The sequence below is a fragment of the Monodelphis domestica genome, chromosome 8 (assembly GCF_027887165.1).
Source record: "Monodelphis domestica isolate mMonDom1 chromosome 8, mMonDom1.pri, whole genome shotgun sequence".
Lineage (NCBI taxonomy): Eukaryota > Metazoa > Chordata > Mammalia > Didelphimorphia > Didelphidae > Monodelphis > Monodelphis domestica.
In genome coordinates, this window is record NC_077234.1 from 64,547,030 (window position 1) to 64,619,118 (window position 72,089).

Genomic DNA, 72,089 nt, shown 5'->3' on the forward strand with positions numbered 1-72,089 from the left:
ATAGAAACACTTAATAATGCAATTATTATGGCATTAGATAGGGTGCTAGGCTGAAGTCAAAGTGACTTATCTTCCTGAGTTCAAATCTGACCTCAGACACTTAGTAGCTGTGGGTCTCTGGGTAAGTCACTAAATGCTTTTTGCCTCAGTTAATTTATCTGTCAAAATGAGCAATGGCAAACTACTCCCATATATTGGCCAAGAAAATCCCAAATGGGGTCACCAAGAGTCAGACACGATTGAATAATGCCAACAACAATAATGCAAAATCTATGTCAAAGAAGTAAGGGCAGAAATAGGAAGGGAGAAATGGACTATATAGAGTATTGATCATCATTAACTCGGTGGACCATTTGATCATTCTGTGCTATATATCCTGCCCTTACTTCTCTGCTCCCTTCCAATCTCACATTTCCAAATGCCTTTCAATCATCTCAAAATGGATGTTCAATAGACATCTTAATTGCAACCTGTCCAAAACGCAATATGTTATTTTCCCCCTTCTCCTATCACAAGAGAAGGCAACAGCATCATCACAGTCCTTCAGGCTTAAAACCTAGGTGTTGTATTTGACTTCTCACTATCTCTTGCACCCAGAGTCATGTAGCTGGTGAGTGTCTAGATTTGAACTTGGGACTTCCTTCTCTATATCTGTATATTTTAAGATAATTATTTGTAAAAATTAAGAAAATGATAGAGAAATAGCTGTTGTTCAGCGAGTAGACTAGTTTTGGAATCATAGGATTATAGAATTAGAGCCAAAAGGAGACCTCAGTGATCATCTAATCAAACTCCCTCATTTCGAAGAATGAAGAAACAGATCTAGAAAGGTTGGTGGACTTGCCCAAGGTCACAGCAGTAATAAATATCAAGACCAGGAGTCAAGTACTAGAGAAAATGGAGTCCCAAAAGGGTTAGAACTTTGCCCAAAAAGGAGCCAGCCAATCACAGGTGAAGTGGCAATAGACTGTGGAAGAATCTACATACTACCCTTTAGTTTTTACTTTCTTTGATTTCCTTACTTATTTAGATAAACTATATCTACAACATTCCTGTTCTACTAATTTGTCAGAAAAGAAAAGGAATTTAGCCTGGTACAATTTTGTCTTTATGGAGCCATGCTGGTTCTTCTTTGTGATCATCTTCTTAATAGTGCTTTCTTTTGTTGTTGTTGCCAAGAATGAAAATCAAACTCATGAAAACTATATTTTGAAAATTGTTCTTTTTAAAAAATTGATCCTGTGTCATCACCCATCACTCCAGATCTCTATGATCTTTCCGAGATCTCTTCTCTTTTCCCTTTATAAGGTCACTCAGTGATCTGATCAGCTCCCACAGCTACCATCTATGCCTCTGCTCAAATCTACCTGCCATGCCTTTACTTCTCTGCTCCCTTCCAATCTCACATTTCCAAATGCCTTTCAGTTGTCTCAGAATGGATGTTCAATAGACATCTTAATCTCAACATGTCCAAGATGGAATTCATTATCTCTCTATTTCCCATCATGATAGAAAGAAATCAGTCTTTCAGGCTTAAAACCTAAATGTCATCTTTGACTTCTCACTATCTCTTGTCCCTCCACCCAGAGTTTTGCAGCTAGTAAGTGTCTAGATTTGTACTCAAACCTTCCTGCCTCCAAGCCCAGTGCTCTCTCCACTATGCCATCTAGCTGCCAAAGGCAACTCCAGGATATCTTCCAAAGTTCTCCTTAGGGGGCTCAGAGGGAGAGGGGAAATGACCATGGATGAGAAGATGCAGCAGGTAGAGTTCCAACCTGGTCTACAGATACCTTGGAGAATCCAAAGAGTCAGAAATCCTGACTATTTTTTCAGGGTGGAACTAGGTCAATGTTCATTCAATTGGCTCATTTACACAGAAAATTCTCCAGCCATGCTGAAGAAAATGTGTATAATAAAACATCATCATCACTATTAAGATGACTACGACTCCAGTTCTTAAGTATTGACTTTGGCAAAATTCCCAGCTAATTGGAATTTCAAAATCCAGCAGGAGATGTTATCCACTAGCTCCACCTTGTGCCCAACATGGTAACACTTTTCTTTTGCCAAAATCTGTTTTCTGTCTGTTTCACCACCCTTAGCACCATACCTGTACATAGCAGATGCTTAAGAAGTGTTTATTGATCTTGGAGATAACAGGGAGCCACTTTCATTTGTTGAGTGGGGGAGTGACACAGCCAGCCCCTATGCTTTAGGAATATCACTTTGGCAATTCTGTAAAGGGTAGATTGGGGATGGGAGAGATTTGAGACAGGGAAAGCAATGAAAAAGTCATTGTAATTGTCCAGGAACGCAGAAGTGAGAGCCTGAACTAGGATGGAAGTTGGGCAACAGGAAAGAGGAAGGTATTTAATAATTTATGTGTATTATGACAAATAATTAATATATGTTATGTTAATGATATCCAATAAGGTCATAATTAATAAATCCTTATTGGATTGGATTAAATCAGATTATCTCCCTTGGTAGCAGTAGTTTCACAGAGGCTCATTTGGAAACTCCTGTAAGAAACTGAATATTGAAAAATCAATGTCAACTTGCAACTTTTAGAAGCATTGTATAATTTGCCTCTTATGAAGTCACTAGGATAGTGAGTCTGAACTGAATTCAAATCCAGCTTTGCATACTTACTAGCTTTTGCCTCAGTTTCCTCAACTATAAGATGGGGATAAGAATAATATTTACCTCTGCAAGGTTGTTGTGAGGATCAAGTGAAATAAAGGGCTTAGGACAGTGGTTGGCATGTATCAGACAGTTAATAAATGTTCATTCCATTCATCTGTTCTCATTCTACATTGTCATAGTCAGAAGAAGGAAATGAGTTAAGAAATATCTCAAGGGAGTTTCAGATCCTGGTTATACAAATATGCAAGTCATTTAATAGCATTCCATTGCTCTGTTCTCTTCCCAGCCCCAAGCCCAACCACCAAATGTACAAAACCTCAAAGAAAGGTCTCACTCCATTGGATGGATCTTCTGTGGAAGATCTATGGAAGGGGCAGCTGGATTGCTCAATGGTTAGAGAACCAGGCACCCATAAGGACAAAAGCCTATTTGGGGGCCAGGCTTCATAGATCACAAGGAGCCTATCACTCTACTCTGCCCTGATAAAGTCACTTAATATATGCTTGTAGTTGACTTGCAAAGACAACTCAGCTGTGAGATCATTTGTTCAATATAGTCAAACCATGGGACCAGAAAAAAGAAATATCACTATCTTTGAGAGACATAAATCATGGGATTGTGAGCTGGAGCAGATCTGTAGAAATCATCTAATTTCCTCCACACACTCCACAGTCTCTCCTTGTTTGCATGCTTGCTGCTGGGCCCTTTATCACCCATCTTTGTTCCTTTGCACCATTAGCTATCTCCTTTGCTTGGAATGTTCTCCTACTCTAACCCATGCCTCTGGAATCCCTGGCTTCCTTTGAGATTCAGGTGACATTCTGGAGGATGCCTTTGCTGGTGCCACCAGCAACTAGTGTCTTTTTCTCTAAGGCTATCTTGCTTCTATACTGCAACAATCTAGTTATTAGAATATAACTTCTTTGAGGAAAGGGACAGTGTTTACCTTTTTTTTCTTTTCTTTCTTTTTTTTGTATCTCTGTATCAATTAGGTAAGTGCCTAATCAATGCTTGCTGATTTATTGTTTATACCCAGAGCTTCCACACAGTGGGGTCTCTCAAAGCCAATCACTTTACTTTTTTATTTAAATGTTATTTAAACATTTTTTCCCGTGGTTCTATGATTTTTGTTGTCTCCCTCCCTTCTTCCTTCCCCTTTCCAGGAGCTGACAAGCAATTCCACTGGGCTATACATACCACTTTACTTTCTAGATTACTCTCAATTTCTTTTTTTTTAAACCCTTAGCTTCCATTTTGGAATCAATAATGTGCATTGGTTCCAAGGCAGAAGAGCAGTAAGGGCTAAGCAATGCAGATTAAGTGATTTGCCCAGGGTCCTACAACTAGAAAGTATCTGAGGACAGATTGAATCCTAGAACTTCCATCTCCAGGTCTGGTCCTCTACTCACTAAGCCACCCAGCTGCCCCTGCCTTTCTGTCTTAAAGTTGTTACTAGGACAGAAAGTAAGAATTAAAAATAACAATCATAAATTAATTCAATATGTACATAGTCAGAGCCTTCTATAGTATGTGCCATGTTGGATGCTATGGGATGGAGATTTCTTTTAAATCTTTAATTTCTTAGGCATAAGAACTTTCAGTGAGGAAACTCCCAGGTTTGCCACTGATCTCTAACTTACGGTTTTAGAGAGATCATCTAAGGACCTTCAAAAATCATAAACTTTGGAGATAAATTAGAAGCCTTCCCAGTAAGATCAGGAGTGAAACAAGGATGCCCATTATCACCTCTATTATTTACATTGTACTCGAAACACTAGCAGTAACAATTAGAGAAGAAAAAGAAATTGAAGGCATCAAAATAGGCAAGGAGGAGTCCAAGCTATCACTCTTTGCGGATGATATGATGGTCTACTTAAAGAGTCCTAGAGAATCAACCAAAAAGTTAGTGGAAATCAACAACTTTAGCAAAGTTACAGGATACAAAATAAACCCACAGAAGTCATCAGCATCTCCAACTCATCTCAGCAGCAAGAATTAGAAAGAGAAATTCCATTTAAAATCACCAAAGACAATATAAAACAATTAGGAATCTATCTGCCGAGACAAACACAGGAACTATATGAACACAACTATAAAACACTTTCCACACAATTAAAACCAGATCTAAATAATTGGAAAAAAACATTGATTACTCATGGGTAGGATGAACTAACATAATAAAAATGACAATCCTACCCAAACTTATTTACTTATTTAGTGCCATACCCATTGAACTACCAATAAACTTTTTTACTGAATTAGAAAAAAAACCATAAGAAAGTTCATTTGGAAGAACAAAAGATCAAGGATATCTAGGGAAATAATGAAAAAAAATGTGAAGGAAGGTGGCCTTGCAGTCCCAGATCTCAAACTATACTATAAAGCAGTGGTCATCAAAACAATATGGTACTGGCTAAGAGACAGAAAGGAGGATCAGTGGAATAGACTTGGGATAAATTACCTCAGCAAGACAGTCTCTGACAAATCCAAAGATCCCAGCTTTTAGGACAAAAATCCATTCTTTGACAAAAACTTCTGGGAAAATTGGAAAACAGTATGGGAGAGATTAGGTTTGGATCAACACCCTACACCAAGCTCAAATCAGAATGGGTGAATGACTTGAATATAAATAAGGAAACTATAAGTAAATTAGGTGAACACAGAATAGTATACTTTTCAGATCTTGGGGAAAGGAAAGATTTTAAGACCAAGCAAGAGTTAGAAAAAATTACAAAATGCAAAATAAATAATTTTGATTACATTAAATTAAAAAGGTTTTGTACAAACAAAACCAATGTAACCAAAATTAGAAGGGAAGCAACAAATTGAGGAAAATCTTTATAACAAAAACCTCTGACAAAGGTCTAATTACTTAAATTTATAAGGAATTAAATCAATTGTACAAAAACCTAAGTCATTCCCCAATTGATAAATGGGCAAGGAACCTGAATAGGAAATTTTCAGATAAAGAAATCAAAACTATCAATACGCCTATGAAAAAGTGTTCTAAATCGCTTATAATTAGAAAAATGCAAATCAAAACAACTCTAAGGTACCACCTCACACCTAGCAGATTATCTAACATGATAGCAAAGGAAAGTAATAAATGTTGGAAGGGATATGGTAAAACTGGGACACTAATACACTGCTGGTGAAGTTGTGAATTGATCCAACCATTCTGGATGGCAATTTGGAACTATACCCAAAGAGCGTTTAAAGCCTTTTGATCCAGCCATACCACTGCTAGGTTTATAACCCAAAGAGATCATAAGGAAATAGACTTGTACAGAAATATTTATAGCCACGCTCTTTGCAGTGGCAAAAAATTGGAAAATGGTGGGGGTGTCCCTCAATTGGGGAATGGCTGAACAGATTGTGGTATCTGATAGGGATAGAATATTATTGTGCTAAAAGGAATAATGAACTGGAGGAATTCCATGTGAACTGGAACAACCTCTAGTAATTGATGCAGAGTGAAAGGAGCAGAACCAGGAGAACATTATACACAGAGACTGATACACTGTGGTACAATCGAATGTAATGGACTTCTCTACTAGCAGCAATGCAATGATCCAGGACAATTCTGAGGGTCTTATGAGAAAGAACACTATCTACATACAAAGGAAGAACTGTGGGAAAAGAAACACAGAAGAAAAACAACTGCTTGATCACATGGGTTGATGGGGATATGGCTGAGGATGTAGACCCTAAATGATCACCCTAGTGCAAACATCAATAATATGGAAATAGGTCTTGATCAATGACACATGTAAAACCCAATGGAATTGAGCAAAGAACATGAATATTGTTACCATGGAAAAATATTATAAATTAATTAATTAAATGAAATTTTCCAAATTTAAAAAATAAAATAAAATCATGGACTTTTTTGGTGTTATGACCCTCTTGGCTGTCTGGTGAAACCTATATAGCCCTTTGAAAAATGGTGTATTTAAATGCAGAAAACCAAATATATAGGTTTACAAGGAAAAATAAATTCTAAAGAAAAGTTCACAGATTCCAGGTGATTTTAGTCCAACCCTTTCATTTTAGAGATTAGATAACTGAGCCCCAGAAAAGAGAAATAATTTAAAATCACCAAGATCTAGATCTAGAAGACCACCCCCCTCCCCATTTTATAATGGATAAGTGGGTGGGTTAAGTAATTTGCCCAAGGTAATAAAGGGAATATTTTAGAATTTGAACTGATGGTTCTTGCCTCCCTGGGTATATCCAACTTTCTTTCTGGCTCTCTTCTAAGGTGAAATAGTTGGCAAGCTGAGAATGAGACCTCCAAGGCAGGATTCACCTTTTACCTCTCTAGGGCTGACCATTGGTAATTAAGAGTTGAAGCTATGAAGGTAACTTGGCAGGTGGCAAGAAGCAAGTCTCCAGGCATGGGGAAAATAACCTATAATTATGGTTTCTTTATCTATGGCATTCTAAGGTTTGCAGAGTGTTTTAGGCTCCTGATTTCATTTGAAATTCACATAAACCTGTGAGATAGGAGCTTCAATTATTTCCCCTCAGCCTTAAGTCTCTCCCTACTCCAGTCTATCTGCCATTGTGATACTTAAATACATGTCTGACCATCACCATTTACTCGGCAATTCAATAATCTCCAGTGTCTCCCTATCACTGTCAGGACTAAATAGAAAGTTTTCTGGCTTTTAAAGCCCTTCAATACCTGACCCCTTTCTACCTTTCCTTCTGTGTTAGTAGCAACTCTAAGTCAGAAGGGTAAGGGCTAGAAAAACAGAATTAGATGACTTTCCCAGGGTCACACAGCTAGGAAGTGTCTAAGGTCGAATTTGAACCCAGGACCTCCTAACTCCAGGTCTGATGCTCTATCCACTGAGCCATCTCTCCTTTCCAGGCTTATTATCCCTTTCTGTCTTTCACTCATTCAATGATTCAATGGCTATGTCCTCCTTATTGTTCCACGAACAAGATGCTCCATCTCCTAACTCCAAGCATGTTCACTGTTTGAACCAATGCCAGAAAATTTTGTCCCTCCTCATCTCCACTTATTGACTTCCCTGGCCTCCTTCAAGTTGAAGCTAAAATCCTATCTTCTGCTTGGTCAACCATAAGGCTAGTGCCTTCCCTCTTCTTATTACCTTCAGCTTAGCATATATACATATACTATATATATAAAACTAATATAGTAGTTACATAATAAATAAAGCATCTAGCTATTTACCACTATTATATGTGTATATATAAATAACACATTTATCTCTCATGTTGGTAACTAATTGTTTGCATGTTGTCTCTTCCATTAGACTACAAGTTTCTTGAAAGGAAGGGCTATTTTTTCATTTTTCTGTGCCCCCAGGGCTTAGTTTGTTATTTTCTTGATTGACTAGTCTTATTTTAGTAATGGATATGAACTTAGTAGAAGAAAAAAGAAAATAATTATTTATTAAAAACCCACTATGTGCCAGGAACTTGCCTAAATCATTTACAAAGATTATTATTTTTTTTCTTTACCACAACATTATCACTAACTTCTATAACTGAGGAAGATGAGGTCAAGTGACTTGCCCAGGATCATATAACGAGGGCTTATCTGAGGCTAGATTTGAACTCAGGTATTCCTGACACCAGGCTTAGCTCTCTATTCTCTGTTCCACCCACTTGGCTATAAGATTCATCCTTCCTACCCTCACATGATATCTCTTTAAATTCCTTTAACACTCAATTCAAGCTCTATCTTCTGTCTTCTGAAGCATTTCCTGGTATTTTTTTTTCTATTCTCCCTCCCAAAACTACCTCTCAATGTAGACTGTATTTCTATATACACATAAGTCTTGATAGAATGTAAACCCCGTGAGGGCAAGCAATGCTTTACTTTTGTCACTGTATTCCAAGCAGCTAGCCCAGTGTCTGGAACCCAGAAGATGCTTAATGAGATTGCTTCCTGGATAGCACGCGACTTAGGTCTTCTCTAGACTAAAGGCTCATAGTTCCTTTAACCAGTCCCAGGTTAGCAATGGTCTCCAATCTTCTCCCTCTCCCAGTGATTCTTCTGGACTGCCCCAGCTTGTCTGTCTGGAAGCTGAACAGAGCAGGATAGAGGGAATCTGATGAAGGCAGCAGAGGACAGCAGACCGAGCCCTTGTTCTACATCCGGATCCTCTACAAATCCAGCATGATGGCACATTGGTTTTCTTGACCGACTTTTGGTTTGCAATCCAGGGAAACTCACAGATAGCAGTAACTGAAGTTTCCTCCTGTTGTGAGAAGCCCCTCAAGACATTACTCCTACTCTCCACTCCATGGGAGTAAACTGATATCCTTTTCCTTTTACTGTGGTCAACTTCCTAGCACGAAAGCATTCTTGGAAAGCAGCAATGATAATACTCAAGGTCTTGGGACTGGACTGGGAGGTGTGGGATCCTTCAGAAAGAAAAAAAAAATTCTGTTCCTGGAAAAAGATCTCAGGGCATCACTTTCACATTCATTTTCATTCCAAAGATCAAAGGATTGTAGATTTAGGGTTGGAAGAAAGCTTAGAGGTCATCTAACCACCTCAATGAGTTTTTTTAAGCCCTTCCCTTCCATCTTAAAATCAATACTATGTGTTAGTTCCAAGATAGAACAGCAGTAAGGGCTAGGAAATGGGGGTAAATGACTTGCCCAGGGTCACACAGCTAGGAAGTATTTGAGGACAGATCTGAACCCAGGCCTGACTCTCAATTCACTGAGCCATCTAGCTGCTCCCTACCTCATTGATTTTTACAGATCCTGAGAACCCAGAGGTCCAGTGATTATGTTATCATCTCCAATAACCCACTTACATAGTTTGTATCTCATTAAATTTTGAACTCCTTGTGGGCAGGGACTGTTTTTTCCTTTCTTTCAGTGACTAGCATAGTCCCTGGTTTAGAGTAGGTGCTTAATAAATTCTGGGTAACTTCTCAGGACTAGTTCTATCACAAAAGCTTCTATGTATTAGACAATAAATGTTCATTGAATGAATTTTGAGGCTAGTAGGTGGCGTAGTGACTAGAGTCAACTTTGTAGTCTAGGTTGAAAGACTGAAAAATCCTACCTCAGATATTTTTATTAGTTGTGTATGACCCTGGGCAAGTCTGTTAACTTTCTCAGACTCAGTTGCCTTTTTCACTTCTTCCCAAGGTTATTGTGAGAATTTAATGAGATAACATATGTAAAGTCCTTTGCAAGTGTAAAAACACCGCATAGATGCTAGCTATTAAATGAAATTCCTTTCTGTCTATATAGATGCAGTGCTTTAGATTTAGCTATGCTAGCCTAGTTATTCCAGGGAGGCAAGACAATTGACAGCACAGTTTTTAGCATGTGCTTAGTTTAGCACGGTTTAGTGGAAAGGACCCTGGGATGGGTTCTTCCATTGTTGGAGACCTTTCTCTACTATTCCTAATACTTCAAGTAAGAACATGCCTCTGAGCCTCAGTTTCTTCATCTGTCAGTACTTTTATGGATCTGCATGCTTTATTTTGGCACAACATTTTTATGGCATGCTTTCCACAGACACAAATAGCAATATATACCTGTGGCTTTTCCTTTATAATTTCTATCACTCTCATAGAAAATCTACCTATCTAATATGCTAGAGGCTACAGGGAGATAATAACACCCTCTTTGGGGAGTTTTTAAACTTTAAAGTGCCATACAAATGTGGTTTTATCATAACTCATAGTTATAAGACTGAGTTATAGCACCATCATCCTTAAATGATTTTGTTGCTGTTGTATGAATCGGTGCTAGAAAATCTGTTAACCAAATAAAATGCTGCAATTGTCTGATTAAATGTAGCCCCAGCCATTTTCCATTGGCATATCAAGAGCCCTGAACTTGATGTATTCCTAGCAAGAATCTGAAGCACTCATAACTGGTCTCCTTGTTGTTCTCTGAAGTTGGCATTCTATCTCCTGTTTCTCTCTTGCTCTTTTAGAGGCTGTCTTCTAGCCTAAAAGGCATTCCCTCTTCACTTCCACTTAGAATCTATAATTTCTGTCAGGGTTTAATTTCTGGAACATCACCTGCTGTAGCCTTTCATGATCTCTTCTCAAATTATTTTGGATTTACTCATCTATTTCCATATATCCCAGGCTAAGATAAAGAACTGTTCATCTCTGAAGACAGGCACTTAATAAATACGTATTAAATTGAAGAGAAAATGAGAGTTTCAAACTTGTGAATAATGTCTACAGTATAAATTTCTTTTAAAATTTGATTTCATTTTGTTATCTTTTTTTCTAATCATACTCAGTAAGAATTTGGAAGTCATACCAACTTTATATATAAGAGGACATCTCTGGTTGGGAAATGTTGTCCAACTAACATCCTTAACTATTTTTTTAACCCTTACCTTCTGTCTTAGAGTCAATACTGTGTATTGGCTCCAAGGCAGAAAAGTGGTAAGGACTAGGCAATGGGGGTCAAGTGACTTGCCCAGGGTCACCGTAGAATCAATACTGTGTATTGGTTCCAAGGCAGAAGAGTGGTAAGGGCTAGACAATGGGGTTTAAATGCCCAGGGTCACACAACTGGGAAGTGTCTGAGGCCAGATTTGAACCTAGAACCTCCCGTCTCTAGGTCTGGTTCTCAATCCACTGAACCACCCGGCTGCCCCAACCTTAACTCTTAGGTACAGTTATTTGGAATTTACAATTCACATTGCCATAGATTCAGGTGTATTTCAGAACCCTTCATCCTGATCTGAAAGTCTACAGAAGCATACAAAAGAATCTTTCAACTTGATTGAATAATAATCATCTTAAATTCACTTTCTCTCCACAGAGGTTTTTTATTTCAGACAGATTCTATAAATGGGGTGGTCCAGTTTTCTTAGTTCTTGGAGGAGAATCTTCTGCTACTTATTCATGGATGACTAAATTTTCCTGGATGACATTTGCTAGAAGAATGGGAGCCTTATGTGTTTTGTTGGAACATAGGTATTATGGGAAAAGTCTACCAACACAGTAAGTTGACATTATTATTGCTATCATTGCTTCTCTGCCTTCCTAGCCTCAACTTTTTTCTTCCTTTTGATCCTACATAATTATGACAACCAAACATATACTTAAATTTAAGCTACTTTGATATTTGACAATTTAAATTCATAAAAAGAAGAATGAAGAAGGAATTACTAAGTATCCACTGTGTGCCAGACACTGTGCTGAGTGCTGGGAAGAGAGTAAGAAAAAAGCCAGTCCCTTTCTGCAAAGGGTTTACAGTCTCATGGGGAAAGAAAATTCACAAAAAGGAGGCTAAGAAGGATGGAATACCAGAGGGTACCCATTATGGGGGTTGGATGAGCATAATAACGATAAAGTCAAAACCAAGCAGATGAGCTGATGGGAAATGAAGAGAGTTTGTATGAATTCTGAGCATACCTTGAAGGAAAACTTCGGAGATTTTTGCTCTGTTCTCCTGTCCTCCAACCACAGGGGCAGGAACAACTGAAGATGCTAATGAGGTACCTTTTAGTAATTTTCAATTATTCTATCCCCCCCCATAAATATTTTGGATTGTATTTGATCCCCAAAATATGGTGCTCTGTACATAATTTCAAGATTATTCCTCTACTTGAGGAATTGAGGTAGTTTTTAAAACCATCACTACCACCACCACAACTATAGCTAACATTTATATGGAACCTTAAGATCAGTAATATGTTAACTCATGTGATTTTCCCAACAGCATCTGGGCAAGAAAGTGCTGCCAGCACTTGTTACAAATTTCTTCCTGTTTCACTCACTGCAGTTCATTCCAGTTGACCTGTCTTCCATTCCTCAAACATGACACTCACTTTCTGTCCCCGTCCTACCTGTCTGTATCCACTGTCTTTGCAGCGCCATGCCCTAGATGTAGCCCCTTCCCACCACTACCTCCCAGAATCCCTACCTTCCTCCAAAGAGACTCCAGACCTTTTCTGATCCTTGATTCTGAGAGTGGGAGAATCCACTCATCATCCCATCACCACCACCACCACCACCAAAATTATCTATTTTGAATTTGATCATGTATGCTACATGTAATGGCACATAGAACTTCCCTCCCACTCTCTACCTACATAGAATGTCAGCTCTTTGAGATCCAGGATGTTTTGGGGTTTGTCCACTTACCTGGTACCTGGCACATAGTAAGAACTTAATAGGTGCTTGTGGATTGATACTGAAAGATTGATGTAATTGTTGTCTTCTCAGATTCATCTTTATTTTCCTTTTAAATAATTTCTTCTGTTCTCTAAGTAATACTTCATTCTCCAAAAAGACAATTGCTGAAATAAGATACTCCCTGCTGCTTCTGTCTTGTGTTTATCCATCACTTCTCGTCAGAATATTTCTCTGCAATTTCTCATGGTCATGTCAAGGTTTGACAGGAATGACACAATTTAAAATAAAAAATGTCCTCCAATTGATCTGATATCAAGTATCTTTCTAGTTTACTTTAATTGTTATCACAATATTTCTTGCTTATGCTTTAATTTTCAGTGATCTGTCTACTGATAACCTTTGCTTCCTCAGTGGCTGGCAAGCCTTGCGAGATGTTATCTATTTCCGGAAATACCTTTGATGCAAATTAAAATTATTTAGATGGTCTCAGCCACTTCCCAGCTGTGTGACCCTGGGCAAGTCACTTGACCCCCATTGCCTAGCCCTTACCACTCTTCTGCCTTGGAGCCAATACACAATATTGACTCCAAGACAGAAGGTAAGGGTTTAAAAAAAAATTATTTAGAAACAAGTGGGTCGTTTTTGGTGGTTCCTATGCAGGAAACCTTGCTGCTTGGTTGAGGAAGAAATTTCCTAAGTTGATTCATTCAGCAGTAGCCTACAGTGCACCCGTCTATTTAAAGGCTAATTTTCCTGGTGAGTTCATAGTTAATAAATTTGGAACCACTAGTAGAAGGTAGAGTCCCATAAAAGAGCCAAAATTGTTTGTGAGGTTCCTCTGGGAGCTAAGACCAAGATAGATACTCCTCTTATAGTGGGTTAAAGAGAGTAGTAAAACCTATGTTGCTAGTTTTTAACTGAAAATAAAAAGAATGATAATTCAAAATAAGAAATTCTCCCTAAGAATTTTGTTTCTGATAGGCATTTTTTTATTTCAGTGACACCTTACAATTATCCTTCCCATAATCACTACTGTATTGTTTTTGAAACAAGCTATTCATCATGAGCATGTTATAGAACCCAATGCTCTCAAAATAGTCATATTTTCTCAAGTTCTCTAAAGTTCCCCAAATCAAGATTTAAGTTTGCTTTTCCACTAACTTCCTGATGGTTCTTTTTGGGGGTTGGTTTTCAATTCTTTCATTTTTCTATGTTAAAAAAGAGGCACAAAAAACGATAATGTTCATTGTGTGGATTCATGCAATTCATTAACTTTTTCCATATCCTACAATACCTGGAAGTCGTCAATGAGGCCTTACTTAGTTATGGTGGTTCTGAGTGTGTGGACGCTATGCGAAACACTTCAACCGCCTTGATGGAAATGCTTAATGAGGAAACATACCACTCCAACATCACAGAAGATTTTCAGTAAGTGACTTGATTTTTTTGTGCAATGACTGAGAGATCAAGAAAATGACTTATAGCCTGGAAAACTACTAATTTGGCTGTTAGATTGCTCATTTTAAGGAATGTTGCAGTCAAGGCCATCTATGTATACACAATAAGTAATAGAAGAAGATTCTTTGGTAAGTCTTATCCACTCAAAATGATCTCCCTCACTGGCCTGTGCTTACCCCTCACATTCTGATCTTTTGAGTCTCTCCTTTAGATTCAAATCACTATTTGCAGAAGTTTATTTATTAATACCCTTGCAAGGAAAGGCATCATAGGAGAGCCCTTTGAGCTGGATTAACTTATTGGATATTTACATTTCTAAAATATTTATTAATGTCATTTTTTTATGCCATCTTGATTTTATCCTATGTGATTGGCTCTATCCTTTGGTTAGGAATTCTTCCCTAAGCCATAGCTGTGAAAGGCATCTGATTTGGGGTCTTTTCTAATTTTTTTAATGATGAGATCTTTAATCACATATTCAGATCATAGACTAGAGTGTATGAGAAAGAACACAGAACCTCTAGGACTTCTCAATTCCTTTGCCTGGGGCCAGAGAAGAGAGGCAGAAAAGATAGGCTTAGTTATAGCCCATGTTAGGTGGGGAGGGATGCAACATAAATGAGGTTCTAAGAAGAGTAATAAGTATGTGACCTTTGAAAGAAAACAGCAAATTCTGGCACAGATCTCATTACCTTTCCCTGACATAACAGTGGATTTTAAGACAGCAAACAAAGCAATTACATAATGATTGGATCATCTTCCTGAGTTCAAATCTAGACTTAGATACTTTCGATGTATGACCCTGGGCAAGTCAACTTAACTCTATGGCTCTTAGTTCCTCATCTGTCAAATGGGCTGGAGAAGGAATGGCAAAGCACTCGAGCATCTATGCCAAGAAAACCTCAAGTGAGGTCACTCAAGAGTCAGGTATGACTGAAAAACAACAAAAGAAGACAATGAGTTTTCAAAAACCAAGACTGTTGAGTTTTACTTGAGATCAGAAGACTAATCTGGAAAGAAGAATACTGATGGGGAAATAGTAGAAGGATTGATAGGGAAAGATGAGGAGGCAGGAAAAAAATTGAACTTGGAGTCAGAAGACCAGAATTTGAGGTTCTCTTTGGACATATACTAGTTGAGTGGCCCAGAGCAAATCACTAGACTTCTTAATGACTTCGTTTCCTTAATGATGAAAGAGGGTTAAGAGCAGCACCTACTTCATGGGGTAATTATGTGGGAGCAACTGGGTAGCATAGTGGAGAAAAAAACCAAGCCTGGAGATGAGAAGTCCTGGGTTCCTAACTATGTGACCCTGGGCAGGTCACTTAATCCCCACTGCCAAGCCCATACCTCTCTTCTGCCTTGGAACTGGTAAATAGTACTGATTCTAAGACAAGAGGCAAAGTTTTAAAAAAAGACTAGATAACATATGTAAATTGTTCTGCAAAATCTTAACCATCAGTGTGAGCATTGATGTACAAAGAGCCTGGGCCAAGTGCACTGAGCTTTTTTCTTCTGTTATGGGTTTTGTGCATTTTTGTTATAATAACACAAGCGAGAAAGAGCCTTTGTGAAACTCATTCGGTCAACTGCCCACAAGTTGTAGGGACTTTGGATCTGAGGGGGAAAGATTAAAAAAAAAAATACATTTCACAGTAGGTGAGATTTTGTGGGAAAGAGTTCTTCCAAAACCTTGTCTGGGTATTCAGAATAGCTTTCCTTTGAGCTAAACTGACCTCCTTATTCTTCCCCCAAAGCAGTATTCTGTTCCTGTCTATTTGAACCCTTTGTACTGGCTACTATTCATTCCAGAATTATATTCAAAGCATCATAGATTTTGAAATAGAAGAGACCTCAGAGGATATCAGGTTCAACCTCTTAATTTTATAGATAAGGAAACTGAGGTCCAGAGAAGCTAAATTACTTTCTCATATAGTATGAGAGGTGGATTTTGAATCCATGTCCTCTGACCCTGGAATCAGTGATTTTACCACTACATTGTGTTTCCCAAACCATGCCCTTTTCTCCCCTCATTCTCTGAGGCTCAATCACACACAGCTAGAAAAAAATAGAGTTAGATTCAGATCTAGGTCATCGGACTCCAAATCCATTGTTCTCTCTCTTCCCTGTGACACTAACATCTCACCTGTCTACGTCTTGGAATTCCTGACATCCTCTTCATATGCTGTCTCCTATAGGAAGCCTTTCTTAATTCCCTTAGATGTAACTGTTATCTCTCTTTAAAAAAATAATTATATTTTCACCCAATTACATGTAAAACAATTTTTAACATTCTTTTTTTTAAATGTTGTCTTCCAAATTATCTCCCTCCTTCCCACCCTTTCTCCTTCTTCTTCCTTGAGATACTAAGCAATCTGATTTAGATTTTACATGCGCAATCATGTAAAACATCTTTCTATATTAGTCATTTTGTGGAATAGATCTCAACTGAGGAGGAGGAAGAGAAGTAGAAGTAGAAGGACAAGCAGAAGGAAGAGGAGGAGGGAAAAGGGGAGGAGAAGGAAAAGGAAAAAGAGAAGAAGGAGGAAAAAAAGGAGGAGGAGGGGAAAGAGGAGGAAGAGGAAAAGGAAGAAAAAGAAGAAGAGGAAGATGAAGAAGGAGAAGGAGGAGAAGGGGAAGGAGGAAGAGGAGGAGAAATAGGAGGAAGAGGAGAAAAGAAGGAGAAGGGGAAAGAGGAGAAGGAGGGGAAGGAGGAGGAAGAGGAAGAAAAAGAAGAGGAAGAGGAAGAAAGGGAAGAAGGAGGAGGAGGAGAAGGAGAAATAGGAGGAAGAGGAGAAGGGGAAAGAGGAGGAAGAGGGAAAAGAGGAAGAGGGGGAAAGAGGAGGAAGAGGAAGAAAAAGAAGAAGAAGAGGAAGAAGGGGAAGGAGGAGGAAGAGAAGAAGAAGGAGGAGGAGGAAGAGAAGGAGAAATAGGAAGAGGAGTAGGAGGAGGGGAAGAAGGAGGAGGAGAACAAGAAACAGTATGTTTTGGTCTGTATTCATATTCTTGTCCATTCTTTCTCTGGAAGTGGATGGCATTTTTTACCTCAAGTTTCTAGAAATGGGCAATCTCTCTTTGCATGCTCTGTCCTCTTAAGAAAATAGAAGGTCCCTGAGGCACGGAGCTTTTCCATCTTTGTCTTTCTAGCACTCGCCTAGCACAGTGCTTTGTATGTAATTGGTATGTGGCTTGGTTTCAGTTGCTGGAAGAGGAAGCCTCTTGTAGCTCAGTTATAGATGCAGAAAATCTTCATTTCTGAGAATGTTAGTAAGTTGACCAGCAGGGGGTGCCATCCCCTCGTTTTCAAATCCTAGGTGACTGCAGGATTCACCCAGTTAACAATTCTGAAGGAAGCTTTGGAACTCCTTAGTCCTCTGAGAATGCCACTGGCTCTACGGAGATCAAGCGATGACTGAGTCAGAGAATGGCCGTCAGATCCCTGGGTCAGCATCTCCCTATTCTACAGATTCGCTTGGGCTTCTCCTAATACTATAGTTTCTAGTAAGGGAAAGGATTGGTTGGGAGTCAGAGCATCCTGCCTGTGGCACTCTGCATACTTCTAAAGGCTCAGCCAAGGCACTTAACTTCTGGATCTCAGTTGGGTTGTTTTTCTCTTATCTGTAAGATAAGAAGGTTCGACTGGTGACTGCCAACTTTAAACCTACGAGCCTGTGGAATAGTCCTCTTCCATTACAAGCAGGAAAAAGTGAGGGAAACAGGATTGAATCAGGTATTAGTTTTCCAGTGCTGAAAAAGCAGCTCAAAATGAATGGTTTGTTTGGGGGGGGGTGGAATTCCCAGCAAAAGCACATGATTCCTAGGAATGGAAGCTACATTAATAATGCATAAACCATTAGGTTTATAGAAGCCATTTTACATATGAAGAAACTGAGGTCTTGAAATGCTAGTGTCTTTCCTAAGATCATACAAGTTAGCGGTAGTAGAGTCAAAATTCAAACCCAAGTCCTCTCTGCCTTTTCCTTATAGTTCACACTGCCTCTTGTTTTTGCTATTTAGTGCCCTAAAGTTTTTATACCTCACAGAGTTATAGCTTTTAAAATAAGCATCGGGGACAGATAGGTAGCTCAGAGAATTGAGAATGGGAAGGACTTGGGTTCAAATGCTACTTCCTAGCTTTGTGACCCTGGGCAAGTCACTTAACCCCCATTGCCTAGCCCTTACTGTTCTTCTGCCTTGGAAAAAATACACAGTTGATTCTAAGGTGGAAGGTAAAAAAGAACAAGCTTAGATAAAAGCAACAGCTAATATTTATAGAGTGCTTTAAGATTTACAAACATTTTACATCTCTAACTCAGTTCATCTTCACAGCAATCCTGGACAGTAGGTGTGATTATTATCCCCATTTTGCAGACAAAGGAAAAGAGGCTGAGGACTTGCCCGGTCACATTGTTAATAAGTCTCTGAAGGAAGGATTTGAACATAGGTCTTCTAGAAGCCTAGTCCAACTGCAGTTAGTAGATGAGAAAAATAAGTCCTGAAAGTTACACGGTTTGAGCCAAAGTTTCCTGAATCCTAGATTATAGGATTTCTAGATCTTGCCTACCATGTGCAATGTTGAAAAGATGCTTTTGACTTGTTATTCCCTAAGTGGAGGTGAGACACCCATATTCTTTCTCTTAATTCTCCGTATGACCAGTGTCAAATAAAAGTCATAATTTAAGAACTTCAAAGGCTCATAGATCATTCAGTCTAATTCCCTTATTTTATAACATGTAGAATCTAAGATTGAAACTAGCAAGGTCCTCGATTGAGTTAAACTCTTGTCCCTTCCCAACTTTTGCAGTTGAGGGAATGGAGACCCAGGGAGTTTGCCATGACCCCACAGCTTACCAATATAAGAATCAGGATGTGAAGCCAGTTCTTCCCAGTTCCAAGTTCCTCTATACCATGCTATCTCTAAACCTACCTATCGTCCAATGCCCACCAATCTTTGAAAGAGTCTTTTCCAAAAGGGAATACGGGCATGGTGCTGAGCTCTGAGCTTGAAAGCAATTCAGGAACAGGAACATTGCTGCAAATGTGCATTATTAAAGCAGTCTCTACTTGAGCTTCAAGAATTCATGATTTTTATAACCTGTTATGATGATAAGAGCAGTGAATAGAATTTCACATGAGAATTCAAAGGAAAACCTTAATTAAAGCATCACTCTGACCCTATAACTAAAATATTTTAGAAACAGTAATCCATTTGTAGGCTTGCGATGAAAATTATTTGATGAAAAATAATTTTATGATATAAGGAAACCTGTATCAGAGATGGGACATATTTACAACCAGGTTTACTTTAGAAGCCACTGGCTTTTGCCATTTATTTTTTTAAGACTCATTTCTGGAGAAGCTGATTTGTTCTTTTCATGGCTATGCTCAGAACTGCTAAATCATTTTCCCATAGTTCCTCACAATTCACTAAAACTAAGGCTTGTTTTGGAAGTTCTAAGATTACTGCCTTAATGGAGCCAATCAGGTTTGGTACATTATGTCCTCAGATTGTAGATTGTAAAGAGACATACAGAAATTGTCCTCATCTTAAGCAACAAGCTTTTTTTTTGGTAAAAAAAACTTAGTTGAGTGGCCCTCTCTTCCTGTCTTCAAAACATCAGTATCAAGTCATTGAAGCTCTCCTAGTTGATATTGGTTACCTAGTTACAGAATTCCACATTTCCAGAGAGCTTTGACTCAATGACATTGTCTTTGGTCTTGCAGGTGTACCTGCTTCTCCCAACAGGACTTTTGACCTTCCCTTGGTCAATTTACATCAACTAAGGCATTAGAAAAATACCTTTTTTTCTCCATACTGTTAATTGGGACAAAGGGGCTGGTTAACATTTTCTTCTTAGTCTGTATTCATTTATCCTCAGGCTAAACATGATAGCACCATTATTTTTTGCTTAAATATCTAAAAATGTAAAATTCTTAGATGTAGATGGAAAAATTGGGTTGGGGTCAATTCTCAACTCTATTTCACCTCATATAAAACAGTCAGTCCTCGGATTCTACGTATTCCCTCCTCTAATCTTTTTTTTTTTTTTTAACTATTTGATCTCTGTTAAGCCAGTAAGTTCTTAAGCTAGTTATAGAAGTGAAGAATCTAAAGACTTCTACTACCTTTATACTGAGTATTGAATTATTCCAGGGCATATTTTCCAGTTTAAAAAAAAAGCTAATATTCAATGAAGTTTCTAAAAAATAATGCATTTTTATTTTGATATTCAATTAAAGCCTTGTGTTTTGATATTTGGTATTTTAATGTGCCATTTTATTTTAGGAATTCTTCTAGGGTTGAATGATTTGGGTCCAAATAAGTCAAGTCAATACAGTAGCCTGCATAGGAGTTCTTAATTTCCCTTGAGTTTTCCCTCATTTCTGAGAGCTTTACCTTGTTTCCATTCACTTCGCTACATCTTGACTACTGCAGTGATATATAGGAAATCCTTGACGTCAGAGGGATTGAGAAGTTTGGACTTCCATTACACAATGAGGAATTATTAAAAATTATCGAACAAAAAATAACCTAATGATAGCTATACATTAGGAAGATTAATAGAATGAAGTGGGAGAGAGACAGGAAATGAAATGGGTAATCATTGCAAGTAGTACTTGTGAGTGTTAATACGTTCTGGACCCAAGTGCTTGTCAAGAGGAATGGAAAAAGGGGGATCAGATTCGAAAGATATTGTACAGGTAGAATGAAGACCTTGCAATGATTGAATATGGAAGAGGACAGCATCAGAGATTCTAAATTGTGGGTGACCAGAACAATGGCAAAACCATTGAAAGCAAAAGGAATGTAGCAAGGAAGCAAAGGTTGTATGGAAATAGAGGAAGAAAGAGACAGAAATATGGAGAGATGGAGAAAGAAAGACAGAAAGAGACAGACAGAGAAACAGAGAGAGAGAGAAGAGTTTTGACATTTTTAATTTGAGCTACGGACAAGCTGTCTAGGTAGAGAATGCTAGTGTCCTACTATAAATCTATAAATATGTAGATTTGTGGAGGTTTTGTGGTCAAAAGAAAGGTCAGGACTGGAGATTTTTCAAAGCGGGTGAGAATTTCACCCATGGTGTTTGAAGGAGTTTGGATTTGTAGTGTAAGTACTTTCTGAGTTTTCAAGTGCAGTGTGGACTACTCTTAATCATAGTAGCACTTAATGAATCAAATTGCTTTTCTTTCTGTCTAATTTCTATTCAGTCCAGGATTCCTTTGTGACAATATGAATTCTTGCTTGAATTTCACTGAAGTCCCAGATTTTGAATCTGCCTTTTGAAGAGTGAAGCTCACCAGGGCTATAAGTTTGGCCTCTGGGACTTACCCTCCTTTGCAAACATTTGTTTTTGTTCTAGTTGAATTAATTTCTTTTGTAGAAGGAATAGATTTCAGCCTCATGACTTTGCAACCAGATAAATAGTCTAAAGTCTCAGTAAATCTAAGATGTCACAGGATGCTGCTGTATTTTTTTAAACAATTAGTTGCAATTTCATTGAAATGTCTAGATGGAGAGTGAAAGGCTAATCTTTACCCCATCCTGAGCTTCTGATATAACTTACTATTTGAGTATGAGAAAAAGGGAATGGCCAAGAGCAAGGGAAACCTGAAATTTGAAGAAGATGCTTCTGGAGGGGCAAATGGACCATTCAGAGGACCTGCAGGGGATGGAAGAGTTCCAAGTTCAAGCAGTTGGAGCCAAAGAGAGAAATTTCTGGTCTTCTTATCTAGGACTCTGAGAGAGCTGGATAGGAGAACTACTCTTCTCAAACCTTTTTGCCTGAACTGAACTGAATGAAGTTTCTTGCCCAATTGAAGACAACCCTTGAAATAGAGACTATATTTTCCCTCAGGGGAACTCAAAGCCATATTCCTTGAAGAGATTTTCCTTGGCCAACCCTTGAAGAGTTGTAGTTAGGAAGGAAATGGAAGGGACCTTCCTCCTTCCCTCTGCCCTTCCCTTCCTTTCAAAATAAATTAGATACTTTGAATATAACAGAATTGATTCAGAGTCTATGTAATAGGAGGGGGAAGTTTCAATTCATCAAAAGAAGAAAACTGTGGGGAGTAGGTTTATCCTCTGGTCTGAACTGTTTGACTCCATTGAAACAGTTTAACTCAGGAAGAAAGAGGAAGTGCTACACAGAATTCAGTCCCCAAACAGCTGCTCTCTGGTTCCTTCACCTTTTTACTTCCCCTCACTATTACAAGTATAATGGATTATATAGCATAAAGAAGTATCTATGTAATACACACACACACACACACACACACACACACACACACACACAGTTCTCTCCCAAGAAGTTAATACATTTATTTTAATTAATTACATTAATTAATTACATTTCAAATTTAATTAATTAATGCATGGTTATACATTTTGCGTGACCTCATTTTACATGAACTCAACACACCGAAATTTAGGTATAGGTGATTGGTAATCAAAAAATAAAGTTAGAAAAATATGTAAAATAAAAATGTTTAATTGCATTCTAAGTCCACACCATTTTCCTAAGTGGCATAAAGTCTCACAGCAGTTTGCCCAATAGTGCTCATTTTCACTCTGAGAATTACTAGTTTGAGTCATTACATTATTTTGCGCCAAACATTAGCATCCGTTTAAGTTTTGGTTGGGAATTTTTACTTGTAAAAAATCATGTCCACATCAGAGCAGTGCTTCTTTTTGTTTCATTAACAGTATTCAGTTATTAATAATAGCCCCAAAGAATGAGTATAAGAATAGTGATGCTGGTACTTCTGATAAGCCTAAGAAAGTGCTTAGGTATACTTAGTCAGTAAAATATATGTTTATTATGTATTCATTTATTTTTATGTATGTATTTATCAAATAGCCATTTATTTATATGTATTTATTATATATTTTACTCTTTTAATGTTATTTATGTAATGCTGTTCTGTGTGATTTTCAATTTCAGCAAATGGTCTTGGAATGTCTTGGTTGCATAAAGCATGGTTTTACTTTATATAATATTGTATCCCTATCCCCATATATAGATACCACTGAAGAGAATCATAATATTTTAGAGCAGAAAAGAATCTAAGAGATCATCCAAGTGTGTGTGTACACCCAAAAGAGACAGCCTTGGATGCATACTAGCTGGATAGTCATGGGGAAGTCATCCTGTGCCTCTCTCTGTGCCTTCATTCTCTCATCTGTAAAATACCTGGATTGCCTAACTCACACAAAGAATTGACTATGAGATTCCAATGGAAAATGTCATCAGGATCTTTGCAAACCTTAAAATGATATAGGGTTCCATGATTATCCAGGAATAACTGATAGCATTTATGTAGTACTTTAAGGTATAGAGAAGGTATCTACCAGAGAACAGGGTGACTAAGTCCTGAGAATGATTGGTATGGTTCCTAAAAAGAAGGTTCTGGGAGGGACTCACCAATGGGAGAAGGAGCCCACAAGACTAGGGGGTGGGGCAGCTGTGAGGCAGTTATCAGCATGATAGCTAGCTTCAAGTACTTTAGAGGCTCTCACATAGAAACAGAATTCAACTTGGTCTATTTGACCCCAGAAGGCAGAAGAAAAAGCAGTTTTGGATGTGGCAACAAGGCCAAGGTAGGCTCAAAGTCAGGAAAATCTCCCTAACAATTAGAGATAACTCAAAGTGGAAAGAGTTGCCTTGGATGAGGGAGAAGATGAATTTCCACTCCTGTGAGGTTTTCAAGCAAAAGCTAGATGGCAATATGTCAGAAGTGTTCCAGCATTTACTCTTTAAGGTGTCCTTTGAGGTCTTTTGAAATTCAATGAGTCTGTGATCAGTGGATCTGGATATTATACAAAGGAAATTCAAGTAGGAGAATATGATGGAAGAAAAAGGAGTTGATGAGAGAGAAAAGATGAAATTGATACTTTGGGTCTCTCCCCTCGGATTGATTTTTCTAAAAAGAAATAATATATTTAAAGTCCTTGTGAATCTTAATATGTTATGTAAGTGTCAACTGCCACTATCTTTATTTTCTTGTTATTTGTATATTATTTTGGGAAAAGGAAAAAGAAAAAAAGGAGAAAGTATTATGTTAGTAGGAGCAGTTCTGAGCCTGGAAATTAGGAGGTTGGGACTTCATGAAACATTGCCAGGTAATGGAAGTTTGTCTTTTCTGGGTCATCTACCTGCTCTTCCTTCCCACTTTCTAGAATAGCTCTCTCTTCCCAATGGCTATCAAAGTCTGATACTAGGGAGGACTCAAGAGGCTTTATCAAGAAAATATAGCAGAAGGCAAGTATGAGCAAAAGTTTTAAAAATTTGAAATAGTCATCTGTGTTTAGTTTTGTTAGTAAATTTCTGGATATTGTTTTAGAGAGTAAGCAGTCATCCAGGATGTGTAATGAATTCAAGAACATTCTCATCTGTGATCTCTTTTTTCTGAAGTTATTGGCAACAGGTGGTAGCTTAGTCTTTATATCTTGTCAAAAGTATTGACTAAGTTCTGTGACAAGGAAATCACTTTAAAAGACTGATATATATTAATTTAAGGTCGCCAAGGAATTCAGCTATGTAATTCCTAAATGAAAACTCAAGTCAGCAGTAAATCTTTTATGGAGTTTAATTACAATAGGAGGAAGAAAGGAATTAGAGATAGAGAGAGAGAAAAGGGAGAGAAGGGAATAGGGCTTAAATACCCCTTCTGTTTAGGCTGGGCCAAAAGGCCCAAGCCCTTAGATAGCTGGGGCAAAGAAAGGAGATCAGTCCCTATTACTCACGTGACCAAAATGGAGAAACAGTCTCAGAGGCCCCCACCTTCAGCTTCCTTCAGAGCAAGCTTCTCAGAGCACACTCCAACCACTCCGACAAAAAACCTCAACCATCACCCCTCTCTCTTTAAGGAAAAACCATCCAAGTTGCCTCCCCTCAGTTCTCACATCTACCAATCACTGTCCATCAATTTCCCTGTGCCAATGGAGGCTCTAGCTTAACCCAGGACCGCCCAGAGGTCTCTGGCTTTGCACATGTCTGTTGAAGGTCATATTTTCAAATAATTAAATCTTTGATCCTTTGCTGTAGCCCTTCCTAAATCCTGTTAACCTGAGTAGGGTAGAGATTGGAATAATTAAATTTTGATCTATGCTGCAGCCCTTCCACAATCCTGTTAGGACTGAGTAGGGTGGAGATTGATTCCAAGTATCTCCATTGTATCAATTCTAAAATCAATCATGACTCAAAGAAATTCCTGTTCTATGCTTAAGCATAGGTCAAAGTCCTTTCCATTGTTCAGCAAAAGGTTTCTGTCCTAAAGTAATCTTAAGAAGGGAAGAGGAGGATCCTCCCATGCCAATGGGGTTCACATTCCAATAGACTATCAGTAAGAAATTTTCCAAGTATAAAATTTCCCAATGGTGAAATTTCCAACATTTATAAGTCTAAGGAATTTTAAGGTTTACAGTTCTTAGATCATCAAACTTCTTAGATAACATGAATGGAGTATGGTATAGGTCTTAAAGGGCTGACCTTGGAGTCAAGATATATCTCTGACACATTAACTGTGTGACCATGTACAAGTGATCAGTGCCCAGAAACCAGTCTGAGAGCATAAGTTACATACAGATGCCAATCTGCTGCATCAGTGGAAGGAATGACCATACTGGGAACTCCAAATTCCAATGAAATTGGAAATCTGGACCAAGAAACAACCAAAAAATGGTGACAGCAAATCAGTTGGGTACTTTTCAGAAAATAAAAACTTATAACAGGAAGTAATCAGAAAACTTTATTTCAAATAATCAATCTTTTTTTGTCACTCGCTTTGGAGTAGTAAGAACAAGTGAAATTCTGAGACAGGAATCATGGTAAAATGAAAACAATGATCAATAGTGCCTGTTTTAGTTTCACCCCGTCAATTCTTTCTTCTTTTTTTTTAAACCCTTACCTTCTGCCTTAGAATCAGTGCTGTATATTGGCTCCAAGGCAGTAGAGCAGTAAGGGGTAGGCAATGGGGGTTAAGTGACTTACTCAGGGTCACACAGCTAGGAAGTGTCTGAGGCCAGATTTGAACCCAGTGTAATGGTTAATCTCAAGACAGTAATGGTAGGTCTGAAGAGAGCTGTTATGGTTGACTAACAAGGTGACTATTCCTGCCCAAGTGAGTATAGGGGAGGAGTCAAAATGGAATGACTGGCAGACCCGTATGTCTGTGACTGCCAGGTGATCCCCCTATATCACCAAGCTAGGGCTAGGACGAGAGAGATAAACCACGGGAACATGGGGTTCCGGGATGATAGATCAGTACTGGAGTTCTGAAGGGAGGTCTTCCCTGTTGGATGATGACAAGGATGACCCAGGGTGAGTGAGAACAGACGGACTGGAGACACAAGGCTCCCCTTCACTTCACCTCACAGCGGTACGGGGGGGGGGGGGGGGGGGGGGGGGGGGGATAAGGGGGGAACTGACCAGCTCAGGGAAATGGCTGATCAGCTGCCACTACATGATTGCTTCCTCTATGTCCCTCAGAACAAAATCTGCCCCTCTTATCTGACTGCGATTTGAAGTAAAGCTTTAGTGATTCAAGGTATCAAAGGGTGAGGGTCGGGTAGAGGCTGAGAGGTGTCCCTAAATTCCTAATCCCAACGTCCTTCTTCCTGGCAGACCCCAAAGGTCAAACCAGGAATTCTCCTTCCTTTCCCAAGTTCTTTACTTAACCTGAATTAGGGTATTAAAGTAATCAGGACAGGAATAAGGCAGGTGCTGACGGTCTTTGAGGGGGCCAGGCTCAATGACCATTGAGTCCGAGGCCCCTCAGGTAAGGCAGGACCTGAATCTCTCTTCTGATAACCATGAAGATATCAGGCAACAATTAGTCTTTTGCTGAGAAGCTCCACAGCTGGTTCTCTGGGCTAATCTCTGGACTGGCTCTTGGAAGATCTTGAGCAAGGAAAGACACCTCCCCTCCCCTCTAGATCTTGGGTCCAAAAGCCCCTCCTGTTCCTGGGATTTTTCCCAGGTCCCCTTTGTTCTTTCCCAGGCTCCTTTGCTCCTGACTCCAACGGTCCACTTCTGTCAATCAAAACTCCCTTTGAACATTCCATCCTCTCCCCTTCAGCCTGCTCTTACACCAGGTCCTTCTGACTCCAGGCTTGGTGCTCTATCCACTGCTTTCTAGCTGCCTCTCCATTAATTCTTTAAAGGAAGGACATACTTGGTGTTCATGAGGTATGAAATACAGCCATTTCCTGCATGTAGAATTCGAGCTGACCAATGAAATGGCATTATGATCCTGCTGACGACATTTGATGGAGGAATTTAAGTGTTAGATGATAAAACACAATTACGGCTAATACTTCAAACTTGGGTTATAGAGACATTCCTTAGTCTCCCCAATGGGGTATACAGAGTGTTTGGGGTTCAGGGAAGATGGTGTGAGAGCTTGCTGAGCCCTTTTCATGGCTACTTTCCTCCTTTGGTGGCCACCTGCCAACCAACTCTCACCTGTGGCATGTACAACAACCATGCCCTGGCAAACCATATTGACAGGTGGGTTAAATAAAGTTGAGGGCAACCAATAGACCTCATACCCATTGCCGAGTTGGGGGGGGGTGTCTACCCCAGGCAAATGAAGACCTCCCCTATCAGAAGAGTTGGATGAGAACACGTTGTTCCAATGTCTGTGCAGGTGCTGTGGAGTGCTCAGAGCTTGGGCAGACAGTACAGATACCAAGGTCATCCATTGCATCTCAAGCCATTGCCAGTCATCCTGGCCTTGGTCTTGCCACTAGACTTATACAACTCTGGAAAGGAGAGCGAGGCTGACTTTGTACAACTCTGCCTCACTTAAATCCAATTCCTGACCAAACAAGGCTTCCTGGGATGTCATTGGTCTTGGAAAACGAAGAATGAACAACAGTGAGAGCAAAAAGGCAGGAAAAAATCAGGTTCCCAGAGAAGCACTTAGTAATTTCTCTGTCTGAAAAAAGGGCAGGCAGTATGTTAGAGGAGATATATTGAGGATGAGCCTCTTGTGAAGCTGCCAGCTGCTAGAGCCTAACTCTGGAAGGTTCCCTTCCGTCTATGCTGTATAAATGTTACATATGATTATTTATTTGCATGGTCTCTCTCCAGTTAGAATTGTAAGCTCCCTGAGGACAGGAAAAGATTTTGTCTTTCTTTGTACATCCAGTACTTGCACAGTTTCTGACACAAAATAAGTGCTAATAAATGTTTGCTGACTGGTGATTTTGGCAAGATTATTTCTGTACTTTGTACATATGTGCTTTGCATTTTGAATGTCTTCTAGACTGATTAAATTACACATTAGATTGTGACCTTCTTGAAGACAAGGACTTTCTTTAAAAGACTTTGCCTTTCCTTTTATGCCCAGCACTTGGCACAGTGCCTGGCACAAAATAGTCTTATTGACAGACTGACTCGTTATTTATATTCATGTATACATTGCATCAAAACATAAAACTCCTGCTAAATGCAATGACAGGAAATCCCAAAGGATAGCAAGGACAGACAAAAATTAAAGGAGCAATTAAAGAACCAGAAAGCCTTAGTGAAAGGTTGAAAATAATCAGTGCTATTCTAGGAATCTTAAAAGCAGGCAACAAATGACAATCCATAGTTTATCAGGAATCTTGAAAGTGAAGAAGACTGAGCTGGTATATAAAGTCAGAGACCTGAAGAGAAATAGTGATGAGTGATGGAAATTATTGTGGCATTTTTAGAAATGGTCACCATTTAAAAAATTATTATTTAACCTTTTCTTCCTCTTAGCAAGAGCTCTAAAAGCTGTAAAGGTAAGAGCGAGGCAAATGAGGTTAAGTGACTTGCCCAGGGTCACACAAAGTTAGGAAGTGTATGAGGGCCAGTTTTGAAATAGCCACCATTTGTGTGTGTTTTATCTTTATTTTATTTTAATAACAAATTTCCACATAAGTTTTCTAAAGTTATATGATTCATGTCATTTCCCTCTCTTCCTTCTTCTCCCCTCCTGAAGTTGATAAGTAATTCAATCTATAATTCAATTATACATGTATTATCACACAAAACATTTCCATATTATTCATTTTAAGTGAATAACCTTATAAAGCCCAAACCCCAAATCACATACCCAAATAAACAGGTGATAAATCATATATTTTCATCTGCATTTCTACTCCAAAAGTTCTTTCTCTAGTGGTAGATAGTGTTCTTTTTCATAAGTCCTCAGAATTGTTCTGGATCATTATATTGCTGTTAGTAGCAAAGTCTATCATATTTCATTGTTCCACAATATGCAGCTACTGTGTACAATGTTCTCCTGGTTCTGCTTATTTCACTCCACATCAGTTCATGCAGTTCTTTCCAGTTGTTTCTGAAATCCTCCAGTGCATCATTCCTTACAGCACAATAGTATTCCATCACTGTGATATACCATGTTTTGTTCAGCCATTCTCCAGTTGAGGGACATCCCTTTCGTTTCCAATACTTTCCTACCACAAAAGTGTAGCTATAAATATTTTTGCACAAATAGACCCTTTCCCATTTTCTTTTTTTTTATCTCTTTGGGATACAAACCTAATAGTGGTATTTCTGGATCAAAGGGTATGCATTCTTTTATAGCAATGGCTGCCATTTTCAACATGACTTCAGTACTATGTGTATAAATGTTTATTAAAAAATAGTTCAGAAAAGTTATCACCAAACTTTTATTCCTCAGGTTTCTGAGAGCTGGCAAGCTCCACACCAACCTGGCTAGTTCAATTTCTTTTTCTCATCCTTAAATTCTTGGTGACCGTTCATAAATGTGAAATAACATGTTCGAAGTATATTTCCTGAAATTCAGATTTAAGAAACAGGTGTGTGATATTTGTATTTACAATTGATTTTGTATTTATTTGTTGATTTGTATTTATAATTGATCTGTAGCCAGATAGTCACCCAAGGTCACCCAGGTAGCTGACCAGTGGTTTCAAACAGTGGTTTCCACTATACTTGACTTTAAAAGTCTTCCTGGGGCCCTTGGTTTTCTCATTTATGAAATGAGGTCTTTGGACCCTTTAAATTGCTATCATAGGCTTTGATGATCTATGATTCTAATGTAAAAATCAATGAACTGAAAGTAACATTTCTATAATAATGTAAATAATTTTAAGTGATTTAGTAGTTATGTTCCATCCATGTTAGAATTTTTTTAAAACCCTTACCTTCCGTCTTGGAGTCAATACTGTGTATTGGCTCCAAGGCAGAAGAACGGTAAGGGCTAGGCAATGGGGGTCAAGTGACTTGCCCAGGGTCACACAGCTGGGAAGTGTCTGAGGCCAGATTTGAACCTAAGACCTCCCGTCTCTAGGCCTGACTCTACTACTGAGCTACCCAGCTGCCCCCTCCATCCATGTTAGGATTGTGGTTAAAGTGTGGTCCCAGAAATTAGCATAATATGTATCTGCTTCCTTTCCCACAGATTATGTATACTTTTAGATGTTGACAGGGGATATAAAAAGGCCTTTTTCTTGGATGTTCTACTAAGCTCGATTAAGAATATTATTCAATACAATAGAGAAAGACCTTTCCATGAGGTAAGAGAAAAGAGAATGCAATATCAAGTAGGGAAATAACTAATTGTTACAAACAGAAGGGGAGAATGGAGTCATGCTGTGCAAATACACAGGTGTGGGGTGTTTTAAAAATTAAATTAATTATTGTTTTCAGTCCAGTCCTGAAAGCCATTATTAGAATAGAACTGGTCCAGACTCAAGGATAACAAAATTATCTTCTACATCCTGTAATCAGACCCTATTTTTTTCTTACTCATATTTTAGAAATAAATCAATTATTATGAAATATGCCACATAGACTGTCAAAGTATAATTTATTTCCCTGGGACCCTTGTTTTCAGAAACTCCCCAAAATGGTTTTGAATGCTTTAGAATGGTTGTTTTAGAACTGAGATTTGACCTGGATTCCTTTCTCCCTTATTAGAAAATTCACGACCAGTAATTTCTCTTCCTAAGCAACTTCTATAATAGCAATTATATATCAAAAATGGAAAATAATTCAATTTTAGTCTTCTGAGAGCTAATTGCAAGTGGAGGTGAACTTTAAAAAACTTTTAAAATATCTCTGGGATTTAAGCACTTTTTTATGAATATTTGAATAAAAGGAGTCTACTACATTTATCAGACTTTAACAGTTTCCACTGGACCACCGATCATGCAAAGGTTTAGAAATGAAAAAAAATTAAAGAAGAAATTTTCATTTAAAAACCTTAATACAACTGGAAAAAATAGCAACCCTTTGAGAGAATGGGAAGCTCAGATTTCCTGAGAAATTCCAAAGAGAATAACCACAAGGACTGATGTGCTCAATCAAGGCAGCCTGACCCACAGAGAGCTCTTATCTTACTCATTCTCCCCCAGGATCAGGGTGGCAAACTGCCTCCGAGATTGGGACAGGGGCAGGTTATTTGCTGTTGAAGGTCAGAGACTTGACCTTTGGTGTGAGCCAGTGGGCAAAGGATAGACACAGAGTGGCATAACAGGAATATGCATCCCATGTTTTCCCAAGGGGCTAGAAGCCTAGGTTTTTCTCCTTCCCCCAGGCTGTGCCTCAGAGATTAGATTGGAACTATGGCCAAGGGAAAAGATCTTGCCAGAGAGTCCCAAATTGAACTGGAAGACAAGGCAAAGCTTCCTCAAGAAACATAGCGTCTTAATGTCAAATGTATAGAGCCATATTTCTTGCTAAAATAGCTTGTGATTAAAAAATAAAGGTTTGGAAACATTTGGGGGCATGGACCCTTTGGTAGTCTGGTGAAACCTGTGAACTCCTCAGAATAAGGTTTGTAAATGCACCAAATAAAATATGTAAAATTACAAAGAAAAGCAATTATATGGAAAATTGTGTGTGTGTGTGTGTGTGTGTGTGTGTGTGTGTGTGTGTGTATCTGTCTGTCTGTCTTACCTTCTGTCTTAAAATCAATACTGTGGGGGGCAGATAAGTGGCTCAGAGGATTGAGAGCCAGGCTCAGAGACGGGAGGTCCTGGGTTCAAATATGGCCTGAGACACTTCCTAGATGTGTGACCCTGGCCAAGTCACTTAACCCCCATTGCTTAGCCCTCCTGCTCTTCTGCCTTAGAACCAATTGGTTCTAAGACAGAAGGTAAGGGTTTAAAAATATTAATACTGTGTATCTGTTCTAAGGCAGAAGAGCAGTAAGGGCTAAGCAATGGGGATTAAGAGACTTGCCCAAGGTCACTGGACTTTTTGATCTCAAATCTAAACAGTGTTCTCATAAGCCTTGTACAAGCTAAATATTTAATAAATGTTGGTCAAATTATTGAATTGAAAGAGATGAATGATAGTATTTTAGTTTTTTAAAAGTTGTTTCAGACATTGACCTCCAGATCAAGTGATAAGAATTTAAGAGTTGATGTAATTCCTTCATTAAACTGATTTCATGGATAGATTTCTCATAGGTTTTAAATGTTATTTTCCTGCTAAAGGAAAACCTTTGCCTTATAGGAGTCTTGTCTCTCTTTAATACTCAGACAATCCCTGCAAGAGGCTTTTCTCAGGTCAACAACTCTCATTCATTTTTTTAAACCCTTACCTTCTGTCTTGGTATCAATAGTATGATTTCTAAGGCAGAAGAGCAGTAAGGGGTAAGCAATTAAGGCTAAGTGACTTGCCTAGGGCCATCCAGTTAGGAAAAGTCTGAGGTCAAATTTGAACCCAAGATCTGCCATCTCCAGGACTGATCTCTAACCACTGAGCAACCTAATTGCCATCCATTTTCTATGTTCTGATTTATCTCTATGTTGCCTCCTTCAGGTAAAAAACTCTTTTTGTATTCTCTTTTGATTACCAGAGCTTAGCCTTGTGCCTGATACCTATTAGGAACTTAATAAATGCATGTTGCTTTGGTTTGAAATATAAGTAGCAATTTCAGGTGATAAAAGTAATATTTAAACCATCTATTTCTATTATAGTTTAGTTACTCTTTTCTGTTCTTTTTTTGTTTGCTTTTGCTTATTTTTAGGATAAAAAGGACTATACTTTTAATGAACCAGTGGCAAAATCCAAACTTACTCTTAATTATTTCTGTTCAGTAATGACTGAGAAGTCACTTGGGACACCATATCAGAGATATGCATTTTTTATCAGAATGAATCTCCAAGCTTCCAGACTGTTCTGCCTTGATGCAGACTATGACAATATCTTATTGGCATTGAGAAATCCCAGCTGGAATGGAAAAGCTGCCTTAGGAGGTATGACATGCTCTAATACCTTTCAGCAAACTAATCATAACCTGAAGTTCTCTTATTTCAGGGGATTACAGGACTATAGGCTGTAGACTTGGAGTTAAAATGGACCTTAAAGGTCATTGAGTCTACCATGCCCCTTATTTAACAAATAAAGAAACTGAGGAACAGAAAAGTTAGGTGGCTTGCCCGATGTCACAAAGCTAGTTAGTGTCTGAGGCAGGATTTGAACCCAGGTCTTCCTGACTTTAAGTCCAGCAGTCTAGCCACTCTGCCAAGATATGCCAAGATACCATTTCCTATGTGGTGGTACCACTTTTTTTTTTGCTCCCTAGAACAGCCTGAACCTATCAATCACAATTGGTAGAGTGTCATGCCACTTGACTTCAATTGCAGGAGCTAATTATTAGAACTTGGATGACACCCACCACTTCTCCTATGTCAGACATTTGTGCTCCTGGCAACCCTGGGGTCTTGTGATTTCCTTTGCTGAGAACCACTGGGGAAGAAAACCAAGCCTCACAAATGATGGGAAGGGACCTTGGCAACTGAAATTCCCAGATAACACTTTATGCTCTAGATAACGGGTATTTTGTAACGCAAGTGGAGACAGTAAACAGGCAAATCTAAGTATTATAGACATATCTCAAGTATAACATATAGTTGGAAAATCTTGAACCCCAGGACTATGTTCCCCAGAATTCCTTCTGTATCTCCCAGCATCCCTTTCCCTGTGTCCTTATGTTTGCTTGGTTACATGATTGGTTATAATTTTGCTATAACTCATCCCTCTTTTCTCTTTTTTTCTTGTTCCTTCAGTTAGTAAGCTCCCTTTTAACTCTAGTTTTTTTTATTTTAATAAATCTTATAAATATAAAACTTGAGTTATTGTATATTCATTTTAATTCTCACAGTACAGATCTTTAGCTTTAGACCGGAGTAGTACAGCTGAGGGGAAGTCCTGAGATCACGAGGTGACAGATTTGGAACTAGAAGGACATTAGGGGTCATCTAATCCAACATCTTCATTTTACAAATGGAGAAACTGAGATCTAGAGAAGGAACCTTGTATTAGTTTATATGGTAGTAAATACAAACTAACTTATCTCAAGGGAATTTGAAGGAGAGTTGATGAAGATATAGTGGAGTGTCAATGAAAATGGTTTTTATGAAGCCATTGGAGTAATATTGAAATGAAAAATAGTGAAGAGGGGTAAAGAGAATATCCATCTTAGTGGACCAAATGGAGTCATTGATTTTTTTTATAGCCCAGAAGTATTTGGGAAAGTTATTTGCCCAAGGTCACACAGGAAATTAATGGCAAACACAGCAAGGGGGGATAACTCCCATCAGTTTACTCATGGTCCAATGCTATTTTCATAATATCATACTGCTTCTGGAAAAAATTGAAGGCAAAGGGTTGCTGAACAGGTTTTCCTGTCTAAAGCAGAGCATAAGGATAAATTAGATGTGAGTGGTACAGTGGATGGAGGGATGGCATGAGAATGAGGAAAACCCAAGTTCAAATCCCAACTCTGACCCATACTGTGTGTGATCCTAAGCAAACTACTTTAACTCTCACACCTCAGGGTAACAGTTTAGATGATAAATCTATTTTAGATTTCTTTTTAGATGATAAATTTAAATAAATAAAAAACAATTTAGATGATAAATAGATGATAAATCCCTGCTCATTTAATGATCTGCATCCACTGAATAGATGTTTTCCTTGTGAGGAGCTTCTTACACCACTGAAATAATATTTCTCAACCAAAAACCTCATATTTGGAAGTTGGTGAAGGCTTCTTTGTCTTAAAAAAAAATAACCCTTGAAGAAGATGATTCTATGGGGCAGCTAGATGGCTCCGTGGAGAGGAATTCAAGCCTGAGACAGGAAGTCCTGGGTTGAAATCTGACTTCAGACACCTCCTAGCTGTGTGGCCCTGGGTAAATCACTTAACCACTCTTCTGACTTGGAACCAATACTTAGTACTGACTCTAAGATAGAAGGTAAGAGTTAAAAAAAAAAAAAGGTGATGACGATGATTCCTGACATTCATGATAAGATAAATCAGCAAAAGGAGAGATTTGGAGCAGAGAAACAAGAAGGCTCAGGAGGTCCAGTTATTACTTGTCAAAGTCTAGATGGATGAAGGCTACACATAGTTGAATAGAGATAATAAGACTTCAACACTATGAGCTTGTACCAATAAGACAGTCGCTTTACCAGTGATGATCAAGAAAAAAAAGTTTTCCCATGAATAGGAAGAAACAAATAACTATGAATAGGTTTAGCTTTACCTGCTTAATGTTCAAGTAAAAATGGCCTGCAGGGGGACAGCTGGATAGTTTAGTGGATTGAGAGCCAGGCCCAGAGATGGGAGGTCCTGGGTTCAGATCTGGCCTCAGACACTTCCTAGCTGTGTGACCCTGGACAAGTCACTTAACCCCCATTGCCTAGCCCTTACCACTCTTCTGCCTTGGAACTAATACCCAGTATTGATTCCAAGGTGGAAAGCAAGGGTTTTAAAAAATGGCCTTCAGATAACTGAAAACACTGAGCTGGAGCAGAGTAGAGGGGAAAATAAAAAAATAAAGTTTCAGCTCTTTCTCCCAAGAGTCATTCAAACTATAAGCACATATTAGCTTCTCTTGAAAGATTTTAGGGGAAGGTGATCAGAGAATTTAGGACTGACCCTTGGGGTATGACTACGGATAGCTAATGAGGAGAGGAAAGAGAACCAGCAAATGAGAGCAATTAAGAATGTGTGGTATTTAGGAAAAAATTGTCATACATTTTATTAACTTTACAACTAAAACTGTACCTTGATAGTTCATGTTTTTACTTGTAATTGTCTTTTCTATATTTCTTTCTATATTGAAGTTTTCATAGGCTTGTAGACTTAGAATTAGGTGGGAATTTCAGAGGCAATTCCTTCTTTTAATAAATGAGTTCATTAGCTCCCAACTAACCAACTTGCTCAAGGACCTATAATAGATACTAAGAATAAAAAGTGGGATTTGAACCCAGGATCTTTTATTTCAGAGCCAAAAGTATGATATATTTATGGTGACAGAAGGTGCCTAACGGCATTAAAAATGGTGGATCAATCAAAAAGGATAAGAAAAAAGGGAGACAGAATTTTGTTGAGAGCAGGTCATTGACCTTAAGGAGAATTCATTTCAGTGTATAAGGATGAACGTAAAACGGCATATTTTCTTGATGTGGACAATTTTGAATAGGGCAAGTTTCCAGCACTACAACAAGGAATCTTTGGGCAATTTCAACTACAAATAGTTCCTTGTTTATAATACTTACAATTACCCAGACTCAGATATACCGTGGACCAAACCATGATCCTCCCAATTCCTCTCAAAGAATGTATACAGTGAAAATTGGTCCCAACATAGTGGCTTGTAGTAGTCAGACTCTATGCCCTATTCATTATATTCATTAGAACTTCCAGGCAAAGCTTGTCTTGTTAATTCCTTTATCAAAGATAAATCATAGGATCTTACGCTGGAGATGACAACTGAATCCAGGTCCTCCATCTCCTAAATTACTGTTTTTCCTGCATTAGCACACATCTGAAGAGAAGGGAGATGTCAGTGAAAGGTAGACAATGTCAAAGAACTTAATATCAAACTACCAACTTGGTAGCCTAGGTTAAGAAATGGGCATTTTCTTCAGATTTGGGCCTCTGCCGTGGGGAGAAGGCGCTCCACTTTGTGGTGATCAGATTCTTATCCCTAATTCTGGGGCCAGGGCTCCTTGTTCATATTAGCAGAGGCACTAATTTTACCACTTCAGAGCCTATCTATCAGTAAAGTGGTTTCAATGCCATCTTCTCCAGAATCTCTGCTGATGAATGAATGAATGCCTTGTCCTGATTTTCTCCTGTCAGCCAGTTTGATATTTCCGTTTGTTAAAGGGAAGCTGATAACCAGCAACCCAAGCCCCAGTCTGAACTGTCCAAATAATTAGCTCCTAGACATCTTTGGAACTTGCTTCCTGACAGATTCCTGGTGAAAATAACAACATGGAATTTTACTACTGGATGAAATATTAGAAATCATCTGGTTCAGCCTCTTCATTTTGAAGATGGGGAAAGAAACTCTGAGGTTAAATGACTTGTTCAGGGACATGTCAGTAGCCATAAAAGAGCCAAGATTTGAAACAGGTCCCTTGAATTAAAATCTAGCACCTGGATGAAAAAATTGAAGAAACAGAAACCTGACAACCCAGTAGGGCAGTAATGACGTAAGATAATTTCTTTTTAAATGTTTTATTTAATAATATTTAAATTTAAATAGATATTTAATTTTATTTTAAAAAACATACTAAATTATCTTTATTATCAAGAAGATGATTCGAGGGGGCAGCTGGGTGGCTCAGTGGATTGAGAGTCAGGCCTAGAGATGGGAGGTCCTAAGTTCAAATCTGGACTCAGACACTTCCCACCTGTGTGACCCTGGGCCAGTCACTTGACTCCCATTGCCCCACCCTTACCACTCTTCTGCCTTGGAACCAATACACAGTATTGACTCCAAGATGGAAGGTAAGGGGTTAAAAAAAAAAAGATGACTCGTATTAACTAAATGAATGTTCTGTTTTCAAGTGAGGCAATGGCACTATCAGATTTGCACAGAATTTGGATATTTCCAGACCACTGATTCAGAATGCCAGCCTTTCTCTGGAATTCCTTTGAGGTAAAGTATAAACCACTTAAAATGTTTCGGTTTTGTCCAAGCTGGATACAACCTACTTCTGCTGAGTATTTTGGATTTAAAGGCAGGATTCGATCACATTCTATCCTATAGCCAGATGCAATTTGAATGAGAGTAAGGCTGACTGCTAATAGAAGGAGGCTTTCCAGATCAAGATCATACAATATAGTGTGAGAAAGGTGTAGCTGTCTGAAAAGGAATTGCCTTTGTGTCAAGGAAAAGTTACAATTCCAAAGGATACATAAAAGCAAGTACATCGCCATCTCTGTCCCAGTTTTTGAAGGCGATTGGATACTAGAAGAATAAGTAATTATGCTGTTACTTTCATAATAATAATAAAAGCCAGAAAAAACTGAAATGTGAGATATAGATGTACATATATACACATAGTACTTTGTTTCTAGAACAATTTAAATATGTTATCTCATTTGATCCTCCCAATAGCCTTGTAAGGTACACAATGTTTTATTAGACTATAAATATATAGCACTTTAATATTTAAGAAACACTTTACAAATATTGTCACATTCTATCTTCACAATAACCCTGAGAGGCATCTTCCCCATTTTACATATGAGGAAACTGAGGCAGACAGAAGTTTAGTGACTTGCCCAGGGTCACACAGTTAGTACGTGTCTGAAGAGGGAGTTGGGGATCCAGGTCTGCATAACTTCAATCCCCAGCCCTCTTTCCAAAGCACCACCTAAATGCCTGAGTGATACGTATACACAGTAGGATGTAATTAGGGTGAATAAAAAAATCTAGACAAAGTGCTATACATTTTTTTTCATCTTAGTGGATCAGGAAACATGAAAAAGTTAACCAAAACTTTTCTTTTAAGTTAAGGGAGACACATAGGCAGACAGAAAAGTGTTAGTACAAAGAGATTTAAGATGAGAGAGAGAAATGATTGCCAGAGCAAGGCTTTGGAGGACATGAAAGGAAATGAGATTAAAAGTTCACATGGAGAGATAAGCCTTGGCATGGAGGAAGACCATTTAATATTCTGATACTGGAAGGAAGGAAGAGGGGGGAGGTGAGACCATTAAGAAGAAATGGAGAGAGCAGCTAGGTGGCCTAGTGGATTAAAAGCCGGACCTGGAGCTGGGAGGTTCTGGGTTCAAATGTGACCTCAGACACTTCCTAGCTGTGTGTTCCTGGGCAAGTCTAACCCCCATTGCCTAGCCCTTACTACTCTTTTGCCTTGAAACCATACACAGTATTGATGGAAAGTAAGAGTTTTTAAATTAAAAAAAAAATGAAATAACTGAATATGGGGTCAGGACTATGAAAGGATGAAAATAAAACCAGAAGGGGATGGTGTAAACTGAATGAACCAGGAAGGATTATGAGCAATGGGCTACACTGAGGGGAAAGATCTTTTTAAGGAGGAATAAGGCTGTGGAGAAGAGGTAGAAGGAGAGGACAAAGTGATCAAAAGAGGATAATTCAAGATCTTAGTGGCAGAAGAGTTATGAGTTGAGTATGTCTGATCCATAAGGACCTCTGTGTGTGGTTGAAGTCGAGGGAAGATGGTGCCATGAAAGTTGAGGATGTTAACCTGAGAGGAAGCCAGAGCATTTATTAGTAAGCTCATCAGCATGAATTTTGAAGTTATTAAAGATGATGACAGAGGCTGGGGTAGAAAATTAGACTCTTAGCCAAATCCAAATATACATTCTCATCAGAGATTATGAGTTGTCCATCTGTTTGGGGGTTTGTACTTTTAAGCTTTGCTTCCAAATTAAAAATGGAACAAATGTGGCGGACCTCTGCAATTCCAGGGGAGTCACAGTGATATAGGAGATTTAGAGTGAGGACCTGGTTTCAAATTTCAGCTTGGTCACTAAACTAACTACTTGTCCTTTCTTGACAAATCACTTAGTTTCCTGCAACCCCACCACCTCTTCCTTTGCTGTCAAATGAGTGAGTTGGACTAAATGGCTTCCCTTCCAGCTCTAAACCTAAATCTATACACAGTGTCCTATTATCATGACATAAAAGATGTATTGAGTTTTTGTTGTGTTGTGTGACAAGGGAATCACTTTAAAAGACTGATATATATTAATTTAAGGTCGCCAAGGAATTCAGCTATGTAATTCCTAAATGAAAACTCAAGTCAGCAGTAAATCTTTTATGGAGTTTAATTACAATAGGAGTAAGAAAGGAATTAGAGATAGAGAGAGAGAAAAAGGGAGAGAAGGGAATAGGGCTTAAATACCCCTTCTATTTAGGCTGGGCCAAAAGGCCCAAGCCCTTAGATAGCTGGGGCAAAGAAAAAAGATCAGTCCCTATTACTCACGTGACCAAAATGGAGAAACAGTCTCAGAGGCCCCCACTTTCAGCTTCCTTCAGAGCAAGCTTCTCAGAGCCCACACGAACCACACCGACCAACTACTCAACCTCCCCTCGAGTCTTCAGACCCCCCTGATCTTTAAGGAAACCATCCAAGTTGCCTCCCCTCAGTTCTCACATCTACCAATCACTGTCCAGCAATTTCCCTGTGCCAATGGAGGCTCTAGCTTAACCCAGGACTGCCCAGAGGCTTTGCACATGTTTGTTGAAGGTCATATTTTCAAATGATTAAATCTTTGCTCCTTTGCTACAGCCCTTTCTAAATCCTGTTAACCTGAGTAGGGTAGAGATTGGAATAATTAAACTTTGATCTATGCTGCAGCCCTTACTCAATCCTGTTAGGACTGAGTAGGGTGGAGATTGATTCCAAGTATCTCCATTGTATCAATTCTAAAATCAATCATGACTCAAAGAAATTCCTGTTCTATGCTTAAGCATAGGTCAAAGTCCTTTCCATTGTTCAGCAAAAGGTTTCTGTCCTAAAGTAATCTTAAGAAGGGAAGAGAAGGAACCTCCCATGCCAATGGGGTTCCCATTCCAATAGACTATCAGTAAGAAATTTTCCAAGTATGAAATATCCCAATGGTGAAATTTCCAACATTTATAAGTCTAAGGAATTTTGAGGTTTACAGTTGGTACAAAAAAACCCTATTTTATGTAATGAATTAAATATGGAAATAATAGGAAGAGATTTATAAAATCTCTCTCTTTTCCCTTTGTTCCCTCTTACTTTTTTTTTAATTAAAGAAGAATTTTAAACATGCCCACCTTCCCCTCCCCAATTTTATTTTGCCTGGTAATTTAATTACCTGGTATTACCAAGATCACCAAAATTTTAAACATGTATTTGCACAAGATTTGGGATTTTTAAGTTTTCTATATTTAGGGCAAGAGTTATCGTTCTTTTCTTTTCTTTTTATTACCAATACTTATCACAGTTCCTGGCACATAGTGAGCATTTAATAAATGCATGTTGATATGACTTGATCTGGGATGTCACTATTATAAGGAACTGTCAGTGAGGAAGCTTATTTCACTAATGCAAATTGGCCCATGCTCTGCTTTTATAGTCTTTGTTTTCCTTAAACCCTTACCTACCATCTTAGAAGAAATACTGTGCATTGGTTCTAAGGAAGAAGAGTGGCAAGGACTAGGCAATGTGGGTTAAGTGACTTGCCTAGAGTCACTCACCTCATAAGTGTCTGAGGTCAAATTTGAACCCAGGATCTCCTGTCTCTAGGGCTGGCTCTTAATCCATTGATCTACCTCAATGATCCCTGAATTTGTGGTCTTGAGAGTTGCCTAGAATTCTGAGAGATGAAGTGACTTGTTTAGAATAATATATCTAGTACGTGCCAGAAGCAGGACTTGAACTCAGGTCTTCCTAACTCCTTAGACAGAAACTATGCCATTAAGCTAAACAGTTCTCTCTCCCCTTCTGTGTTATGCATGTATATGTGTATACACACATGCATAAATATGCATACAAACATGAATATCATATGTACACACATACATATACATTATATTGACATATTTGAGGGTAGGAAGAGCGATACAAAATTCCTATGTGATCAAATTAAAGGATAAGAAACAGTCATAGGTAATACCATTTTTGAGCCAGAAGGAACCTCAGAAATCATCTGAAACAATCTTTCATATTAGATAAAGAAACTGTTATCTAGAGAAGTTGAACAATTTGCCCTGGTTGGTTGCACCAAAAGATAAGAAATACCATTGATTTTTAACTAAGTACTTGCGGATTTAGTGGTGACAGAATCTGAGAATGCAATAGAAATGTGATAGATTTTTATTAACCAAACTAAGAGAGACAACTTCCTCATATCTAAAAAACATGCTCATCTAATTGCTTATTGAAAACCAGTGACCTTATTCGTATTTCTCTTGCCACCATTTGAATGTTGGCAGGATTGTTATAAATTGAAAATTATCAATTTTATTGATAGTGCTCTTGACATCGCAAATAGCCTAAAATTTGTAATCTTGAGTGGGATTCAAGGCAAAGCGTTAACTACATTTTAGATAAATGAAAGAATGAAATAGAAACAGGACAAATGATTTGCTTAACTGTTATTGCTGGAACTGACACTGTGGGTACAGGGAACAAAGAACTGAGACAGAGGAATGAGGATCCCATTCTTGGGGAGCAGATTGTTCTGCTTTCCTCATTATTTCTTTTAGGAGTTTTAGAAACTGGTTTCTTTGGTTAAGAAAACCTTTGATTTCTCTCTATCTACTCTCAATCCTAGATTTTGGTGATGTTCCTTGTCTAAGAGGCAGAGAGCCTTACAAGAGAAACATTTGTAGAGTTGAGTGAAACAGTACTTTAGCAAAGAGAAGCAGCATATCCAGTATATTAACCAAATGAGAGGCTGATTTCAAATGTCAAAGCAACTTTCAGTCCATGGCAAGAGGCAGATAATTTCAGTACATCTGATTTGGAGATCAAAGCTAATTGCATGAAAGTAGCATACTAAAAAAATGGAGTTACAATAATGCCCTTGAATAGCTGGGATTTATCTGAGCCTTTTATAGAAGCCATATTTCAGCTGGAGGGGGCAGAAATCATTAAAACTATTCACTCTGCCTGCCCCCTTCTCTCATCTCTTGTCCCATCTCTTCACAGCTATTTTATTGATCGATGTCGACAAATGTTTGGCATGGAACTCACCACTAAGTCATTGTATAAAACTGTTCAAGAAGCCACTGACTACCAGGGCGACTTCAACAGTACTGGCAGTAGAATCCTGTTTCCCAGTGGTTCTCTTGCTCCTTGGCATGCACTAAGCATCAATTCTCAAATTAAAGGAGATGTTATAGGGTTCAGTGTTAATGGTAAGTACTATTTAATTCAGTTGAGATGACCCAAGATCCTAATGAAAAGCATGCGGAGTGTTTAGGCAGGAGGGTTTTAGAGCAGGAGTTCTTAATCTCCTGGGCTTTCTGGTGAAATCTTTGGATTTCTCCCAATAAGGTTTTTAAATTCATAAAATAAAACCCATAGGATTACAAAATAAGCCAATTAAATCAAAATGCACACAGAGAGACACAGAGAGATGATTATGTGAATACATGTATATATATGTTACAGGTATATATATATATATGTTATAGGTATATATATGTTATAGGTATATATGTTACAGGTATATATATATATGTTACAGGTATATATATGTTATAGGTATATATATGTTACAGGTATATATATATGTTACAGGTATATATATGTTATAGGTATATATATGTTATAGGTATATATGTTACAGGTATATATATATGTTACAGGTATATATATATGTTACAGGTATATATATGTTATAGGTATATATATGTTACAGGAATATATATATGTTACAGGTATATATATGTTATAGGTATATATATGTTACAGGTATATATATATATGTTACAGGTATATATATGTTACAGGTATATATATGTTATAGGTATATATGTTACAGGTATATATATGTTATAGGTATATATACGTTATATATATATATACATATATATATATAATTTTTTTGAGTGCACAAACCACTCAGGTTAAGAATCTCTGTTTTAAAGGCAACATGATATAAAAGGTAGAGTGCTGCACTTGGGGGTCAAAAAGATCTGGGTTCAAACACAGCCTACATTATCAGTGTGGTAGTAAGTCAAACAATCTGAGTCCCAGTTCACTCTTCTATAAAATGGGAATAATAAAGACAGCTACCTCACAAGTTTGTTGTGAAGACTAAGTGAGATAAGGTTTTTTTTTACGCTATTTTATACAAAGCACTATATAAATGCCTGTTGTTTAGAGAAGAGATAAGCAGTAATGATTTATCATATTTTGTCCTCTTCAAAAAATAATGAACCATTGGATTTGCATCTAAAACAGAACAATGAAAAATGATAGTAAGTGCAGTAAAATGGAGAAAACATACAGAATCAAACATTTGTCTGTTATGCTAACTGGTTTTCCTAATTTTTTTAAAACCCTTGCCTTCTGCTTAAAATCAATACCAAGTATTGGTTCCAAAGCAGAAGAATGGTAAGGTCATTGAATTAAACAACTTGCTAGTTAAGTCACACAATTAGGAAATGTCTAAGATCATATTTGAACTCAGGTCCTCCCTACTCCTGGGTTGGCTCTTTATCCTCAATGGCTTTCTTTTAAATGTTTAACATTGTTCCCTGTCATCAAATGAGAGGAATCACATTGATCCTATAAAAAAAAATCCTCCTATTCATGAAAACTAAAAGTGACTATTTTTTATAAGCAGACTTAAATGTTGTAAAATAATCATTGTCCAATCTACGCCCTCTACCTTCCCAATTCTCAGGGTAGTGAATGGAATCCATGACCTTTTTTTTATGATCTACTGCCCCTATATTAACTTTTTGGGGTTAGAATTTAGTAAAGTGAGTTTTAAGATGGATAAATGATCTATTTTTATCCTTGTTAAAATTTTCAAGTGTTGTTCTCCTTGCAAAAAATCAAAATCTGCTGCTTATTATGTTAATGTGGTATTTCTAAAAGCCATCACCATGGTTTCTGAGCTCAAAGTCCACTGAATTCTTGTGACTTGGTCGATGAAAAGTCAGACTCGTAAACATGCAACTCTTGCAGTTTTTTTCTGCTTTCTTAAATAATAGAAAAAGGTCTCCAAGGAGAAAGAGTTTTAACGGTGTCATTAAAAATACTGCCTGTTGAGCATGGAGAGATTCAAATGTTAGCTGTTGTTCACCTCTCAAAAGAGTAAGAATTTGATCTGTGACAAATCATAGGGCCAGTTATATAAGAAGATTTGCTCCGTTATTTATATATTCTGGATTTGTTCTTGTTCATTTTTCTGTGTACAGAGTACCAATTGTTTACAGAGCACTAGACTTTATGGAGATTTGTTGTTGTTGGGTCATTTCAGTCACGTCTGACTTTTCATGACCCCATTTAGGGTTTTCTTGGTAAAGATACTGGAATGGTTTGCCATTTCCACCTCATTTCTCCACCTCATTTGACAGATGAGGAAACTTAGTATCTGAGGTCAAATTTGAACTCTGAAAGATTAGTCTTCCTAATCCCAATCCCAATTCCAGTGGTCTATCCATTGAGCCACCTTGCTGCCCTTTATGGAGAGAGGAAAGCATAAAAAAGACCAATAGTTCCTATTCTCAAGGGTCTTCATCTTTTTTGGAGAAGACTGCAGTCTGCTTGTTTTTTCATGTTTCTGTTGTCTTAACTAGTGGGTGAATCATACAAATAGGCCTAAATTTACAGATGATTTGTTTACACCTTCCATGAGATAACCTCTGATGTACAAGAGATGTTTATTGTTAGCACTTTGACAGAAAAATAATTTGTGTATTTTGAGAACTATTGAAATGAATATAAATGTAAATCATTTTTCAAGTTTAATTGGTTGTAAATGTTCACTCTGTTTCTGTATTTAACATAAATTCAGATTACATGTGGCATCTTGAAGAGAAATCTAAACCCCATTCTTTGAAATGGTATCATCATTCATAGCTTTATAATAATCTAAACTTTTAGAAATTCATTCATTAAGCATTGACTGTGTGCTGGCCACCCTCAAGCAGTTACATTAAATTGTATTTGCCTAAGTGTGGAAACAAGGTGTGATATAGTTCCCATCATCTCTTTCCTCCAACCCATATCACAAGTCTTTCTTGTTGACTTTTTGAAACTAGTCATGTCATTTCTTACTCTAGAATATGCACCTAAAAGCTTGTACTGTATTTTGTACCTTTGGTTTGAGGAAGAAAGGAAGAAAATAAATCTTGATTTAACACTTGCTATATGTCTTTGACATGTGCTAAGCGCGTAATATCCCCACAAAGAGGTAGGTGCTATTATTATCTTAGTTTTATAGTTGGGGAAACTAAGGTAGACAGAGTGACTTGCCCAGGGTCACAAAGCCAATAAGTGTCTGGGGCTGGATTTTGAACTGCATTGTTCCTTTCTCCAGGTCTAGCACTCTGTACACAATGGAATTGCCTAGCTGAGGAAGTTAAAAACCATATTCACTAAGGCTATCAGGGTTAAGCCGCTACACCCCAGGTTTTTTTTTTTTTTGAAGATCTGAACTGGGAAAGAAGTTTTATTTATTTTTTATTTTTTTTTAATTCTTTTTAAAAATTAGTTTATTTAGTCAGTTTAGAATGTTATTCCTTGCTTACAATAATCACATTATTTCCCTCCCTCCCCTCCACCCACCCTTCCCACAGCTGACACAAATTTCATTGGGTATTACTTGTGTCCTTAATCAGAACCTATTTCCATGTTGTTGGTGTTTGCACGAGGATGTTCATTTAGAGTCTACATCCCCAACCATATATATCCCCTCGACCCATGTATTCAATCAGTTGTTTTTCTTCTGTGTTTCTACTCCCACAGTTTTTCCTCTGAATGTGGACAGTGTTCTTTCTCATAGATCCCTCCAAGTTGTCCTGGATCACTGCATTGCCACTAATGGAGAAGTCCATTACCTTCGATTATACCACAGTGTATCAGTCTCTGTGTACAATGTTCTCCTGGTTCTGCTCCTCTCACTCTGCATCACTTCCTGGAGATCATTCCAGTTGGCATGGAATCCCTCCAGTTCATTATTCCTTTTAGCACAATAGTATTCCATCACCAATAGATACCACAATTTGTTCAGCCATTCTCCAATTGATGGGCATTCCCTCATTTTCCAATTTTTTGCCACCACAAAGAGTGCAGCTATGAATATTTTTGTACATGTCTTTTTCCTTATTATCTCTTTGGTACACCCCAGTTTTCAATGCCTTGAATAATTGGCTAGCTGTTTAGATGAAACACTAATTAGCTTGCAGTAATTCTGCCAATTATGACATTTTCAACTTTCAGGTAGTTCCCACTGTGAAGTGATGTTTGATGATGAATTCAATGACCCAAGGAGTCCCAGAAGTGCCCAAAGTTTTGTCTTCAAAACCCTGAACAACTGACTAAATGGAAAGGGAATGAAGAACTGACTTGATGAAGCCAAAGACCAATCTCTAATTTCATTCCCTAACAGATGAAGTTGAAGAACAGATGTAAAAGCTTAGCCTAGAGTATCTGCTTCCAACATGAAATTTAAAAACAACAAAATTATTTATTTTAATGAGATTCCCCCTCCCATTCCTCCTCTTCCCCATCTCCCAAAGGATGCATTAAACAATTCCAGTTTATTTCAATTTAACTATGTCTAAGTGGCCTTCAAAGCTGCAGGTACTACATGTATATGTTATAAAGTACTGACTTCCTACTCCCTGCCCTTATCCTTGAACCTTGATCTGGCTCACAGAAACTTTGGAGGAACATAAATTCCAGACTCCTCTGAAGGAAATTGGAACCAACCAATATCTTCTCCCTCCATCCACCATTCTACACACACACACACACACACACACACACACACACACACGCTCTCCCTCTTTCTTAAGTAATTTGGGTCTCAATGAATTCTTGGTCCTTTCTACTGTGTACAGAAACTTTCAGAGCAGTCCTGGGTCCTATGTTGCCCAAAGCATGGCAAATGCTTTGATACCCCAAAATGAACTGAGAGCATGATGTTGCTACAAGTTGAAATGCAGCATTTAGATTCACGTCAGAGCACTCCAAAAAGGACAGCCTAGATCTAAAACCAAATTTCTTGGCATAACTTGAAGATTATAAGAGGCAACATTTTTCAGACCGTCAAGATTTCATGGATCTTCCATACTTCCTTTTATTTAAGTTCTATTGTTCTAATCATATTCATATTCATTCCAAGATTGGGAGATGGTCATTGAAAATGCAGTTGTGTTCAACACTAAATCCAATCAATCAGTTCATCTATAAGCATTTATTAATCTACCCCATACCAGGCATTGTGCCCTGCACTGTGGATACAAATATAATAAAATAAAACAATCCCTACACTAGGAGCTTTTGGGCTGCTTTTGTAGCATTCTAATGAAGGATATGACTTTTTCTCAAGTACATTTTAAAATATTTTTAGTTGTGATGAGCATTCAGAGATTTTCAAATAATCAACTGAACCAACAGTATTCCAACCATCATAATGTCCAGTAGGAGGAGATGATCGGTCCTTAGAGGTTTTAAGCATTAATTACCATTATGGGCATGGATTTGTATGATTGAAGTGGAAGAGATGGGTAAATCAAGATCCCAACCAATAGCACCATATCTGAGCTTTGAGTATCCTTCTGCATTTCAAACAACCCAAAGTACTCCATCTTTGCACTTTATTTCTAAAGCTGCACTTTGGGAGGATATAACTTGGAAATGTCAGTTTCTGCATCTTGAGCAAGCCACTGTGAAGATTTAAATGAGGGTATTAGTTGCTTCTGAAGCACTGTAATCCTTTTACACTTCAAATGTTTACTATGCCAAGACTGTCTCAGTGCAAACAGTAGCAGAGGATTTCCATGCAGTGGTTTTAGAAAGCAGCATTTACACCTGTTGGAGTAACATGTTTGATGTAGACTTTGCCCGTTTTGGCTCCTTTGTTGTAGAAACTCTTTTCAATTTGACCTTCAATTTTGTTATCATAAAACTGTATTTAAATATTTGTCTAAGATTGAAATTGAAGGATTTTTGAGATCCTACCTGCTAAATTGTAAAATTAAGTATTTAAAGGCCATGTCTGTGACTGGTTTTTCTACATAAATACACTTTTTTTCTGTGTACTTATTCTGGTTAAAATACATTTGATAAGCCATGTCTCAGGTTAAATGAAGAAAAATCATTAAAGGTTGCTTTATTTTTAACCAGACTTGTGGTTTTCCTTGTGTGACGATATAGGCATTTGCTCTCCAATTACATCTGGTGGTACCTTAAAAGTATAAGATGCCCTTCAATATAGGGCAGCCCAATGTAGGATTTGACATTTCAGTGTTGTAGGATTTTATAAATTGGGGAACACATTTGGCACATGTTAGCTTACGATTTGTGTTTACATGACTTGTCAGCCTCTCCCTGGTCCTTTTCCATCTTGGCCAGGGCATCGGCCTTGGCTTCTAGCCCAGTATAACAAGGTCTGAGTTAAAAATAGCTACCAAAGTGGCAGCTGGAGTATGTGTGGCTTTCTTCAGCCACAGTTGCAATGCCAAAGGCAGCAGGGAAGTCCCGGTGTCAGCAGTTCTGGATACCCAGTGGGGCTTTTTTTTTTTTTAATATGGAGAGGGAAAAAAAAACAATTTGGAAATACCCAAGAAACTGACCAAAATCTACTTTTTTCATACATGGACCTTTTTGCTTTATTTTATATTTTCCATAGCATAACCAGCCAGGCTAGTCTTATGGAATCAGAATTGGACATTCTAAGCTCTTAGCAGATTAATAAGTAAATAGTGGGGCATCTAGATAGTACAATGGATAGAACACTGGATCTAGAGTCAGAAAGACTCATCTTTCTGAGTTCAAATCTAGCCTTAGACACTTACTATGTGATCCTGGACAACTCATTTAACTCTCTTTGCCTCAGTTTCCTTTTATCTGTAAAATGAGCTGGAGAAGGAAATGGCAAAGCCCCCAGTATCTTTACCAAAAACATGTCAAATGGTGTCATGAAGAGCCAGACTTGAGTGAAACTACTAAACAACAACAGCAACTAAATAGTATATTTTTAAAAGCTTTTTTTTTAAAAGAACATTTAAAAATAGGGGTCAACGTAGTTCAGGCATTTTTAAGCCTCTGAAAAACAGTTACCAAATTGGAAAATTACCATGTCATGTTAATCTAATATAATAATAATACTATCCTTGAGTACCAATTTTTGGTGTTTTCACATTAATTATTTTTATTTTGAAGTTTAATCTGTATTGTTTATATTGCCAAATTGTTTTTGCCTTTATATATATAATGGGCTTATTTGATTCTCTAGTGTGATTTTCATTAAGTCAAATTGTCCCCCTGAGAATGGCACCTTTCTTATTTCATAATTGGAGTTGGTGACAAAAATGAGATTTTCTCTGTGTACGTTCCAGATATAGAAGATATCTGTCCCATATACTAAAGCATTGTGATAGTGTGCCTGCAGACTATTCCAATAGATATGGAGGAATGTTGAGGATTGTGGCAAGCATTTATGGAGTTTAGACTTTATTATGTCATTCTGCCACATACTATGAAATACACAAAGATAAGTCAGATGTGATCCTCATCCTCATGGAGTTTACAGTCTAGTTGGCAGTAGGGCCCATACACAAATAATCATTATATTAAATGAGAAAGACGAAAGAGGTAGATGCCAAGACATGAGGTCTAAGGAAGCAAGAATATTACCCCTTTGGGAGTGAAGTGGAGATAGAGAGAGGGTGGCAAAGAAGGGGTATGAAGAGAAGTGCCATGGAAAGATCTGAGAGGAAGATGGCATGTGATCTAGATCTTAAAAGCTGAGTAAAATTCCAACAGATGCAGAATGACCTAAGGGGATCTAAAGGGGAATAAACAAGCATTTGGTCTGGTGAAGCCATTAAAAGATTGTTTTTTCTATTATCCTAATTTCATAGGCATTCCATGTTATTGGTGAATATAAAATATTATTACCAATTGAGTCTCTAAACTTAATAGGTAAGGCAAAATTTTAAAACACCTCATTTTTCCAGGACATGTAGCCAAGCTTTATAGGAATTTCCATTGGTAGATTATTTTTCTTATCCAAAGCCCACATTTTATCTCCAAATTGTAAGATATTCTTTTGCTTCCATCCATTTAAACACAACATGAGGAATAACCTAGCATTAATTATTTTCTACAAAATGAGAAACTTCTCACTTTTACTTTCCTGAAACAATTTGATTCACCCAAGTCAGTATTTCTATTAAGATTTTTTTAAAAAGGCTATCCAAAAATTTTTTAAATAAAAAAGCTATCCAAATAGATGTTTATCCTCTATCCCAAAATTTAGCACACTTAATTTAGATTTTATATTTTTTATTTATCAAACACTAGAAAATATGAATATACATTCAAAAATATATTTAAATGAAAGCCAAATCATAAGGGAAAATATTGTTTCTAAAACCATATTTTTTGAATTTCTTCATTGTCTCCCTATTTGGCCCAACAAGAAAAATTGACAGATAATAATATCTTGGTGACTATGTGGCACTTTCAGGATTGCAAAGTATTTTTTATACAGACTCCCTCATTTGGACCCCACAAAAAAAGTATTAGAGAAGGATAGAATGGGACTCAATTCTTCTGACTACTTCTAGAACGCTGTCTATTATGCCACATTCAAAGAAGGAATAAAACATACTTGAAATAAATTCAAGCATAGTGATAACTCTAGACTGACTTTCCTAGAGATAGCCTACCTTCCTATCAGGATCCCCTAGGACCTAAAAGGATCAGAGATCTTTAATACTTGAGATATCATTTTAATGTGTTCCCTTTTCTGTTAGCTGCCATTAATTAGGAATTCAATTCCATTTTTAAATGATCATTTATTATCTTTTACACAGGGACATTTACTTCAATGATATAGAAGTTACAGAAGGATAAACAGTTCTCTCTAATTCCTGCGGGCATACTCTCCCCTATATTGCCTTGATTTCTGGGGAGAGTGGGCTCAGGCTTAATGCAATCTCTATATAACATTTATCCCATCAAATTAACTTCCAAATGTGGCACGGCTCATGAGTGGATAAAGTATTCACTTCTACTGCTGTGGGATTGGGTCTTGTCTGAAATTTTGTTCCTCACCTCCTAGCTTCTGGTAAATCCCAGCATGGACTTTGTCTCTGAGTATTCCTGGTGGCTTGCTCTCCTGACCTTTTGATCCTCTCAAGGTCAGCCTTCCCCAATCTTCTTCCCCTAATTTGGGAAAGAACCAATGAAAAGAGGAAGAACACAGAGGTCCATATTCATGGGCCAAAGGTTAGCCTCAGATTGAGAAGACCTTTCCCCTTATGTCAAAGGTGTCAAATACATTACCAGGACAAACAGCCCACAGCTATCTTCAAGGGAGAGGGGTCCCCAATCTAGATTAAAATAAAGTTGGGGAAATATTTGCCAAAATAAATTAAAATAAAATAAAATGTAGATAATATTGCATTTTAAAACTAAGTCAATATTTGACCTATGGGACTCCTTATGTGCCCCATAGAGGCCACCATTTGTATTTGCATTTAATGTTACTACCTTCCATCATTGTATATCTTTCTCTTGAACACCAACTAATCAGAAGAGCATAGGAGCCAAAAGCCAAGTTTTGGGTGACTAGTTCTGTCTCTGGCTCCTAGTTGAATCCCAAAGACTCCTCTTCACAATTTGATTAGCTAATTAGAATCAGTTATAAAATGTCTGTGAGTGCTCCAACTTGGGAAGCAGGAAGAACACTTCTGTTCCCATAATCATGTCCTTCTAGAAATGGTCTCTTCCATGTGTGAAACTTATCCCCAATACATTAAGTTGTCATCATTTTAATCTATATTTCTAGTATAAAGATTGAATGTTATATTAACAAAGGAAGCCCGATTGGACTGGAGGGTGCAGAATCAATAAAATAAATGAACTTTATGACGTAGGAAATAAAATTATCTATGACAAGTTATACTGGAAATTGGAACAATTGCTTATTCTTGGGAATTGTGAATTTAAAAAAAATTTCCTCATGCTACATACTCAGGGATAAAATTTAAATGTTTATTCTGGAAAAATAGCGTATAATGGAATCTTTTTTGCCTTACCTGCCCCTTTTCCTCTTCCTCATTCCCCAATCCTACAAAACTCATACTGTCATTTTATATGTTTCCATACTTGTTTTCTAAAAAGATTACTTCCAGTGGAAATAATGACTAAAGTTACTGAGTAAAAAAAAATAGTGTTAAGTAATTTATAGTGGGAGATGAATGAGTTTTGGGTCTACAGGCAAATAACAAAAATCTGATGTTTTGATCAACTTTGTTTTCCTTGAATGTGTTATGGGGTGTATCTTCAAATTTGAAATGGAAAGTTAGGAGGGGAAGGAGGGAAAATGTGAGGAAATCCTAGTCTAGGTACTCTAAAGGCAAATCATAAATTGTAGACTTAGAACTAGAGAAGGTTTTAGGGACATCTAACATGTCCTTATCATTTTAAAGATACATTAAAAAATATGAAATGGTTTAAAGATAAGGAAAGGGGCTGGATTCTTGGGTTTCTGAGCTCCTTTCCAGGTCTAATAATAGAAGGAGAAATTATTTCCCAGGGTCACCAAGATAGTAAACAACACATCTAAATCCAACCAAGATTCTTTTCTTCATCTGTTGCTTCTAAATACTGATTCATTACTGTATTACAAATCCTTCTTGGTCCCAGTCTTGTCTTTGTAGTCAAATTGAACAAGTTACACCCCTCTTCCAGATAAGAGCTCTTCAACTTCTTGGAGACAGCTACCATACATCTCCCTAAATCTCTTCTTCACACTTCCAGTTCTTTCAACTCAGGTGGGATAAATTTCACAATGCTGGTTGCCCTATGCTGTCCTACCCTACTCTAGGTTATCACTGTGCTACCAAATCAATTTTAAAATTAAAATTAAAATTTCACACCCAGAAATAAACCCATCTCTCTAGATATTGTCTGATGTGGGCAAAGTATTGTGGGACTATTGCCTCTGTGTTCCTGGGTGTAGATCATGTTGGCTTTCTTGGATGGCATATCCCATTATTGACTCACATTAAACTTATAGTGCCCCCAGTTCTTTTTTAGATACGCTGTTCTATATAGACAGGCCTTTCCCATTCTTTACCAGCAAGCCCAGCACCTACTCTACGTAAGTATTTAAAATAATCTGTGATTTCATGCATCAGTGTTCTCTGATTTCATGCCTTTTAGCTTGTTTTTCATGACTAATTATGGTCAAAACAAGTCATCTGGTGGTCATTCTTCTGACAATAAACCTCTTTCAAACCAAACCAACTGAAAATAGAATCATCTGGCCCCTACCAGAAGCTTTTCCAGTTTTATAGGACTAATCAGAGTTTGTATTCTACTGACATAATGTTCAAGTCCTGAAGGTCACCTGACCTTCAGGCTCTGGCATAGGATTTGAATGAAGGGTTCTCAAAATACTGTCTCTAAAATTCATATATCCAACCCTAATCTCTCTATGGAATTCTGTCTCTTCATCACTATCTGCCTGCTAGACATTTCCACCTGAGTGAACCAAAGAATTGGGACGAAGGTTGGAATTGAACCTGTGATTTCACTTGTAGAATGAACTCCTGAATGAGGAAATTATCTTTATCCATGCAAGTCAGCTCCATCTCTGTGAAATAATAAGTTGATAATATTGATGGAAAGGTTTGTAGACTCAATGTTTTCCCATTTGGTATTTTACACAAAGACCAAGCCTTTGGGCTTGAAAGGTGAAATGCTATCTGACTCTTTTGTAAAAACAGTATCTTAGGTTTATTTATATTGAAGAAAAGAGGACTGAGGAGAACCAGGGAAAAGGAGTTCCTATTCTTAAACCTCTAGATTCTCTACCCAAATGCCTCCACAGTTCCTCATGGACCATCTTCAGAGGTCTTTTGACTACACTGTCTGTCTGTACAAACCCCGTAATTATCTACTCTGAGCTAACTGCTCCTCAAGTTGCTGAAAGACAAGTTAAACATTTTATCCAGATAAGCTAGCTTGAATTTTGATAAGTTCATCCTTGTAGACCAGAGACCAAAGGCCAAGATGGTTGGGCTGTTCTCCCTGGCAGTTTTACCAGGTCTTGGCAGCTCTCTCTCTCATGCACAGTCAGGAACCTCTCAAGAAAACAGGAGCTTACAGGATTATAGGGAGATAGCAACTGGAGACAGGGAAGGAAAAGACCTCAGGAATATCTCACAGGAACCTCTGGGTTTTGGGGAAAAGGTAAGTCAGCCTGCAGGCTTAGACGGAACTAGCCAACAGGAAGTAACCTCTTTGCTTCCCTGGCAGAACAGGAACAATGGATTCCCAACCATCTCAAGGTGTCTGGTTTTATCCTTCCCCCAGATTCTGGAACAACTCTTTCAGTTCTCTGTGTATGACCAGACTCTCTTGCACACCCCTTCCTTTAGCCTCTTTCACAAAAGTCCTGCTTTCCTTCATTCTCCCTTACCTCTGCATCCTGTTGTCTTAGAGAACTACCTACAGCCTTAGGTCAGACAGCCTGCCAAGGATTGTAGCCAGCATGTATTAAGAGGCAGAAATTGAACCCAATTTTTCCTGACTTTCAGGCTCTCTCTTTATCCACTGTGCCAAGCTATCCAAAAGGCATTTCAAACTCAATATCTAAAATGTAGCTCATTGTTTTCCTGATGACTTATTCTCTCCTTATTCCAAACTTCCCATATTTCCTCAGAGAACCCCATATCCCTTCCTCTGGAAATTCCTTGGTACCTAACTAGTATCTATTTACTTATATGCACATTGTATCTTCCTGTTAGAGTGTTAGCTCCTTGAGAGCAGGAACGGTTTCCCATTTTTTTGTTTTTGTAATCCCATTGCCTGGTACAGTGCTGTGCATATAGTAGGTGTAAAATGAATATTACCTGAACTGAACTGAATGGAATCAGTGAGCAGAAACTAAATAATGGCAAGCACTTGGCTTTTTTGCCTCTTTTCAGAGCAAAACCTCTATTGCCAGTTGTTTCCATCTTTGAAAGTTCTTTGCCTTCTATGTTTTTTATTTTGTGAGAATACAAATCATTGTTAAAATACTGTGTTTTATAAATGAAGTACCCAAGACTCTTCAATATGACAAGATTTGCCCAAAGTCCAGCTAGCAAGTGGCTAATCCAGGATTCAAATCCAGGTCTTTTGACTTCAGTGACACCATCTTCTCTGACTTGGACTGTTTCTCTAATGGCTCAACAAATATTTCAGGAAGATATTATATTAAGTATTATATCAAAGTATTATATCAAAGAGCCATCAAACCTTTGTTCTGTTTTCTCCCGCTTTCTTGCAGGAGAGAAATCCTTCAGAGAAGAGGTCTGTGAAGAGCATTGCGAGAGAATTGATGTCCAAGTGCAGGAGGACGAGTAGAGTTTACTTAGTAAAACAATTAATTTTGCAGCTGGCTCTTGAAAGAGATTTGCCTCTCCTCCCTTTCACTCCCACAGGATCTGTAAGGCTCCCTTCAACTTCAGCCCACAATTACAGATCATTTGCTTCAAAGAAACAAATGAAGGTCTCCATGCATTAATTGCTTCAGGGTTGCAGAGTGCTTGCCTCCAGCTTCTTTGATATAAGTTCCTCCTGATTCCAAACTCCAAACCCAATTAACTTAGGGACATTTTCCCTTAGTTATTTGGTCAATCAATGATCCCAAGATAATGTATTACAGCCTCATAGAGGTGGTAAGCAGAGACCTAACTAGGAATACTGCTACTTAGGGCATAACTGGTGGGAGGCAGAATGGAGGGATAAGCCCTTTCATTCCACAAATCATTCTTGGCAGAGGTCAATAAACCTCAGGCAGAGGTATAGTAATTGGTCAAGAGAGAAACAGAAATATTTGGCAGAGGGAAAGCTAGGTGGTACAATGGATAGAGCACCAGACCTGGAATTGGGAGGACTTGGGTTCAAATCTCAATTCAGACATTTCCTAGCTGTGTGATCCTGGGCATGTCACTTAACCCCAATTGTCTAACCCTTGCCTGTCTGTCTTGGGATTGTTACTACTTACAGAAAGTCAGGGTTTCAACAACAAAAACAAAAAGAAGACAAAAGGAAAGGAAGGGAAAGGAAAGGAAAGGAAAGGAAAGGAAAGGAAAGGAAAGGAAAGGAAAGGAAAGGAAAAATATGTCAGAAGGAATACAATGGGAGAAGGGCACCTTCTGTGTGGAAAAGGGTTTGTGCCCCTTGTCAGATTGGTACTCTGGGGAAAATTCCAAATTGCCTAATTTTAGTTAGTTGGACATGATGGTGGCTTAGTAGCACAGCTTTGCCATTGCTATTCTGGGCACTCCTTGTGCAACCCTAATTACCTCTAGAAGCTGGGCAAACAGTCTAATCAAAGGTGAATGGCTGTATAAGAAGCAAGGGAAAATTTGGGTGGCATCATGTCCTGGAAGCCTCTTGCAAAAGAAAGTACTTTTAGAGGAAATCTGAAAGGGGAAATGGTTGACTATTTGATTAGGCTTTTTTTTTTTTAGCTAACTAAGGAATCTTTTTTGAGCTAACAGGAAATGCAACCGAAAATTGTTTACTCTGACTGTCTGACCAGGGGTGTGGGCTGAAGAACTTGGGCTGTGCTTTAGCATTACCTCATTGATGCTGGCAGCAAATGCCCATGTTGGTGGAGCCCAGACGCATTTGGTTAGTATGGGTTGTTGTCACTTTTCTCCTTCCCCACAGCGTGGTCTGGATCAAACCTGCATCCAATCACAGTCCTCATTGTACTTACCATTTTCCCTTTTGGGGTTCATCTTCCTTGTCATTAATACAGCACACATCATTCCTGGAAAGATGGTTGCTGTAATTGGAGGACCATGAAAGATGAAGTAAGCACTAAGAAGGAAGTCTGCCCTCTGCCTTTAAAACAAATGAGAAGAAAGGAAAGTCATGGCACTGTTTGATGAAGGGTAAAGAGGGCATATAAATGTGTGGGTGTGTAAGTGACTCAGTATATCCCATGGTTCTTCTGGGAAAGTCACTTCATCTCTCTGAGTTTCCTCATCTGTGGAATGAGGGGTTGGATTCTCTGGTTTTAAGCTCCTTTTCAGTTCTAATAATCTAAGTATGACTCAAAGCACTTTTATTCATTGTTTCTCCTTCAGTCCACTTTTCTTGGGAAAATTCAGTTAGCATAATTTTTCTTGGCACTCTCATTGGTGGGGGAGGAATTAGAGAGACTTCCTAGTTCCCATGTAGTAATTGGTTTAAGTTCAAGAAAGCCAAGTAGCATAAGAAGGATACTGCTTAGGGTTGTTGTTGGGTTTTTTGGTAGATTTTTTTTTAAACCCTTACCTTCCATCTTGGAATCAATACTGGGTATTGATTCCAAGGCAGAAGAGTGGTAAGGGCTAGGCAATGGGGGTTATGTGACTTGCCCAGGGTCACACAGCTAGGAAGTGTCTGAGGCCAGATCTGAACCTAGGACCTCCCATCTCTGGGCCTGGCTCTCAATCCACTGAATTACCCAGCTGCTCCCTGGTAGATAATTTAATATAAAAAAAAAAAAACCTTTACCATCTTTCATAGTATCAATTCAAAGAGAGAAGAGCAGCAAAGGCTAAGTAATTAGGGTTAAGTGACTTGCCCAGGGTCACACAGATAGGAAGGGTCTGAGGCCAAATTTGAACCCAGGTCTCCATGCTCTATCCACTGTGCTACCTAGTTGCCCCCAATGATAGATACTTTTTTTGGAAATTTTTATTTAATTAGTCAATTTATAACATTTTTCCTTGGTTACAAGAATCATATTCTTTCCCTCCACTATCCCCACCCTTTCCCGTAGCTGAAGTGCCATTCAACTGGGTTTTATATGTGTCTTTGATCAAAACCTATTTCCATGTTGTTGCTGTATGTACTAGGGTGATCATTTAGAATCTGCATCCCCAATCATATTCCCATCAACCCATGTGATCAAGCAGTTGTTTTTCTTCTGTGTTTCTACTCCCACAGTTTTCTCAGGATGTGTTTAGAGTTTTTTCTCATAACTCCCCCAGAATTGTCTTGGATCACTGCATTGCCACTAATGGAGAAGTCCATTACCTTTGATTGTACCACAGTGTCTCAGTCTCTGTGTACAATGTTCTCCTGGTTCTGCTCCTCTCACTCTGCATCACTTCCTGGAGGTTGTTCCAGTCTCCATGGAACTCCTCCACTTTATTATTCCTTCAGCACAATATTATTCCATCACCAACATATACCACAATTTGTTCAGCCATTCCCCAACTGAAGGGCATCCCCTCATTTTACAATTTTTTGCCACCACAAAGAGCGCAGCTATGAATATTCTTGCACAAGTCTTTTTCCTTATTATCTCTTTGGGGTACAGACCCAGCAGTGCTATGGCTGGGTCAAAGGGTAGGTATTCTTTTGTCGCCCTTTGGGCATAGTTCCAAATTGCCCTCCAGAATGGTTGGATCAATTCACAACTCCACCAGCAATGAATTAATGTCCCTACTTTGCCACATCCCCTCCAGCATTCATTACTTTCCTTTGCTGTCTTGTTAGCCAATCTGCTAGGTGTGAGGTGATACCTCAGAGTTGTTTTGATTTGCATCCCTCTGATTATAAGAGATGTAGAGCACTTTTTCATGTGCTTATTTAGGGTTTTGATTTCTTTAACTGAAAATTGCCTATTCATGTCCCTTGCCCATTTTTCAATTGGAGAATGGCTTGATTTTTTGTACAATTGATTTAACTCTTTATAAATTTGAGTAATTAGGCCTTTGTGATATGAGAGGCAGCATAATGTAGCAGCTGGCTTTGGAATCAGGAGATCCTGTGTTCACATCCCATCTCTGATACATACAAGCTTTGTGACCATGGACAAATCATAGATCTCAGTGCCTCCATACAACCTTCTTAAGACTCTTAAGTTTCAGCCAAGTTACTGCTCCATGCCAAAAGAGGACATTTCTTTGTTTGGAATATCCCATATTGGTAAACTCATAGCTCCTCAGCCCCCTTTCTCTCAAAAATAAAAGAAAAAAATCCATGAACTTCTACTGTCTATTTAATTTAAGTTTTCTCACATGTTCCAAGGGCAGAATCAGGTCCCCATACTCAATATTATTATTATTATTATTATTAGGCTCCTTATTACTAAAGTTTCTTAAATTAGACTTTAAAATAAGATAGATGTCTTCATCTACATATCAACTGATTTTTCCTTCTCTGTCTCAAATTTCTGAAATATTTCTTTTCTTATGCATAGTTCAAATGCTTGACTTTTGGTTTAATGCCCATCAGACTGCCCCTCATGCCTCTTAGTATCTATCACTCATTTCCTTCAAATCTCACAGAATCACAGAATTTAAGAGTTGGAAAGGACCTCAATAGCCTTGAAGTCCAAAGCATACCTCAAAAAGAAATTCCAGTGACAGAATAATCGTCCAGATTCTTCTTGAAGCTCTCCCAAGAGGGGAATTGCTCCATCTGTGGAGGCGTCTTATTCCACTTTGGGGCAGTTCTAATTTTTAGGTTGTTTTTCATGATCTCATTAGAATGAGAGCTCCTTATGAGCAGGGACTCTCTGACTTTTCTTTGTGTATCTTGAATGCTTTCTTCATAGTAAATATTTCATAAAGTATTTACTTTATATATATAAATATAAATATAAATACTTTATAAAGTATTATTCATACATTCATGGACCTCTTTGCTTTGTTCAGGTGCCATCTTCTGTTTGAGAGCTTACCTGATTTCTATGGCTTCAGCCTGCTGCAAATGGTTTCCCTTCCAGTGGCCTTGGTTTTATTTTGTACAATCCTTACATATATTTGGAGAGATAGTCTTTCATAATGGAGGGAAAATGGTCCTCAAAGCCCAAGTTCCTCCTCTGACACATATTGGCTCAGTCACACTGATCAGATCAATCAGCCTCTTATTTCTCTAGGCCAAATAGAAATGGGGATCAATAATCCATACCTAAAAATCTTTGTAGACAACAGATTTAAAATGTAATATTATCTGTTTTTAAATTTATTTTATTAATATTTCCCAACTCTATCTTAATCTGATTTATACTATACTCAAGAATATTATGTTTTGTGAACTCTATTTGACACCTCTGCTTTAAGCAATGCTCTAAGATGGCAAGAAATTGCCAGCCTAGTGAGGTGGCGGGGTAGCTCAGTGGATTGAGAGTCAGGCCTAGAGACGGGAGGTCCTAGGTTCAAATCTGACCTCAGACCCTTCCCAGCTGTGTGACCCTGGGCAAGTTACTTAACACCCATTGCCTAGCCCTTACTACTCTTCGGCCTTGGAGCCAATACACAGTATTGACTCCATGACGGAAGGTAAGGGTTTAAAAAAAATAAAATTGCCAGCCTACATTGGTAGAGGGAGTTTCCTCATCCAGGAGTTCTATCAATGAAATCACAGGTCTAGTCTCTATATAGATTTATGTGTGTGTGTATATATATATATATTTTTATATATATATATATACACATATATCTGTGTTATCTCCTCCAATGGAACACGAGCTGTGATGTCTCACTTTTGTCTGTATCCCCAGCACTTACCCCAGATGATGAAACAAAATAGTAGGTATTTAATATTTATTCATTGGTGGGATAACCATCCACTCTTCACCACCAATTGGATTTGAATAGCATAGCAACCTTATACCTCAGTGAGCTCAAACAACTGTCATCAAGGAAAACCATTCAGTATAGATGAATATGAGTAAACAGCTGAGAAAAATAAATAGTTGTGGTTCATAGTGACCTGCCAAGCACCACTACGCATGTGCATGCACACACACATAACATATACACCATCTCCTTTTATGTTAGATATCTCAGACTCTAAAAGAAAAAAAAAAAAGGATGTTGAGACAAACAAGATGTGAAAACATTAGAAAAATATGAACCCAGTAGAATTGCTCATTGACTATGGGATGGGAGGAGGGGAGGGAAAGAACATGAATCATGTAACTATGGGAAAATATTCTAAAGTAATTAATTAAATAAATTAACTTAAAAAAAGAGAAAAATATGAGATGACTTCTAGGGAAAATGCTGAGATGATGGGGACATGTGGTCTAGTCCATATACCAAATAGAAAAAAAAAAGATAGTGTGCTAGGACAGCTTTAGTATGTTAAGTGGAAACTTTGGTATGAAAAATCAGATATTTTTCCTTTACCAACATGGTAGCCTAGACCTTCATTTATCAATGATCAATGGATTTAGGATCAGAAAACCTCTGTTTCAGACCTGATTCTATCATGTACTAGCTGTATGACTTCAAGCAAGCTACTTAGGGGATCACATGGAATCTCACAACTGGAAGAGATTTCAGAAGCCATCCAGTGGATCTATACTTGGATAAGAATCTCCTCTACAGCATCACCTAGTGATATTCCAACCTCTAATTGGAAATCACCAAAAAACATCCTTTTCTACTTTTTTATGTTGTTAGGAATTACCTAATTTTCTAATTGTTAGGAAGTTCTTTCTTTCAGAGAACTTTCTACTTCATTCCACCTTTGGAAATCCTTACAAATTCTCTAGTTTTCTTATTGTTAGTAAGTTCTCTTTCCCAGAGAGCTAATATCTGCCTCTATGTAATACCCACTCATTATTCCCACTCTGTATGAGACTAGACAGAATACATCTATTCTTCTTTCTTTGTGACAGCCATTCGAACAATTAAATATTAAATCATTACTTGGTGTCACTCAGCTTATTTGAGTCTCAATTTCCTCATCTGTAAAGTGGGAATAATAATTTTCATACTGCCAATCTCAGAGGATTGTTATAAAACTCAAAGCAGATAATATTAGTCAAGAATTTGACTAACCCCTCTAAATTTTAGCATCCTGGAGCAAAGTCCCAAGCACCCCATCCTAGTTTTGATTCTGCTTCCTCTGTTTGCAGAAGTAGTAAGCAAAATGCAGTTTACCCTATAAGTACTTAATAAGTATTTACTGGCTTACTGACTAACCTAGAAATTGTGAGGGATTTTATTAGTCCTTGTGGAATAGAGGAAACTATTATTGCCACTTACTTATTTCCCGCCAAGGTCTTCAAAGTCTTTAGCAATGATTCCAAACCTCTTTGGGGGGAGTTAGTACCCTATCCTGATTTGTTTTAATTTTGTTACAAGTTTCTCCTCCTCCATAATGAAAAAGTACAATTTGATTTGTTTTTCAGCGGAAAAAAAGCAATGTAGTCTGCATAATTTAATAATGCTTGTTGAATTTAATTGAATTTTAAGCCAAAGGAAATTAGAATCTTGTGATTCAATACCATATAGCCCACATTTATTAGATATTTATTATGTTCAACCTCCCCATCCCCACTGCAGTTAAGTGTTGAGAGTACAAAGAAAGACAATGAAAAACAGTCCCTATACTCAACTGACCTGAATTTCTATTGGGGAATTGTCCTGAGCAATATCCTGTGGAAATAAGTATTCCTCCTTCCCACTTTGGAAAAACACTTTTGCTTTTGAATACACATGTCAATTTAGCTTTAGTATGCATATGCCCAATTAGGATAATATCCACACAAGACTCCAGGGAGAACCCAATGCATCTTATGTTTAAGAGCTCCTCTCTGGTGTCCACCAATAAGATTGTGTTGTTGTTGTTGACTCATGTCTGACTCTTCATGACCCCATTTGGGTTTTTTTTTGGGGGGGTGAAGATACTAGAGTCGTTTGCCATTTCCTTCTCCAGTTCATTTGACAGATGAAGAAACTGAGGCAAACAGGGTTAAGTGACTTACCCAAAGTCACACAGCTAGTAAGTGTCTCAGACCAAATTTGAACTCAGGAAGATGAGTCTTCCTGACTCCAAGCCCAGAATTCTATCCACTGCACTCCTAACTATCCCTCCAACAGAATTAAGTGATTCAGATTAGGAAAGCTAGTTAAGCCCAAAAGGAGAAACCAAAGAGCACCCTTAAGAGAAATATATCAAAGTGACTAAAATTTCAATGTAAAGTGTAAATGTAAAAAAAAATTAATGGAAACCACACTTTAGCAAGTAGACATGATGCTTAGGTAAGAAAGATAAAAGTAGTGTAATGCAAGGCGGACTGATTCTGACACCAGGGGTTTGGGTTCAAATCCTGCTACTGATATCATAAATCACTTCTACAGCTATAAAATGAGAGGGTTGAGCTAGATAGTTTCTGAGGTCCCTTCCAACTCCAAAGAAAAGAAGAGATGGGACAGAAGCTGGAGAGAAGACTACTAGGGGATAGGAACACTTTTGGAGAAGACAGGAAGCTGAAAACCCAAATAGCCTTGTCTATTAACTGGTCTCTGTCTGTTTACTAATTACTCATCCCTTAAAAAAATCTAGTCTAGCTCCATGTCTGACACCAGGAAAACATCACCTTCATCTCTGCCATTGGGTTACCTGGACTCCCACTCCTGGGTCCCAAAGCTCTGCTAGGTCAACTTTTGTACTATCTTTCTAGAGGTCAGACCTCCATGACATTTTCCAGCTTTGCTTCTTCCTCTTACAATCCCTCCTCTTCCAGCTCCCCATTAGGTATAGTCTTCCCACAATAGAATGTAAATTCTTTGAGTTTAGGAATTTTCCTATCACTTTCCTATCAGGAACCTTCCTATCACTCAACACAGCACAGTGCTTGAAATAGAAAGTATCACAAAATGCTCTATAATCTATCTATCTACCTACCTACGTACCTACCTATCTATCTGTCTGTCTATCCATCCATTTATCTATCTATTTATCTATTTTTCTTTATTTCTATCATCCATCCATCCATCCATCCATCCATCTATCCATCTATCTACCTACCTATCTGTCTGTCTGTCTTTGTGACTGTCTATCTATCTATCTTGTCATCTATCAACCTATCTCTCCATCTATCTTTTTACCTAACCATCTATCTCTTTCCATCTCTCTCTCCCTCCTTCCTTCCCTCCCTCCTCTTCTCTCTCTCTCTCTCTCTCTCTCTCTCTCTATATATATATATATATATATATATATATGCATGTATGTATTCATGATTCAGAGTAATTGACAACATCTTTTATAATATGTTCTATGAATTGCATTATAGCATGGAAGGAGTGGGAATGGGGTGGAAAGATTTAGAGAAAATGTCAGATTTGAGTGGGAGGTGAAGAGTCCCTGATTACATTCATTTGCTTCACAGAACTGAAGACAGCAACCAAATGGAATTGAGCTACTTGGAGAAATAGGGGATTATATACATTTTTTGTAATTAAATGTTCCTCGTGTTTTCATTCCTGGCCTTGGCTTGTATTTATTTTTCTTTGCTTATATTAAAGCAGCATGACATTCTCAGGGGGAGAGAAGAAGAGTTTCTTATAGCTGTAATAGAAATATTTACTGGCAGGAAACAGGAATACTGTATGTTCCTCTAAGGGAGAGGTTGTGCTTGTTACAGAGCTGTTGGTCTTTTGCCCTCATTGCCAAGAATGATTATTTATCTTAATTACCTACACCCTCCATAAAGGTCAGTAATAACAACAAAATGCTCACATTAATTTAAAATAATAGTTTCTGTCAAAAATGGAATGTGAATGAGAATGACTGAGACAAAGGGAAGTCAATATGAAGGGTTTAGAAGCCATTACTGAGAATAACACCTCAGGACAAGTACAGCTGGACTTTACGAACCTATAAACATATATTTAATGCAAAAAAAAGCCTTTGAATAATCTTTGTGGCATGGACTGCATTGCTCAGCATCATGAAAATTCTAGTATCCATCATAGGGCATGTATCAGATAAAACTTTGACTTGGAGGAGGGGCTGCTGGGAGAACCGGAGTTGCGTGAACAGTTTATATTAAATAGTAATAATAATAGCATTTACATAGCTCTTTAAAGTTTGGGAAATGCTGTGCATTGATCTTATTTGATCCTGTAAGGTTGATGCTATTGTCTCCATTTTACAGATAAGCAAACTGAGGCAGACAGAGGTTAAGTGACTTGCCCACCACAATTTAGCTAATAAATGTCTGAAGCAGTATTTGACTCAGGTTTTCCTAAATTGAGACAGAGCATCTATCCATCATACCACCTTGTTACTTCTGACATCATTTAGGTTTGGCAACAAACCTATAAATGCTTGTGCTTCTCTGCAATTGACCTTATAAAGACACACATAACACACTATCAGATGGGACCACCAGTCTTCTCAACTTTCCCTGGCAGGAACCTTTTCTTCACTGTGGCTACTATTTGGTCCCATCTCTCTCTTCCCAGTTTCTTTCCCTGTTGCTTTCTATAGGGAAATCAATTGTATCCTGCCTAAATCCTCTCCTTGGTAGGCAAGAATGCTAAGATTTCCCCATCCCATCTCACCCTATGCATGCTGAAATTGAATGTATATTTAGGGATTATCCCATTACCACCTGATCAAGAATCTATTTATTATATTAACTAGCTGGAGATTAGAGACCTTTGAGAACTGGGCTGTGTGAGAGCATGGGAGAGGAGGTGATGGTTGGTGAGACAAAAATCAAAATATGATCTCAGGGAGGGCAGGCTAAGATGTGTTACAATACTGTAAAATCTTTAGTCTGAGGACAGGGAGTACAACAAAAAGAGAATAAAATATTAAACCAGGGATGCATAGTTTGCTTTAAAACTTTTCCAAAGATTAGCCCTGAATGCCATAACCACCAGTCTTCTCTACATACATTCTAAGGAGTACTGATCTTCAGTGCTGGAAGGTTGTACCAATCTGCATTGTTACAGAAAGTTCATCACTGGTAACTTACTAAGAAAATAAATGAAAGGTCTCCTTCTCCTTTTCTCCCTATCTTTCCCAAAATAGTGGGCTATATCCTTTCTAACTGAGCCTGGAGCCAAAATGAGATCACACTCTCACTAGGTTTAACGAGGACCCACTGTGTCATCACTGGCCAACATCTGCCCAAGCAGCAGAATTCAGTTTCTTCAGAGATCATTCTGCCAGGGTGGTTGGTTTCATGCTTTGGTTTTTTTTCCCTCTTCCCTCCACCATCATAGCATTGAGTGATTCTGATTCTGAAAAGGGATAAGCAAAGGAAGCCACCCTCCCTCTTCCCAATCCCTGATGTGGTATGTAGCTGCCCTACATGATTTGAATATCCCCACATAGTTGCCCCTCAAAGAACCTACATGTACTGGAAAGACAACTGAGGAGATCTAGTGAGATCTTAGGGCAGCTAAGTAACACAGTGGATAGAGTGCTGGGCTTAGAATCAGAGAGACTTTAGCCTTAGACACTTACTAGCTATGTGACCCTAGACAAGTCACTTACCCTTGTTTGCCTCATTTTCCTCATCTGTTAGGTGATCTGGAGAAGGAAATGGAGAAGCACTCCAGTATCTTTGCAAAGAGAACCCCAAATGGGGTCATGAAGAGTCAGACAGCTGAAAAAATAGCTCAGCAGCAACAGTGGGGTTTGGGATAGATTCTAGACCTGTGGGGAGTGCTCATTTAGGCAGGAGACCAAAAACTCCCCAGATTTCTTGCTTCCCTGCTTCACTGTTATCACCTAAAAAATCCAGAAACCTCACTCTATATGATTCAATGTGGTGTCACCAACACTTGAGGCAGTCCCAATGCAGTGAAAAAAAATGATAGATTTGTACTTAGAGGTTTTTAGGTTCACATTTTTGCTCCTGTTATCTTGTGACCTTGAACAAGTCCCTTAAGCCTTAGTTTCCTTGTCTGTAAAATGGGGAAGGAGTAGACAAAATGACTCCAAAGTCACTTCTAGCTCTAAACTAGGATCCTGTGAATTCTAGTAAACACTCCATCTATATACAAAAATTCCAGTGGATCTCTAATCTCTGGGATGTGAGCATTCTCTCCCACGAAGCAGATTAGGACCCAGCCATGCCTTCACATATTATATGACTTTTGCCCACATCTTCCCATAAGTTCGGCACAGGGGGCTCACCCAATATGGTGGAGGTCATCCTTGATTTCTTTTGACAGATGTAGGAGGTGAAGGATAACATGATCCCACTGGGCTTCTTGTTTATTGACTATAAAAAAGCATTTGATCTGGACTGGCAAAATTCCACCTTGAAGCCTAGCATTCAGCCCAACAAAACAAAGAGCAACCCAGGAAACAACCCTTCTAAGCACACAGTTTACAAAACTCAGGAACATTTTATTTACAAGTTGGAGGATACAAATGGAGCTCACAACAGAATTCATGGAAAATCACGACATCCACCAAAGGAGCCACCCTTCCCCAGAGACCTGTATAACCTTAGTCATGTACTAGATAAAGCTGCCAGCAGATGTTGTCTCTCATCCTTCCTCAGCATGAGGCCCTTCCTGCAGCTCTCTAATAGTGCCAGGGAGTGGAACAGGCACCTTTTCTAGCATCGCCAGCTCCTACCCAGTGGGGTAGCCCCTCAGGTGTCACCAGACCATTGCCCTAGAAAACAGTTCTCTGTCCTGTACCTTGCTCAACTCTGTCAGAGACAATGCATCAGTTTGGTGTAACTCAATTCTCCCTGTGTACAGCCCAAATATGATGGCAGCCAAAGGGTCCTAGACTCTGGAGCACTCCCCATTGTTGTGGTTCTCACTAATCTATTGCCTCATGAAAGTTCACCCTAAGGAGCATCTATATGGATCAGAGAACAGAGAGCCAGGTTTAGAGACAAGAGGTCTTGGGTTCAAATCTGGTCTTAGATATTTCCTAGCTGTGTGACCCTGGGCAAATTATTTAACCCTGATTGACTAGCCCTTACCACTCTTCTGCTTTGGAACCAATGGTTTAACCATGCATACTTATTGAGGGCATAGTAATCATTATCCTAATCTTTACTAATGCCCAACTTGGATCTGACCTCTCTGTGGCATAGAGATGATAAAGGTTTAAAAAGAAAGTGCATCGTATATTCAACAAGAAGAAATGCAAGACCTAACTCCCGTACTGGTACCAGAGGTAATGGTGGTGTTTTTCAGCCATGTCTGACTCTCCATGACCCCATTTTGGAGTTTTCTTGGCAATGATACCAAAATGGTTTGCTATTTCCTTCTCCAGCTCATTTTATAGAGGTAGAAACTAAGGCAAGCAGGGTTAAGGATTTGCCTGGCATTACATGGCTAGAAAGTGTCTGGGGCTGGATTTTAACTCAAGGTCTTCCTGACTCTAGACCCAGTTCTCTATCCACTGAGTCACCTAGCTGTCCTTGTGAAAATGGTGGCTCCAAAGCCTAGTCATCTCATCCTCCCAGTATCCAGACAATGTGTCTCCAGTCCTTAATGAATAGTTGCCATGGCCCAGAGACCTGGCAATTCCTCCAAAGTGATTTTCCCCAGATGACTGACGCCCATTCCTTCTTCTCTCTAGAGGGCACTAGGCAAGATTATTCAAGTGAATAGGGCAGCTTCCTACTTATTACTCCTAGCATAGAGGGAGGATGATCGGGACAGGGACTTAATCTATGATTTCATTGATAGAAGGAAATTCTAGGTGAGAAAACTTCCTCTATCTATGCAGAGCATCACCGTCTCTTCAACGAATAGTGTCAGGGATTTATTTACTGCCCCAAGTGCCTAGAGTCACACAGCTAATACGTGCCAGAAGTAGGTTTTCTTGAAGCCAGGTCTTCCTGGTTCTGAGGATAGTTCTCTATCCACTATACCACACTGCAGACCAGCCTTATGACTCCCCATGAAGAGATGGTAAAAGAGTTTATATGTCTTCTTGGCTTGGAGGCTGGCTCTCAATACAGTATGGCATGTCTGCTTTATTCCCACTCCCATCCTCATCACCATATTTCCTTTTCACCAGGAGATAAGGGACTTGAGTAAAGTTTCTTTGGATGGATTCACATGAATCGTTGAACATGTTGGGAAGTTAGGGGTTTTGTGTGTGTGTGTGTGTGTGTATTTATATGCCTTCCAATCACAAAATCTTGATCAAAGCATAGGAAATCTATTTCCCACAAGTATAGGATAAAAACATAGTAAGGCAATAAAAAAAATGTCTATGTGCTAAAAACTAAGCTCAAAGACACAAAAATTGAAAGGGAATGATACTTACTTCCAGTAAGGCAGATAGATGGCACAGAATGCCAGACCTGAAGTCAGGAAGACTCATCTTCCTGAGTTCAAATCTGACCTCAGACAATTACTAGCTGGGCAAGTCATTTAACTCCATTTGCCTCAGTTTCCTCATCTATAAAATCAACTGAAAAGGGAAAATGGCAAATCATTCCAGTACCTTTTTTTGCCTCAGTTTCCTCATCTATAAAATCAACTGAAAAGGGAAAATGGCAAATCATTCCAGTACCTTTTTTGCCTCAGTTTCCTCATCTATAAAATCAACTGAAAAGGGAAAATGGCAAATCATTCCAGTACCTTGCCAAGAAAACTCCAAATGAGGTCACAAAGAGTATGGAACAACTGGAAAACAGCAGACAGTCCACTCCCAAGGAATTTACATGATGCCAAGAGTGTGTCTGTATACCCACTTTGAAGTCAGTAAACCTGGATTTCAGTTCCTTAAGACTTAGAGAGTATAGGGGTCTTTTATCTTCTAAAAGCGAAGGATTCCAGCATGGAATTACTCCATTACTACATACATATTGAGGATGTGGTTCCTGTTATCTGAGATTCATTATCCTCATCTTCATTAATGCCCAACTTGGACTCAGCCTTGCTATGGCAGAGAGATGCTGTTGTATTCTCAAAGGCTGTGCCAGTTGAGTACAAGCTCAGATGGCTGCCACTAATCTGGAAGGATGTTGATTGTGGAACCAGGGATGGAATAAGCATGTTCATTATTTGAGGATCACACTAGCTGAGTACATTTCCCCCTTTAAACTTAAGACAGCCTCTCTCATACCACACACATGATTAATGGGGGAAACGAACTAACACATAGTGACCACAAATAGAAAGCCTCACCTGTTAGGGATGTGTGGGCCTAGGACACACACACACACACACACACACACACACACACACAGGGGCAATTCATACTATAATTGTTGGGGCTGCTAATATTTTCTGGTGAAACCATCCTGCTACTCCCATAGGGGCTGCTCTCCTCTGGTCTCATTTTCTGCTATTCTTGCTTGGTGACACCATGGGGATGCTGCCAGACAGTGCTTTGCCAGCCCTTGGGGTCACTTCTGGTCAATGCCAGGTTCCCCAGGCATCAAGCTTTTTATTTCAGCTGAAATACTCAGCTGAGGTGCTACTTCTTCTCCATGAAAGAAGGCTCCACCATTTCTCTTTAGTTTGAAATCTAAAAGCTAAAGCTATAGCAATTCCTGCAGAAAAGTAGGGCCTTCCCAACTCAATTTTTACAGTAAGAGAAAAATCTCAGTTTCTTTTTCTTTCCCATAATGAATCTGTCAGTCTTCCAAGTCTTGACTACAAAAGGAAAGTCCCTCACCCATGGATCAGGCTCTTTGGAACACAAAGCAATAAACCACATAAGAAGTTCCTATAGGTTTTGTCTAATTTTTTTTTAGCCTGAACTTCCTTCTAAACAAGGGCAAGCTCTCTGTTCTGAGACTCTCTGACTGAGAGTAAGAAAGTTCTGACAGCTGCTACTTAATTACCTTATAGGAGTCCCGCATCCCCAAACTCATTTCAGAAGAGTTCTGCCAAAGAAATCTCATAGATTTTTATAGATCTGACCCACTTAAGTTAGGTTTTTTTTTTTCTGGAGCCCCCAGATTTGGGTCTTAAAATGCAGATCAATTTGAGCAAGCACAAAAACTTAGCCTATATAATGTTATTATCTTCATCTTGCCTGGTCATATTCCAGACTTTATTATGAGTAAGTAGCCAGAACCAAGTCTGTACCCCTCATTCAAAAACTCCATCATTCACTTAGGTTATGTTGTTTTAAAACTAATCTCAATCCAAAGCCTCCTTCTAAATAGCTTGGATGGTACAGTGAGTAA

General features: G+C 38.4%; 1 long non-coding RNA gene across 1 annotated transcript; it reads left to right on the plus strand.

The window, feature by feature from the left end:
* Nucleotides 1–23,310: 23,310 nt before the first annotated feature.
* Nucleotides 23,311–38,144, plus strand: LOC103098654 (uncharacterized). The gene is made up of 4 exons (XR_008913943.1): nucleotides 23,311–23,811; nucleotides 30,633–30,747; nucleotides 33,210–33,438; nucleotides 38,052–38,144. It is a non-coding gene; the product is annotated as an uncharacterized LOC103098654 (long non-coding RNA).
* The last annotated feature ends 33,945 nt before the right edge of the window (nucleotides 38,145–72,089 follow it).